At 34.4% G+C, this 60,926-nt stretch overlaps 4 protein-coding genes and 2 long non-coding RNA genes across 8 annotated transcripts; 3 read left to right on the top strand and 3 right to left on the bottom strand.

Moving 5' to 3' along the window:
• The first annotated feature begins 1,245 nt into the window (after positions 1–1,245).
• LOC118029322 (acetyl-CoA carboxylase 1) lies at positions 1,246–15,293 on the top strand. Of its 2 annotated transcripts, none has more exons than XM_035033192.2 (31): positions 1,246–1,632; positions 2,590–2,968; positions 3,388–3,594; positions 3,675–3,836; positions 4,035–4,127; positions 4,224–4,319; positions 4,490–4,663; positions 5,050–5,143; positions 5,243–5,430; positions 5,517–5,567; positions 5,667–5,706; positions 6,167–6,291; positions 6,406–6,522; positions 6,621–6,695; positions 6,795–6,851; positions 6,992–7,096; positions 7,250–7,528; positions 7,601–7,789; positions 7,985–8,095; positions 8,195–8,281; positions 8,375–8,551; positions 9,163–9,240; positions 9,335–9,457; positions 9,654–9,923; positions 10,012–10,352; positions 10,726–10,963; positions 11,056–11,408; positions 11,505–11,718; positions 12,286–12,462; positions 12,574–14,724; positions 14,811–15,293. In XM_035033192.2, the coding sequence occupies exons 2-31, from the start codon at positions 2,591–2,593 to the stop codon at positions 14,865–14,867; spliced, it is 6,807 nt and encodes a 2,268-aa protein (XP_034889083.1). In that variant the 5' UTR covers positions 1,246–1,632; position 2,590; the 3' UTR covers positions 14,868–15,293. The 2 variants fall into 2 exon arrangements, with proteins under 2 accessions (XP_034889083.1, XP_034889081.1); XM_035033190.2 differs by having other exon boundaries at positions 1,247–1,911.
• On the bottom strand, positions 10,501–13,351 carry LOC140955645 (uncharacterized). Its single transcript, XR_012169965.1, has 2 exons — positions 13,212–13,351; positions 10,501–12,884 (listed from the first exon to the last, which is right to left on the bottom strand). It is a non-coding gene; the product is annotated as an uncharacterized lncRNA (long non-coding RNA).
• A 3,388-nt stretch (positions 15,294–18,681) lies between the features above and the next one.
• Positions 18,682–23,157, bottom strand: LOC118029324 (sulfate transporter 1.3). The gene is made up of 13 exons (XM_035033195.2): positions 22,825–23,157; positions 22,679–22,727; positions 22,372–22,582; positions 22,062–22,236; positions 21,875–21,940; positions 21,667–21,780; positions 21,406–21,522; positions 21,145–21,271; positions 20,453–20,739; positions 20,180–20,370; positions 19,575–19,660; positions 19,393–19,469; positions 18,682–19,186 (listed from the first exon to the last, which is right to left on the bottom strand). Exons 1-13 carry the CDS (start codon positions 23,155–23,157, stop codon positions 19,043–19,045), a joined length of 1,977 nt encoding a protein of 658 aa, XP_034889086.1. The 3' UTR covers positions 18,682–19,042.
• Positions 19,072–23,306, top strand: LOC140955646 (uncharacterized). The gene is made up of 2 exons (XR_012169966.1): positions 19,072–19,210; positions 22,816–23,306. It is a non-coding gene; the product is annotated as an uncharacterized lncRNA (long non-coding RNA).
• An 8,125-nt stretch (positions 23,307–31,431) lies between these two features.
• Positions 31,432–33,085, top strand: LOC118029325 (uncharacterized). 2 transcript variants are annotated; one of them, XM_073409199.1, is made up of 3 exons: positions 31,432–31,593; positions 32,451–32,586; positions 32,779–33,085. In XM_073409199.1, the coding sequence occupies exons 1-2, from the start codon at positions 31,501–31,503 to the stop codon at positions 32,583–32,585; spliced, it is 228 nt and encodes a 75-aa protein (XP_073265300.1). In that variant the 5' UTR covers positions 31,432–31,500; the 3' UTR covers position 32,586; positions 32,779–33,085. The 2 variants fall into 2 exon arrangements, with proteins under 2 accessions (XP_073265300.1, XP_034889091.1); XM_035033200.2 differs by lacking the exon at positions 32,779–33,085 and having other exon boundaries at positions 31,433–31,593; positions 32,451–32,745.
• Positions 33,086–53,474: 20,389 nt separating this feature from the next.
• Positions 53,475–54,212, bottom strand: LOC140955638 (uncharacterized). The gene is made up of 3 exons (XM_073409411.1): positions 54,065–54,212; positions 53,732–53,931; positions 53,475–53,669 (listed from the first exon to the last, which is right to left on the bottom strand). The coding sequence occupies exons 1-3, from the start codon at positions 54,210–54,212 to the stop codon at positions 53,475–53,477; spliced, it is 543 nt and encodes a 180-aa protein (XP_073265512.1).
• Positions 54,213–60,926: the final 6,714 nt, after the last annotated feature.

The following is a 60,926-nucleotide window of genomic DNA, read 5'->3' on the forward strand; positions in this document are numbered from 1 at the left end:
TAACAAATATTTATTTTCAGATGATATTTCTAATATTTATAGTTTTTACATGTTATTTGTTTTTTTTTCTTTTTATTTTATTCAAGCATGTAATATGTTTGTCTATTTCTATTATAGTTTGATTAATTTACAAAAATGATAAAATAAATATTTTATCTTTGAGATTAAATACATCGATTTATATCTGTCTCTCGGTTTTTTTAAGTTTTGTTTTTAAGTGTTATTAATTGATTTTTATTTATTTATTAGCTAACATAATTCTTAGTTTATTTAATTACATATGTACATAAATTTTTGGAACTATAAAAATACATTAAAATAATCTACATATATAATTTTTTTATAAAAAAATAAAAATACTTAACCCACGGCAAAACATTACTATAACGCGTGAGGAGATGAACAACATAGAACTCTATTAGATTTCTTCTTCATAATTGACTTGGCAGGGTACTTTATATTAAAATAAAAGATAAATAATCCAAGAAAAACATTACCAAAATAAGTAGGTGGTGTGATAAGACAAAACTGACGATTGAAGGTGAAGCTGTCCGTCTATCAGCTCAACTCCTCTGAACTCAAAGCACATAACCATGTAGCTATTTTAGTAAACATGAAACAGGTGGGAATGCGCTTCTTGCAAAAAATTCCCATAAAAAAAAAATCTAAACTGGTAAAAAAAGAAAAAAAAAGAAGAAGAAGAAAGAAAGAAAGGTAAGGATAGCATGGAGAGACCTAACAGCCAACCATAACCGAACCGCCTCCCCAAGCAAAATTAATATTCAACATGACACCAATCAAACCCTTCACCTACACACCTTGCTATCTCCATCAACGACTCTCTCTTCATTCTACCAACAAAAATTATACTCTCAGATTAGTTATGGTCTTAAACATAAGAGAACATTTTTATTTTTTTTAAAAAAAAAGGCTTGGAAGGCTAGACCTCCACGCACGAGCATGGGTGCGTAGCGAAGGGGCTATTTGGGGTTGCAGTGTAATCCATGTTTAATGAGTTTTTGTTTTTGATAGTTTTGATGGTACGATTTTAAAAATAATTTTTTAAATATAAAAAAAATAATATTATTTTAATGTATTTTTAAATAAATTTTATTCTATGTATTACTGCCATCCACTTTGCGTAATAAAGATGGCAACCCATCAGAAAAGAAATTCTCATCCCATCCGAAGAGGACGTGTTTAGTTTTTTCTCTCTTTTCTTTTAGGTTAACCGATGCTAGAGATTGAAAGGGAGTGAGAGAAGTAAACAAAAAAAATACCCTACTTTCTTTCTCTTGTATTAAACGAGTGTTGTTAAAAACAGAAAAAAACAAAACCCTTTACTATGTATATAATAATCGGATTCAAGTAAAGATTGAGAGGCAAGATTGGTGAATATTTTAGATATTAATGACGTTGTAAGAATGGATCAGAAAGATATTAAGAAACTCAATGATCATTGAAAAGGAGGAGGAGGAGGAGGAGGAGGGGGTGGTAGATGTAACTAACATAAATAGAAGAGAAGGGATATGGTATAGTGAGGGGAAGGGCAGGTGCCGCGTGCCCAGTAGCATTAAAAAAAGCCGTTGGAACTTATGAAGGCCTACCTCTCCAACTCACACCTACCCTCCTGCAAGTTTCCCCTTCCCCTGTTAATCAATTAATAAACTCATGCTATTTATGTATATTTTTTCTTATCAAAACACAAACACAAACGTTGTATTTTCTTTTGATTTATTTCCAAGATTTGTCTGATGTCGCATAACTTAATATAAGATGACATTACATGTGCCGGGAATAGTAGCACAAAATCACATTCCTCTGTCGTGTCTCTCTCTCACTCCCCCCCATTCTCTCTCTGCTTTCGTTCTCTCATTTAAAGCTTGATTATTGAGTTTCATTTCATCCCAGGTTTGTTTCCGTTTTTGCTTACTTGGGTTACTTGTTTTTGGCTTGAAATGTCTACTTGGTGAGGTTTACTTGAAATACAATCATATCATGATCTCGTTCTATTTTGGTTTACAAGAAATGTCAACTTAGTGGGGTTTAATGGGTGGTTTTGTTTGATAAGTGAATTTAGGGGCTCTAATTATCTACTTTTTGTGGGTTTAATGAGGTTTTTTTTGTTAAGCATCTTTTGTTTGTCATCATTGCTTCTAAGATCTTGTATCCGTGAATGTGATGCTATGTACTATTAGGCTGTGTTTGGTTGCTTATAACTAGAATTCGAACATGATGAGAACTAGGCTCAGTTTTACTTGCTTAGACATGAACAGGTGTTCATGCCGACACAGAATGGATTCGAAGCATAGTCTTACTATAATTGGGCTGTTTAGTTCATGTGTTCATATTTATTTTCAAATTCACTATTTTTTTTTCTCTTCTGATTTGTCAACTGTTGCTCATTCAATTTGAAGAGAGCCTAGAGTGAATTAATGTTTGAAGAGATTATACTATCAAGAAAGTTTTAGCTCAATTAAAATTTAAAGCTTGTTCAAGAATTAAAATGAAGTGAATAAGAGCAACTTTCTGTGATCGGACTATCAATCAATTCCACGAGCTACCGGTAACGTCATTTCTTCTATGCAGCATGTCAGAATCACTAAGGAGACCGCCTATAACCTTGGGTGTGGGGCGTGGAAATGGGTACATAAATGGGGTAGCTTCAATAAGGAGCCCCGCTACAATGTCCCTAGTGGATCAATTCTGCCATGCCCTTGGAGGGAAGAAGCCAATCCATAGTATTTTAATTGCAAACAATGGAATGGCAGCTGTCAAGTTTATACGTAGCATTAGGACATGGGCTTATGAAACATTTGGTACTGATAAAGCTCTTCTGTTGGTGGCTATGGCTACTCCAGAAGACATGAGAATCAATGCAGAACATATTCGAATAGCTGATCAGTTTGTGGAAGTTCCTGGTGGGACAAACAATAATAACTATGCCAATGTACAGCTCATTGTAGAGGTGTGTACCCTGAACTCAATCCATTTTTGTGCATTCAAGTTATATTGTTGTTTTAGTTAAAAGTACAACAAAGCACATAAAGAAAACTGAATTGGCGCTTTTTAGCAGAAATAGTTTTGTTCACAAGAAGTCTGAAATTACCAAAGTCTGATTTTAATTGGATAAAAAAGGTGAGGTTGGTTAGTAAATGAATTGTACAGTAAGGGTGAGTAATGAGGCATGTGAAATAGAATCTCTTGAAGTCCCTCTTCTTGAAGTATCTCAGAACATCAAGAAGATTAATTGGCAACTATGGCGTGTGCTGTTATTCGCACTTAGCTATGGTTTGTTCTATCAAATTCTTGTTGGTTTTAATAAAGAAATATGAGTTCTCATTCCCTTGTGGTTCTTTTTCCCAAATTGTAATTTGTGCTTGCCAGATGGCAGAGATAACACATGTTGATGCGGTTTGGCCTGGTTGGGGTCATGCTTCTGAGAACCCTGAGCTTCCAGATGCTCTGGATGCAAAGGGGATTGTATTTCTTGGCCCCCCATCTACATCAATGGCAGCACTGGGAGATAAGATTGGCTCATCTTTGATTGCCCAAGCAGCAGATGTTCCTACCCTACCATGGAGTGGTTCTCATGTAATTATCTCTCGCAAGACATGCTGTGTTTTTTTTTCAGGGTCATTCCACATCTAAGATACTTCAATTCTGTCTTGCAGGTGAAAATTTCTTCAGAAAGTTGCTTGGTTATCATCCCAGATGAGATATATAGGGAGGCATGTGTATATACAACTGAGGAAGCAATTGCTAGCTGTCAAGTTGTCGGTTACCCTGCGATGATAAAGGCATCATGGGGTGGTGGTGGTAAAGGCATAAGAAAGGTATGCTTCACGCATGGCTGTATTGTGATTTCGGACAACCATTTACTTGTGGAATATTGCATTCTAACTTTCCGTGCGCCATTCATACTCCTCTATGGTTAGAAAGCAAGGCTGATCATATTACCTCTAGGTCTCTTGGAATGGACACTGACATGCATTATTTATATCGCCTACTGAACTAGCTCATATATTTTCTAGGTTCATAATGATGATGAAGTCAGAGCGTTATTCAAGCAAGTTCAGGGTGAAGTCCCAGGTTCCCCGATATTTATAATGAAGGTTGCTTCTCAGGTCAGATTATCTACTTCCTTCTAATTTGAACAAAGTCCTTTCATACTGTTATTAAAGGGATCTTATTCTGGTGAACAACTTTGAATTGTTTCTTAGAGTCGACATTTAGAAGTCCAGTTACTTTGTGATCAATATGGAAATGTAGCAGCTTTGCATAGCCGTGATTGCAGCATTCAGAGGCGGCACCAGAAAGTAAGTTCCTTTCTTAGAGCTAAGCTTAAATTTGGTTTAATAACAGTCTATTTGGTTTCTTATTTTTGTCTTCTTCATCATAATATACAATGTATCAGCCTTAGCATTGTGTCCAAGGAGCATGTCCTTGTAAGATCTGACATTCTTGCATGCTCATGTTTGTTAAATAGATAATTGAGGAGGGCCCAATTACTGTTGCACCACCGGATACAGTAAAAAAACTAGAACAGGCTGCGCGGAGGTTAGCGAAATGTGTGAATTATGTGGGAGCAGCCACTGTTGAGTATTTGTATAGCATGGACACTGGCGAATATTACTTCTTAGAGCTCAACCCTCGGTTACAGGTATGCTGACTTTTTAAGATGTAAGTTTAGCCTGGTGTTGTCCTCATTAACTGTCATTTTATGTAGTCATTTTACCTTTTTGTTGGTTCTTTCTGTTGCATTAAGATGTTTTAATCCAAGAATACATTTGAAGAGTATATGGAAGCATATTAGACTAGCAGGATTTTTTTCCTCTCTCTGGTTAAGTTATTTTAGGATTACAATGATCTTCTTGAAAGGACTTGCTTTCATGATGATAATAAACTTATAAGCATATTGGGTAGCAACTTCTTTCCTCATTTCCGTTAAGTTCTGATATAAGTCTCATCTTACGAGTGAAATGGCCTTCTAGTTTCACACTTCAAATGTTGGATTTTCTAAAGACCTTTAGACTAATTTCGATGTAGGTGGAGCACCCTGTCACTGAGTGGATTGCTGAAATAAATCTACCTGCAGCCCAGGTTGCAGTGGGGATGGGTATTCCTCTCTGGCAAATTTCGGGTATGACACTAATGGATCCACAATTTCACCGAGGCCTTTTTCCTTGGCCATTGAATATATGTTTTTTGGTATTGTTATTTATACTTCTCATTTAATTAGAGATAAGGCGATTTTATGGAATGGAATATGGTGGAGGTTATGATGCATGGAGGAAAACTTCATTGGTTGCCACCCCTTTTGATTTTGACAAGGCGGAGTCCATAAGGCCAAAAGGTCATTGTGTAGCTGTGCGTGTGACGAGTGAGGATCCGGATGATGGTTTTAAGCCAACAAGCGGAAAAGTACAGGTGAGCATCATGGGGTCCTGACCAGTCATACTTGAAGATCAACAATTTGTTATACACCCATATTGACTTACATGGCCTTGTAACAGGAACTAAGTTTTAAAAGCAAGCCAAATGTGTGGGCTTACTTCTCTGTTAAGGTAATTTTTATTGTCATTGTCTTTTGATTTTTCTCAAAATAATTCTGTTGACAGGACCTTGGTTTTCCTAACTTTAGTGATCTGAATTATCATCTGCAGTCTGGAGGAGGCATTCATGAATTCTCAGATTCTCAATTTGGTAAGCATCAGCTGTCAACTGAAAAAATTAAATAAAGTAGATGCAAGTTGATGAGTAGCTGCAATAAATTGTCTTATACAAGTTTAATTGTTTATTTTCTATACGATCAAATGAAATTAACTGGCTGTTGCAGGAGGTCTGATGTCTTATACTCCAACTTAGCCAAGATGATTTTTAGGTCTCTTTGAGCTTACATGTTGAAAACTGAAAGAAAGCAGTTTAAATTTCTTTTCAACTGCACAGAGTTGCTAATGGAAATTCTCTGGAAAACATTTTTGAGTTGAAATGTATGATTGTAAAATTTCTGGAGAAGTTGTAGATATTGGTAATCTTTACCTTGATTTGTATATCTTGTTATAACAGTGATTGATTATAATCCTCAACAGTGACTGTTTTCCGTCAATTTAGTCCACATTCTGTGTTGTGCAGTTCATTGAGTGTTTGCCAAACTTTTCCTCAGGACATGTTTTTGCATTTGGGGAATCTAGAGCTTTGGCTATAGCAAATATGGTCCTTGGACTTAAAGAAATTCAAATTCGTGGAGAAATCCGTACAAATGTTGATTACACAATTAATCTTTTACATGTAAACTCCTCACCTGCTCTTCATCCATTTCTGCTCACCGTCCCTTTCTTCACAGAATTTGATAAGAAAGTTGCTTCAGAAAAACAAACTGACATAGATTGAAATGCTATACAGGCTTCAGATTACAGAGACAATAAAATCCACACAGGTTGGTTGGACAGTAGAATTGCGATGCGTGTTAGAGCAGAGAGGCTCCCATGGTATCTCTCTGTTGTTGGAGGGTCTTTATATGTAAGTAGTAGCCCATTGATATGAAAACTGGAATCATAAAATCTTGCTTTCGCTATATTTGTATCTTGCATTTATGTTTCAAATTTTGTTTGCTTCAGAAAGCATGTGCTAGCAGCGCAGCTCTGGTTTCTGATTATATTGGTTATCTGGAAAAGGGGCAAATTCCCCCCAAGGTAAATTGATCAAGAATAACTATATTGGTACTCACTTTGTGTTTATTAATATTAACATATGCTGATCCTGTTTACAACATATGCCGATCATGTTTACAGCACATATCTCTTGTTAACTCTCAAGTTTCATTGAACATTGAAGGAAGCAAATACACGGTACATCTTATTGTTATATTGTTATACATTTTATACTACTCAAATGAAATAACTATTTTTTTTTTTCCTGTTAAGAATTTTTGAAGATTTTTGTCTCATGAGCTCTTATAACATGCATCATTCACATTTTGAAAAACTAGATTGACATGGTTAGAGAGGGGCCTGGTAGCTATAGATTGAGGATGAACGAATCACAGATTGAAGTAGAAATACATACTTTACGTGATGGAGGTCTATTGATGCAGGCAAGCATTCATTTTCACCCATAACATTTCGTTAATTATGGTCTTGTGGATATTGCACAGTTGCTTGTGTTATCAATACTCTCTATGGACAATTTTTTTTGTTAATATGTTTTTAACTTTTCAATGGCACCAATTGCTTGTATTTTGATACAGCTGGATGGGAACAGTCATGTGATATATGCAGAGGAAGAAGCAGCTGGAACTCGCCTCCTCATTGACGGAAGGACTTGCTTGTTACAGAATGATCATGATCCATCAAAGTTAGTGGCAGAGACACCATGCAAGTTGCTGAGGTATTTGGTTTCGGATGGTAGTCATGTTGATGCAGACATGCCATATGCTGAGGTTGAAGTTATGAAGATGTGCATGCCTCTTCTTTCACCTGCTTCTGGAGTTATTCAGTTCAAAATGTCTGAAGGTCAAGCAATGCAGGTAAATAATGTTCCCCTTTGGAAATATATTTGCCTAGTTTATTACAAGGTTAAGAAAAGCGTTTTCTTGTAGGCTGGTGAGCTTATAGCAAGGCTTGATCTTGATGATCCATCAGCTGTACGAAAAGCTGAGCCTTTTCATGGGAGCTTTCCAGTTCTGGGCCCTCCAACTGCAATTTCTGGAAAAGTTCATCAGAGATGTGCTGCAAGTCTTAATGCAGCCCGGATGATTCTTGCTGGTTATGATCATAATATTGATGATGTAAGTATTCTTTTTTACTATATAGCAATTTCAATTTGGAGTTTAAACCTAATTGTGAATCATCAGTCTCTCTCATCTTTATTTGTGTTGCATTTACGCTATCAATTCATAAACTTGTAATGCCATATGTTTGCAAACATGTTTACATTAAATCCTATTACTTACGAGTTCATGTTTCAACAACAACAATGATAGGTGGTGCAAAACTTGCTTGTTTGTCTTGATAGTCCGGAACTCCCTTTCCTCCAATGGCAAGAGTGCTTGGCTGTTCTCGCAACCCGCCTTCCCAAAGATCTTAGAACTGCGGTGAATATTTATCATGTGGCTTTGATCTCTGATATCATGCTCATCATTTTGTCTAGACTTGCACTAGTATCTGATTTTGTGTTGGTTTAATTTTTTCAGTTGGAAGCAAAATTCAGAGAGTTTGAGGGAATTTCAAGCTCCTTGAACATTGATTTCCCTGCTAAATCATTGAAGGGCGTGCTTGAGGTGATTTCCTTTTCTAGGCTCCTTGTTTTGAAACCCTTTTTGCTCCTCCTTTGATGTGCTCAATATACTTGGAACGCATACATATTTCTGCAGGTCCATTTATCCTCTTGTCCAGAAAAAGAAAAGGGAGCTCATGAAAGGCTCGTTGAACCTTTGATGAGTCTTGTGAAGTCTTATGAAGGTGGAAGAGAGAGTCATGCCCGTGTTATTGTTCAGTCACTTTTTGAAGAGTATTTATCTGTTGAAGAGTTATTCAGTGATAACATCCAGGTTAGTGAGGTCAAATGAAACACGAGTCTTTCTATGGAACTGGTTCTTATAAGTTGAGAATCTTGTTCTGATTACTTGGGATTGGTAATATCAATGTTATATATAGCATCGTGATTCCTGAATACGCATCATGGCTTCAATTAGAGTACAAGATTGATCTTTAATTTGTTTGGTTCCAAGCTCTAAGTCATGTCTTTCCTCTTTTCTTTAATCATTTGAGTCAGTCTTATTTTACTTTGTTTTTTCTGTATTGTTCTGTTCTTCCATTCTCTTTGTTTTTCTTCCCATTATCCTTTTAAAGTCATCAATGTCTATGTTCTTGTTAATAACTGTATGAACATATCTTGTTGTTCTTGCCTGCTAATTCTTTTGTTGTCTGCATAAACCTGGTTTAAATTCATAAGGCACAACAGTTGGATTTATGTCACTGAACTTTAAGTGGACTCAAGGCTTGGTCCCCACTCCCTTACCTTAGGTTACATTTTAGTAATTTTTTTGCACGCAAGCAAAAATTATCTGGAACATGGTGGGTGACTCCACAATAAATTTTCTTTAATTTATTATTATCTTTTAGGTCATTTATTGTTTTTTCTATTTGTATCTTTCTTCAGGCTGATGTGATTGAACGTCTTCGACTTCAATATAAGAAAGATTTACTGAAGGTTGTGGACATTGTACTTTCTCATCAGGTATCACATTTATGATGCACTCAGATGGATTGCCTCTCGTCTCTTTTTTTCTATGAAAATAACTTCAACTGAATCTTCCTAAATGGGCTTGCAGGGTGTCAGAAGTAAAAATAAGCTAATACTACGCCTCATGGAACAACTTGTTTATCCCAGTCCTGCTGCATATAGGGACAAACTAATCCGCTTCTCTCAACTCAACCATACAAATTATTCTGAGGTATATATATATAAAATCTCTCTTGTTTTTATTTGTTATCAGTTTAATTTTTGAAAATCAGTCCTAACTTTTCTGCAAGAAGAGGATTTTTTTTTTTGAGTTATTTCCTCCTTGTGTCATTTACTAATAGTCATTTGCTATTTTCAGTTCTCATAGTAAGAACATTATCAATATTTAATACATTTTGTATATGCAGCTTGCGCTAAAGGCTAGTCAACTGCTAGAACATACCAAACTGAGTGAACTTCGTTCTACCATTGCAAGAAGCCTTTCTGAATTGGAGATGTTTACAGAGGATGGTGAAAATATGGATACTCCCAAGAGGAAAAGTGCCATTAATGAACGAATGGAGGATCTTGTTAGTGCTCCTTTAGCCGTTGAGGATGCCCTTGTGGGTTTGTTTGATCATAGTGACCACACCCTTCAAAGGCGAGTGGTGGAAACTTATGTCCGTAGACTATACCAGGTGCCATATTACAAACTTCTACAACTTTCTGCTTGTTATACTTCTGAGTGACCATTTCTGAAATTAACATTCTTTTACCTGCCATCAGCCCTATCTTGTGAAGGGGAGTGTCAGGATGCAGTGGCACAGATCTGGTCTTATTGCTTCATGGGAGTTCTTGGAAGAACACATTGAGAGAAAGAATGGCTTTGAAGATCAAATGCCAGATAAACCACTAGTAGAAAAGCACCGTGAGCAAAAATGGGGAGCTATGGTTATTATTAAATCTCTTCAATTTTTGCCAGCTATCATTAGTGCCGCATTACTGGAGACAGCCCATGATCCTCATGAAGTAGTTTTAAATGGATCTGTAGAACCAACTGGCTTTGGTAATATGATGCACATTGCTTTGGTGGGCATCAACAATCCGATGAGTCTACTCCAGGATAGGTATACTGGTTGTTTTGATTTTTCCCTGCTACAGTTTTTCATAATGTGATGCATACTGCATTGGTAGCAGTTTGTTATACATCCTTTAATAGTACACATTCCATGTAGGATCTAAATGCTAGTTCCACTTCGAAAAACATTCAAAAACTTATTAAATCCTGGCAGGTTTGATTTAAATTCATGTATAGCATCAATGCTTGCAAGTCCTATTTTGTGAACAAAGCAGTTACTAAGTTACTACAATACATGAAAGGAAAACTAAAAGAACACACACACATGTGCGAGGAACAATTTTCTTCTAGTTATTATCCTAGGGAGTAGATACTTTGTTTATCCTAGCTCCTTATTGGCACTGCTCCCTGACTCTTTGCAGTGGTGATGAAGACCAGGCTCAGGAGAGAATAAAAAAATTAGCCAAAATACTTAAGGAGCAAGAGGTGAGCTCCAGTTTACACAGTGCAGGTGTTCGTGTTATTAGTTGCATCATACAGAGAGATGAAGGGCGAGCTCCTATGAGGCATTCCTTTCACTGGTCAGTGGAAAAGCTATATTATGCAGAAGAGCCTCTGCTGCGTCACCTAGAACCTCCGCTATCCATCTACCTTGAATTGGTTTGTTTGTAGACCCTTTGTTTTAATTAAAGAAAGAAGAGATCAATTCACATCCTTTGATCTGAATTTTATCATGATCTGTTTATATCCAGGACAAGCTTAAAGGCTATGAAGATATACATTATACTCTATCCCGTGACCGGCAATGGCATTTGTACACTGTTGTAGACAAGCCTGGGCCAATCCGGAGAATGTTCCTTAGAACACTTGTAAGACAGCCAACAATGAATGAAGGGTTTACTGCATATCAAGGGCTGGGAATAGAAACAACTGGTACCCAATGGACTGTTTCTTTTACTTCAAGGAGCATTTTAAGGTCTTTGGTGAATGCACTGGAGGAATTGGAGCTTAATGCGCATAATGCTACTGTCAAACCTGACCATGCTCATATGTACCTTTGTATCTTACGTGAGCAACAAATAGATGATCTTGTGCCATACCCAAAGTAATTATTGTCTGAACTCTTGTTAAGTTTATGTTCTATTTCAATAAGTTATTAAACTTTTTGCACGGGTTCTCATGTTTGAGATATTGTCACCAGGAAACTTGACATAGATGCTGAGCAAGAAGAAGTGGCAGTAGAGGCAATCTTGGAAGGATTGGCTAGGGAAATCCATGCAGCTGTTGGTGTGAGAATGCATAGATTGGGTGCTTGTGAGTGGGAAGTGAAGCTCTGGATGGCGTCATCTGGACAGGCAAATGGTGCATGGAGGATTGTCGTCACAAATGTGACTGGTCACACCTGTGCTGTGCATGTAAGTATATATACCATTTGGCAAGTGTTCTGAAGAGGGCCTTTCTTTTCAGGACATGCATTTCGAAGGAGAAAACCCTTGGTTAATTTCATATTAGGGGTGACCATTTGTTCATTTGGGTCAGTTATGACCCCCCCAAAAAAAAAACACAATGAAACTGAATTTGCAAAAGCTGGAATATTCAAATGGGACCTGACCGAGCCAGCTGAAAACTGACTAGTTTCAGGTTGGTTTGATTCGGTTATTGTTTATCTCAAACCTCAAATAGCCATTTTTAAAGGGTAATTATGGATAGGGCATTTTTCTAAAATACTCAATTGGCCCATACCAGGGACGATAACCAGGGTTTTGGTTGCTGACCCTAATCGACCCTGGCTTAAATTTAAATTTCATAGAACTTCAGGAAAAACTGAACTGAACCGTCATGTATTAGAAAATTTCATCCAAACCTACCCAAGATACTTGTGAGGATGGCTCATTCTCCAACTTGCTCCTGTAATTCTTTTCAGTCATTTATATAATTTTCTTTTATCTGAAAAAATAACTATCTGGTGATATGACTTTCAGTTATACCGGGAACTTGAACATACCAGCAAGCAGAAAGTGGTCTACCATTCAATCTCTGTGCATGGTCCTCTGCATCTTGTACCAGTAAATGCACACTATCAACCTTTGGGATCACTTGATCGAAAACGTCTGTTGGCAAGGAGAAGCAGCACCACTTACTGCTATGATTTTCCATTGGTGAGTCCTGCATTGTGTGCTTGAAAACAACTGAAGTTACTTATTTTCTTTAAGCTAAAAAGTAAAAAGACAAGTCAAATTATGTTGCTGACATATATCTTTTGCGCTCAGGCTTTTGAGACAGTCTTGGAACAAATATGGGCATCCCAATTTTCAGGTATGAAAAAACCCAAGGATAAAGTTATAAAGGTGACAGAGCTCGTATTTGCTAATGAAAAAGGTAGCTGGGGTACACCTCTTGTTTCCTTGGAGCGTCCAGCTGGGCTAAATGATTTTGGCATGGTAGCTTGGTGCATGGAAATACTAACTCCTGAGTTCCCTTTGGGAAGGACAATTTTGGTAGTAGCAAATGACGTGACCTTCAAAGCAGGGTCTTTTGGCCAAAGAGAGGATGCATTCTTTCTTGCAGTGACTGATCTTGCCTGCAATAAGAAAATTCCATTGATTTATTTGGCAGCGAACTCAGGTGCCCGTATTGGGGCTGCTGATGAAGTCAAATCCTGCTTTAAAGTTGGTTGGTCAGATGAATTTTTCCCCGATCGTGGCTTTCAGTATGTATATTTAAGTCCTGAGGATCATGCTCGGATTGGATCATCAGTGATAGCACATGAATTGAAGCTGGAGAATGGAGAAACAAGATGGGTGATAGAAGCCATTGTTGGGAAGGAGGATGGCCTGGGGGTAGAGAATTTATCTGGAAGTGGGGCCATTGCTAGTGCTTATTCTAGAGCATACAATGAAACCTTTACCTTGACTTATGTGACTGGCAGAACTGTAGGAATTGGTGCTTATCTCACTCGGCTTGGAATGCGGTGCATACAGAGGCTTGATCAGCCCATTATTTTAACCGGTTTTTCTGCTTTAAACAAACTTCTTGGTCGCGAGGTATACAGCTCACACATGCAACTTGGTGGACCAAAAATTATGGCAACCAACGGGGTAGTTCATCTAACTGTCTCAGATGATCTTGAAGGGGTATCAGCTATCTTGAAGTGGCTAAGCTGTATTCCTCCTTGTGTGGGTGGTGCGCTTCCCATTTCAAGTCCATCAGATTCTCCAGAAAGACCTGTGGAGTACTTCCCAGAAAACTCATGTGATCCACGGGCTGCTATTTGTGGTATTTTTGATGGCAATGGGAAGTGGCTGGGTGGTATTTTTGACAAGGATAGCTTTGTTGAGACATTGGAAGGCTGGGCAAGGACAGTTGTGACTGGACGAGCAAAGCTTGGAGGAATCCCTGTTGGAATAGTAGCTGTTGAGACACAGACAGTTATGAAAGTGATCCCTGCTGACCCAGGACAGCTTGATTCCCATGAGAGGGTTGTTCCTCAGGCTGGGCAAGTATGGTTTCCAGATTCTGCAACCAAAACAGCTCAAGCAATATTTGATTTCAATAGAGAAGGGCTACCGCTTTTCATTTTAGCCAACTGGAGAGGTTTTTCTGGTGGGCAGAGAGACCTCTTTGAAGGTATCCTCCAGGCAGGCGCAACCATAGTTGAGAACCTTAGAACATACAAACAACCTGTTTTTGTGTACATTCCTATGATGGGTGAGCTTCGTGGTGGGGCATGGGCTGTTCTGGATAGCAAGATCAATTCAGATCACATTGAAATGTATGCAGATCGAACAGCTAAAGGTAATGTCCTTGAGCCAGAAGGAATGATCGAGATCAAATTCAGGACAAAGGATCTGCTTGAGTGCATGGGTAGGCTTGATCAACAGCTGATCAATTTGAAGGCAAAACTTCAGGAAACCAGGAGCAGTGCACCATATGGAACGGTTGATTCTCTCCAGCAGCAGATAAAAACTCGTGAAAAGCAGCTTTTGCCGGTCTACACTCAGGTAGCCACCAAATTCGCCGAGCTTCATGATTCTTCTCTAAGAATGGAGGCAAAGGGTGTTATAAGAGAAGTTGTGGACTGGGCTAGATCACGCCTGTTTTTCTGCAGAAGGTTATGTAGGAGAATCGCTGAGTGTTCGCTGATCAAGGATGTGATAGATGCAGCAGGTGAGCAACTGTTACATAAATCTGCAATGGACATGATCAAAACATGGTTCTTGAATTCGGATATTGCAAGAGGGAGAGAAGATGCTTGGATGGATGATGAAGCATTCTTTGCATGGAAGGATGATTCAGGAAATTATGAAGCAAAGCTACAGGAGTTGCGGGCCCACAAGGTATTGCTCCAGTTAACAAGCATTGGTGAGTCTCAGTCAGATTTGAAAGCTCTACCACAAGGTCTTGCTGCCCTTCTAAGCAAGGTAAAATCATCATACATTCTTTGCTTTGCATCAGTATTATTTTTGCGGTCCAGTCCAGAGGTGATGCTTTGTTATATATAATGCAGGTGGAGCCATCAAGCAGAGAACGATTGGTTGATGAACTTCGTAAGGTGCTTAGTTGAGTGGCAAAGATGGTCCCTTGCCCACAATTTGGTAATTCTTACGCTGTACCATCTACAACTGCGACAAGGAACGCATAAGTGGATGCGTTTTGAACACCTCTCTTGCCTTTCCCAGCCCCTGGGATCTACAAGCTACTTGTGCTGATGTAATTTTACCAGCTAAGATGATCATGGCTGTAATGGAGGCAATCAATCAGTCTCGGGAGTAGATCTATAGCTTTCATATAGTTGTAAATTTTGCCAGTCTTCAGTCCACTAGGGAAATAAATTCCTCCATTGAAAGGGAGGTTGGCCAGGAGTACTTGAAGCCATTACCCAATGCGTTGATTCGTCCTTTGAATATTATTGATTGTTTTTGTAATAATAATGTTTTAGATGCATTTGATTGTTCCATTCTCATTTAATGAATCAAAATCATTAATTCCATCGTGTTCGTGTTCCGTAACCCCTCTGTTTCTGTCATTTCTGTTAACAGCTGCAGCGGTTTGCCGGCCAAAGACGGCGACCAGTATGCCACCTGCCACGCCTTTACCCCTTTTTTCCTCCGGGATCTCCAGCCATTAACATTGACGTTAAGAAAACAAAAAAAAAAAAAACTAAACACGACCATCTTTTACCGTGGCGTTTCTATTCATCCTTTCACAGTTTTTTTTTTTTTTAGTTTAACGTGGGTGTCCGGGCCAGCTTGCGTGCACCTCGACTAATCCCACGAGTCCTGAAGTTAACGACCATGTAAGCTTCCAGTGGCCATCATATAAGCAACCTAGAACTTAAACCTGAGACCATAAAAAAAGCAAACCTCATACTTTCACAGTTTTTTATTCACAAGCGTTGTGCACTTATACTTGCGCTTGATTTCCTTCTTGGATCTCTCAATTTCGTTTTATCTTCAAGCAATTTGGTCTTTAAAGTTCTTTTGTTTCTTTCTAGGTTTTTTCATTCTCTTCAGATTTCTTTTTCTTACATGTGCCCGAAGTATTTTCCATGCTTACTATTTATAAGGCATATAAATCTACATTTTAATACATAAATTTTATTTTTTTGTCTTAATTTGGTCCCTTTCATTTTAAATTTTCTATTCGGTCATAAACTTCATTTGGTTTACATTTCAATCCCTTTGTCTTAAGAGAGAGGAGAGAAAGTCTTTAAAATATCTTGGGCAAATATGAAGCTCTCGGTTGGCTAGTTTCCGGCCACCAATAACTTTAATTTTAAAGCCGATAAATTTATCTTCAAAAAAAAAAACTTAATGGATATGATTTCCACTTTAAATAATAGCAGAAAAAGCAAATAATAGCTCAAAGAATTTTTTTTTTATTTGATTTTGGATATTTAAGCCTATTGCAATGTGGCTCATTGTTACAGATGTGGTTATAGAGATTTATGAAATATTTACGCATCTTTTTAGGTGAAAAAAGCATGAAATCTAGGTTTTTTCAGTCAAAAACATGGATCGAAATTTTTCGATCACTGAAGACACCTCTAATGATTGGAAAACATGACAAGTCATGTGATTAACACATTGTCTACTAAATTAAAAAAAAAAAAAAAATCAAACAGGTATACAACTTGTCGTTGCATCATTATGGAAAAAAAATAGATACGAGGTGAGTGGGTTGGGTTTGAAATGTAAAATAGGTTTTGAGTGGGTCTTTACTATTGACAAGTAAAATAGGTTTTGAAATGAGAGATGCATGGTGTTTTGAGAGAAATCAAATATTTTTAGTGGTGGTGCGTCTTTGGAAGAGTGGTCAAAGGGAAGGTTTTAGGGTTTGAAGAAATATATGATGAATATAGCCGGGCATGGGTTAATTTCAATTGGGATAAGCCCGATTCAATTAAATGTTGAGAAATCTTTAATATGAACGAAGAATGCTAATTTTAACCAAAATTCTTCCTTGAACTCACTTTTCTTTTTTAAAAATCTTATTTCTCCTTCAATTTAAATCATGGGCTCATTGTCCTCATGCATACTCTTATTATTATTAAGTATATAATTCAAAATCTAATAAAACTTGAAAAGATATAGCTATAACATTTTCGATCTTGTTTAAGGTTTGGATTACCGATCGGAAGGCTGAGCCAAATTTAATTGCAGTAAATTCAAAATAATATTATTTAAATTAAAAAAAAAATTAAAATGATATTATTTTTATTTTTTAAAAAAAAATTAATTCTTACTCAAATTTTGACTAAATTAACACACAAATTTATTTAGTCAATTTTCACAAAAATGCTCTATCCAAACTAAATATTGGATTAGCAAATTACTAAATAGACCAAGTGGTGCACTAAAAAAAAGTTGGATCCAGAGAATTGTTATCCACTAACTCCACTTGCTACCTCTACTCGGGTGAGAATCTCAATCTCAAAAATAAAAATTATGTATAATAATAATAATAATAATAATAATTTTAAAATTATTATTATTATTGTTGTTATTATAAAAAAGATAAACCATGCTATCATGGTTGTGGTTATAATATTGGAATCCTTTCCCACATCATATGAAAAAAAAAAAAAAAAAAAGTCTGAATGAATGTGGCCCTGGCTCCCGTCCATTTTCATGCAAACCAAAAGAATAATAATAATGAAAAAAAAAAAAAAACCCGTAGTGATTGCTTACCTAATTCAAAAGCCTGCTCTTTGGAAGGTTAGTGGTTTCATGTCAATTCATCTCTTACCCCACCCCTACAAAATTTTATGCGGTTATAATATGCAACCTAAAATAATATGATGAAAATTATTTTTTAAAATATTTTTATTTTAAAATATATTTTTGATATTAGTACATGAAAATAATTTTAAAATATAAAAAATAATTAATTTAAAACTTAAAAATTCAAAGATTCTAAAAAATGCGAATTGTTCGGAAATTTTTTGAACAAGAAGAAATTTTTTTTATTCCGAGTAAAAAATGTTACGCATTGGTTTAATAAAACAAGTGGAGGATTAAAGGTGTTACTATACATTAAAATAAATTGTTCGGAATAATTGAAGATTAAGTCCAAAGTTAAGAAACATTCTAATTCGGGCCTTTACCTCAAAGCAAAAATATGGACTAATTAAGATCTAATTTGATATTACAAAAATAGATTTTTTAGCTTGGGTCTTCCAAATCTTCTTGTTCTATTTTTTTTTTTTATAAAATAGGATGATGATATTTTTTATTAACTTGAGTTAATTCATAAAACATGAAATGATAATGATCATGTACGAAGTTTAATAACTTGTTTTTTTAAATATTTTTATTAAATTATATAACAATAAAAGATATATGTATAGGAAAACCACCAAATAAGATTTTAAAAAATAACTAAAATAACAAAGTTTTGACCAAAAGTAAATTTTAAAAAAAACTAAAGGACTATAATTATATCAAATGAAAAGTAGGAGGATTAAAGCTAACTTTTCTACATTAAATTGGAAATGGCCACTTAATTTCCCTATGTTTTTCACTTTGATTCTCCAAATTTTAATCTTGTTATTTTTCAACAAATTAAAAACAACTAGCTATCAATTTGGCCATATAAAATTTCAATCTCAAAAAAAGACGAAAAAAATCACTATTAAAATCTTTCTCTTGTAGTATTTTCTATAATAATCCACCAATTCTATACGTGCTTATTTTCTTCTGTTGTTGGTAACAATTATATACCTCCCTCGGCTTCACTAACTTAATCGCAACAATTAGCATGCCGATTTTTTTTTTTTTTCCCTCTTTGTTTTACGTACACTTTTGTTGGCTTGAGCATCACAACCCAGAAGCTTTTTTTCCAACATGTAACAGAGATAAATAGAGGGGCGCAAGGAATTGAAGAGCAAAATTAAAGAGATTTATAGGATATAGATACATGAAAACAGGGGGGGAAATGGAAAGAAAAGAAAAGAAAAGAAAAGAGAGAACAGATCCTTGTCATGCTCTCACCCCATTTTCTTCTCCTTTTTGCCTCCCTCCTTGAATCTTATCCCTTATTTGGAGAGCATATCATAATGCGCCTTTCCTGCTTTATGGTGATTGGGGGAGAAGGTAGCGCGCAGTCACTGACGACACCCCACTAGACAAACCACCCTTATAATGGCCCACAACATTAGCTCCCTCCCTCCCTCCCATTCTAATGCCACACCGTAGGCTGTGAAATCAATCCCATTTTCTCAGGCAGCAAAACCTCATCTCAAACTTCTTCCACCAATTTTGGAGAACATGCTGCCACAGCATTAGCAACCGTAAGGAAGATCTTGTCCTCTCCAATCAGCTGCGCAAAATCAGAGGCGTGGAGCTTATCAATCACGACTGGGCCAGGATTTGCTAGGATAAGCTGCAAGAACACAAGGAGCTTCTGGTAAGGCAATTTTCGTAATATCAGAGCGAGCACACACATATATATGCATTATCGTAAATGGCATGTGTTTGTGTGGTGTTGCTTGAGATTTATATGATGCTGTAATGTAGCAGCTGTAAGTAAGTTAGGGTTAGATTTCATAGCATACTAGCTAGGTGGCAGTATTGATGAACGGGAGTTACCTGAATCTCTCTTTTCTGGAGACTTCTGTATAACTCTTCCAAGGCATGGATGCCACTGGTGTCGATGTCGGTGACGGCTGCACCAAAAGCAAAATAAGGATCATAAACGAGTTTTGAAACACCATTGTAGTAAGTAAGCTTGTAGAGAATAATGAAGATCCAGTTGAGAGTAGCCTGATTACGTGACATCTCCACTATCAAAAACTGGATTTTTGGTTGGCTGGATTTGTTTACCAACTCTTCCTCATCTATCAACCATCTCAATATCCTGCAAGAAAATTTTGTTTTTTAGCCTCACCAAAAGCTACTGGAAACATCAACATTTTGCGAAACTCTAAATTATAAAATCACATGCAGTTATTTCTTAAGCTTCTTTTACGTATCGATCGGTCCTTGTGAACACTGCTACCATAGGGCTTCAAACACAAATTTCACAAGTTTAAAGCTTCAAAACCTCCCGCAAGCCAGGAAAAAAGTTGGACTATACTGTAACGTTACTGACTTTATTCATCATAATTACTCAACGAGAAAATAAATATTGCCCTATAGTTCCAACTTTATTCATATATATAGCCTTTCCAAATCAAAACAAGTCTTACGCATGCTACAGCAGTGTTCTTTCATTAGTTAAAGCCAAAACCTCAAAGCGAAAGATCCTTTATTAGAAGCATGAGATAAGAAAAAAGAACCGCCTATAGTTGAAGCTGTAGATTGTCTTTCTCCACCAAAACAATATAGAATATCACATGAATTGCATAGCTGAAAGGCCAAAAAACAATGGTTTTACCTTTCTTTAATGTAATTGGAGTTAGAAAAGTAGATTGCAGAATCAACTCTCACAATCAAAACACCAGGAACCTTAGTTGCTTCAGGATATTGAAGAATGTTTCTGTATACAGCTGTCCTGGGTAATTTTCCCAGAATTGCAGTTCGGGGCCTGGTAACTTGTAAGAGAAGTTTGAAAAAGGATATCGACACCTTCCATGACACAATTAAAACACAATTTAATCAATCCTGACAGTCACATGGGGATCTAACCAGTGGGTGTCGTGATTCTTACCGCAATCAAGAGGCCAATCTCAACAGAGGCAAAAACAACACCAAAGAATGCTCCCATGCAAGCAACAAAATCAAATTTATCAATCTTCCATATCAAATATGCTGCATCAAAATCAACTAGGCCGATCACAGCTGATATAATGATGGCCGAGAGTACAGCATTTGGGGTGTACTTGAAAAGAGGTGTGATAAATTGCAAGGTCAAAAATACAACAATCGACATAACAATGTTGGAGACAGCAGTTTGGCAGCCAGACATGAAGTTCACAGCTGATCGAGAAAATGAACCTTCAAGCAAGAAAAAAAAAATAAAATCAAATCAAATGACTATTAAGAATTTCAATAATCACATGAACCCCCCTCCCTGTGTTTGCCCTAAATCCCAAGGAGTTTCCAAGACAAAACTCAGCCCAAAGGAAAGATAAAAACCATCCAGTAGTGAAGCATTTGCTTGGGATCATTCTATGCATCTATTCTAACTCGGGCTTCAAAGACTGTAAGTAGCTGTATGATTGGAAAGTTTAGTTTACTTTTTCATTAAGTGATTGGATTTATGGCTTCTCGATCGAAAGATGAAATTCCTACAGTTGATTTTTGCCTCACATGATTAAGCATCCACAGCAGGTGACTCACTTTGTTATAATTATTAAAATGTAAGATACTACAAAATATTCATAGGAGCGTCCGTCTCACCTGTTGCCACATAGCAAGAAGTCATTGAACCAACAATATTCATAGTTCCTAGTGCCACCATTTCCTTGTTTCCATCCAGCTGATAGTCCTTCATGGCGGCAAATGTTCTTCCAATTGCTATGGCTTCCTGAAAATCCCGTTCAAAGATAAAATTAAGGAATAAGAACTCTGTTAGTTGATTGGTGACCAAACAAAACGTCCCTCAAATATTCATAGGTGTTTAAGAGGACAAATAGGCGATGGTTTGCAAAGCTGTCTCACCGTCAAAGCAATCATCGCAGCCACAATACCAATCCTAACACCTTTTAGCAAATGGTCACCACTGAAATATATTTGATTCACCGAGGGCGGATTTATTCCTTTCTCTATGTGTTTCACCTTCAGAAATCAGAACCATTAACATTAATTCCATAGCTATTGCAGCTATCACTACTTCTGATGTTCCAACCATAATTAGATTCATTTCTTTTAATAATAGAAGTAATCACAATATATATAAAGAAAAGAATAAGAAATGCTTACAATTTGAACTCCGTCCTTATCTGCCCGGGTTATAAACACAAAAAAAGTTGACAGAATAACAGATATCAACGGGCCAACTGCTGGCACCCAGAATAATTTCTTGTTCTTCTTTCCCTGTTGCTCAAATAACGGTGAGATTCAGAGAAACTTTGCAAGAAGGTAATACATCACATAAGCATTAGTATAATTAGATTTTGATGAGACTTACAATGTACTTGGCAAAAAGGAGGAAAGATAAGAGGCTCACACCGATAACAATAGTTTGCCAGTTCCACTGCAAAATATTTGTTGTACACAAATTAGTGACCGCAGATATGACAGCTTGTTTATTACATTTTAATGGTAAGAATAAGCCAAAACTACAAGTCAAGGAGAGCGAGGCAGAGAGAACTTACTCCATGATTAGCTGAGGCAAATACTGAGTGCATTACAGAAACAACATCAGTTTTCTTAGTAAATTTTTTTATTCCAAGAAAACCCTTAAGCTGTTGGAGGGCAATTGTGATGGCAGCTCCACCCATGAAACCAACAATAGCAGCATGGGATAGAAAGTCGATTAGGAACCCCAACCTGATAAATTGGCCCAAACCGGCATGATGTTACCGGAAAGAAGTGATATATAGAGAAAAACTGAAATATGAACATGATGAATATGGATACCTACAAAAAGAAACACTGCATGTTTAATTTCCTTTTCACATTTACCTCAAAAACCCAAGGGTTACTTGGGTGATTCCGGCAAAAAATGTAGCTGTAAATGCCAGCCGCCGGTATTCTGCTGCATTGGCTACAGGATCAGCAATTTCACTCTGAAGCAGAGTCCCCAACAAGAGAGACACCACTGCCACTGGTCCTATTGCAATGTCTCTTGAACTACCCATGAAGGCGTATATCAAGGGTGGAACAAAGCTGGTGTCTGAAAAATATTTCAAACAGAAACAACAGAAATCACTCCATCAAATTCAAGAACGAGCCAAAGGCAGCAAGATGTGCATGAATAAGGGAAACTTACACAATCCATACTGAGGATCCAAATTTGCAAGCTTTGCATACCCAATATCCTATTTTTATTCCAAAATGTAAACTATTAGAAACAGTGCAAAGTGGTGAATACGTAATATTTCTGTTTCTCATGCATCTTCTAAGCAGATAATCTACCTGGGGAATGCAAAGACTAGCGATTGTCAGCCCAGCAATGAGGTCACCTCTAAATTTTGCAAAACTGTAACTTCTTCCCCATTCAAGAATAGGGAAGATAGCTTGGAGGCCTAGGATGAACTTTTTAGATCTTGGTTGGTCCTTGAAGGAACGTAGAGGATCATCTGCAAAGAATGTCTCTTTCACAGTGGCTTTGAACTCCTTGAAGAGGTTTTGCTTAGGGGGGAGTCCAACCTTGTGAACATAAGGCGCGTCTTGAGGATGACGGTGAGAGGATGACAGGCTCCTTATATCCATATCGTACTCTTCAGTTGAATGAACAGCGGAAGACATAGACAGTTAACTTACCTGTAATGCAGGAAAGTTTATAAGATAATCATCATCATAAAGAGGGCGATGCTGATCTTAACTTTGCATAAAGAATATGAAGCAAATGCTTGAACTACTGAATCAAGCCAAGGTAAATGTTGCTTTCCAGTCTTTCCATTGATGTGTTCTATATATATATTAACATGTAAAATAAGCCCGTGCAAGTACAAGCTCTGAAATTTACGAACAGAACATCATGCATTTTCAGTATAGTCTTCCAAAGAAAAGCTTAGCATAAACCAACAAAGTGAAACTGTAGTCAGTGGACAATAGTCAAGAAGTTGAAGCTAACCACGACAAGGGAAGCCAGTAGGGAGAGAGAAGGCTAGGACATCCAGCGCAGGGGAATGCTAAGCCTTATTGAACATGAATGGAAGCGTAAAAGCACCTGCTTATATAAGTTTTAAAAAGGATACTCGCCAAACCTTCCTAATTAAGAGAGAGAGACAGGGAATTATGATTAATTAGCAATAAGGTATGAATCTGGATCTCATGCATGTCACATACATGATACTCAGCAAATTAAGTGGACAGTAATTTTTTATTTATGACCGACCTAGACATGGATTATTCAACACTTGGTGATAGATGTAAGAAGCTCTTCAACGCCTCCATAATTGTGGTGCTTTCGAAGTAAAACTACGCAATTTGAAAAGGTGTTGACTTACTGTGTATTTGGTAATGCTTCGTTTGGATTAAAAAACCATTAATTCGATGTTTTTTCATTATTATTTTTTATGTTCTGATGCAGACACATTAAAATTATTCAAAAACAACTAAAAAGCATCGAATTAATCATTTTACAAACCAAATACACTTTAAAAAACAAGAGTCTAAACGCATCACCAAAAACTGTCTTAGGAGCATGGCTGGCAGCAGCTAAGAAACTCATAGCATATAGATAGAGCTTTAATGTCTTGTTTTTTTTTTTTTTTTTTTTGAGTTCCTCTTAAGCCATCAAAAAGGTTCATAAACTAAAATAAAGGGAAAAGAGCTTTAATGTCTTGTTGCTGAAGAATATGGTATCAGAAAAGTGGAAGGGCTAAAAACGCAACTTGATCCTCTCCAACCACAACCAGTCATTAACTAATAAAAATAGAACATTTTCTTTTAAAGCTTTTAACTTTCTTTCCTGACCAAGTTATTGATTCCCATTGCTCTTATAGACCAGAAAAACAACAGATAAAATTATCTGCGGCATTGGTCTGATCAACGTCGACATTCATGATTATTTTATAGAAGAAAGGGCATTTAATGAAAGCAACCAGCATTCAAGGTTAAAAGCTAAGGCCCCTCCCCGGCCAAGAAAATAAAATAAAAATAAAACAGAGCTATATTTAATTAAGAAGTACTATATACGTGATCATAAAGCTCAATATTTATCAATTTTTGGGCTTTCTGAAAACCCTAAAAGCCAACTTGACTGTATCTACTAAAGCACGTCAAAAGCGTTGATTTAACTAGTTAATTAATCTTGATCCAAAACCCAAATGATAGTACATCACTACACTCATCCTACATTGTTAAACAGAATTGTCACAGCAAGCAAACAGGATAAGAATCTAAAACTTTCAGACTTTCACTGTTTTCTTTCAATGTTTAGGCACAAAAACAGTACTATACATGAGGATGAGAAGCAAAACCCAGAATTCAGAAGTTCCTTTTATCTTTTCTCTGATTTGAAACAGGAGAGCATCTTCCAAATTGCATGTCTTTTTAGAATAGAATAAAGGAGGGGCTCAAGAAAAAAGTCATCGTATCTCACCTCCTCGTTCACTTACCTTGTAATGAAAACCGTTGATAGTGGAGCAATAAGATTAACCTCTCACACTCGAAAAGATCTTCTATCCCTCGTCAAAAAAAGAAGACGCACCACCCTAGCTAGTCCTCACCATTTTCTGCAAATAAAAATAAAAAAGAAGAAAAGGCCAATGTAATGCTATACAAGAAGAAAAATTTACAAGTTTATAAAGTGATGAATACCTAAAAACAGAAAGCACCTTCCCATAACGTGCGCCAAACTTTGTGGTCTTTATATTTCCAGGTAGCCGTAAGCGTTCGTTATAATTAAATAAGGAGTTAAAACCTACTGTGTCTGTAACCTAAAAAGCAAGACAGACCCAAAACCCGTCCAGGTTCAATGAATTTTCTTATGTCCAACTCAGTATTTACTTATTCTTCTGCTGAAGCGAAGGTGAACCAAAAGTAATGTTAGGCGAAGAAGTTTAAAAGAAAAGTCCTTTAATTTTTTTTTGTTCACTCTCTGTTGGGCTGCCGATAAAATCTAATACTAAGATTTTGGCTTCTCAGGCCATCAAAACTGATATAATCTACAAAATAAATAAAAAAAAACTTTGTATTAAGATTTTGATATTTTGTTAAAACCAAAACAGATAAACTCTGGAATTTCTAGTCAAAAGACAGATGTTCGTAATTGCACTCTGAACGATACATATTCATTCACGAAGTTTGTTTTGCTTTTGGCTCATGTTTCATGGTTGAGATGTGGACTACATTCATTTACAGAACTGCCACTCCGTCGACAGAAACACGATACGATGCTCCTACACTATAGTCTACGGCTCTGATTTCTCGTCAACGCTCACTGGAGTAAGTTTTTTTCTCCATCTTGAGAGGGCAGGCTCCACGTGAGAGTGACATCCTTGCAAAACGTCAGTGTCGTATCGGATTAGGATGCGTTTGGGACCAGGTTCTCTCTTTTTGTAGTTTCAAACTTGGCTTGCTGTGAAACAGGTTCTCTCTCAGGCCGCTCCTTTCAACTCTTCACTCACAAATCCATCTTGTCTGCCCCTTCTTGAAGGATACCATAATTAATATCACGATGGAATGAATATCGTAAGGTAGCAGGTCGTTTTTTAACCCTATATATAAAATACAAAATAACTCATTATTTTAAATATATAAATCACTAAAAAGTTATGTGTGTTTTAATTTTCAAAAAATAAAGTTAATTTAATAACCACACTCAAACCAACATAAATTATCAAAATTTTGCAATTATTAGAAATTTATCCAAAAATTATTTGAGTTTATAAATTGAATTTTCAAGACATTTTATGTGTCCAAGAATAACTAGAATTAAGTCTAGAGACTGTTGAAGGTGTAGGAACAAGGACAACGTGTGATTAACTAGAAACAGGGTTGATCAGGTGACTCTCATCGTCACCCACAATAGTTCAAAATTACACAAACAGTTGGTTTATTTATTATTCTTATAAATGAATATGTTTCTCTTTTCTTCTTTGTGAGTCACTGGTGCTACTGCTATAGTGAGAGGGTGGAGAAGATGATAAGCAAGGGTTATTTAGCTAAGGAGTTTGTTGCTTTTACTTTGTGGAGGAGCTAGTAGGTTTGTTAAGGTGGAGAGACGTTGGCATTGTGGTCGCTAATGTGGGGACTCCTGGTGGTTAATCGAAAAGGTTGGACTATGATGAGATATGCTATTATTTTGCAAGAGAAAAGAACAATAGTTCAGTTTTTAGGTATGCTTATGGGGAGGAGAGATTGGACTCTCCGCTGAGGTGGTCGTTCTTTGGTTTTGGTAGGGGTGTTGTGATTGTGTGGTGGAGAAAAGGGAATCGACATTAGGTTGATGATGGTTGCTTAATGGAGGTTGAAGGAGAGAAGGTGGGAACGTTGATGATGGATGCCTAGATGGTCAATGTTGCTCTATGGGTGATGGTCACAATAAAGAGAGAGGAGGATTTCTTTGGTGTTGGTTGTTAGAAAATTGCTATTATTGTGGCAATTACCTCGCATCCACTTTGTACAAGTGGAACAACTCATCACCCATTTGGTACAAAGGGGAAGCACAAATTGTGGCATAATTGATGCAATGTTTCATGGTTTTCTTGTCCCTTCCATGTTGACAAATGTGCTGGAGAAGCTTACCATCGATGCCTACAAATAGAGGCATCACTTGAGAGCAAAGTGATAGAGTGTGAAATGAAGAGAAGAGAAGAAGTGAGAAAGAGGAGTGGTTGTCAAGTGTAGCAATGAGAGCTGTGAGTTGAGTTTGAGTTGATGTAACCCTTCTCCTTCATGTATTTGTATTGTACCATTTCTCTAACTCTAATAATATGGACCTCTCTTGTGGATGTAGGTAATTTGCCGAACCACGTTAAATATTGTATCAGTGTGCTTAGCCTCCAATGGGTAATGATTAGAACATCACCGGTCGGATTCCCCAACAATTGGTATCAAAGCATATGGTTTAAAGTGGTGTTTGATTTTGCTCAAAAATGAAAGTTGTCAAAATTATGTTTTGATCATACCACTGTGAAGAGGAGGAAGAGACGAGCGTAGAAGTGAAAATGGCGTAAAATTTTGTCGTGGGACATGGTTGCACAAGCCAACACGCGCCGACGGGCGCCACGCGTCTTCTTCACCTAGATGGGTTGATCTGACCCGAATACTAGACAACCCGACCCATGTGCTTGACCCGAGTAAGGATGACATCATCATGATGTAAGCATGGCGTTAGCATGAATAGTTGGCATGCCATATCAGCACTCAGTCAACAGACACATCAGCATAGTGGGACCCACATGACCCGTCATCAGCCGTGAGCTGAGGGATAGGATCTAGTGCATAGGATCCTACGTACAACCAGATTTGAGATTGAATATGAGCAACTTATCAGGGTAGAATTGTTTTGATCAAATCTTAGCCGTCTGAAATGCGATTTAGATGATTTCAGACTTGTTTTCAACTAATTTGATTGTTTCGAATGCAATGGTACGGTCTGATCGTTGAGATTGAGATCGAAAGTGGTGGTGGTGAATTATTAAAAGAGATTGCTCGATCAGGAGGCATCTGAAGTTCCTTATGGTGGTCGATAAAGATGAAGAAGAAGAATTCACACATGTTTACCTAATTACAAGTGTTGAACTACTAAGTGGGAAATTTTTAATTGCCTTGAAGGAAGGCAAAATTGGGATACTCTGGACACCTAATCATATGGACGATTTGAGGTGGAGAGTGAAATTGAAGAAGATCAATCTTGATAAATCAAGCACTGGTAGTCTCGCCATATGTTGGGAAATCAGGTATAAAACTAGGATACCTAGATCACTTGTAAAGGAAAGCTACAACAAAGCTAACAAATGGTTGTATATACGAAAAAACAGTATGATGGATAGATATGGCCTAAGAAGTTCTAGCTAGGAGATTGGGTTTTAAATGGGACCGTTGTGACCCCTCCAATCTTTCCTGGGAACTTGCTTAGTTGAAAGATTATCCATACGGTACTATTTTCGTATATGTAACAATTTGTAATGAAACTATTGAAGACTAGCAAGATGACGGCACAAAGGAACAGTTGGGTTCCGTATAATCAAGGATCTGATGGAGTGGTGATTTTCTCCAAAGAAGTTAGATTTGGTGACTGTAATTTCTCGATGGGAGAATTGATGAAGACCCTAATAATAGAAGAGAAATACAGCAAAAGGATAAAGATTGGCACCCTATTTTGACTTAGATATGTGTTATGATAGGATGAGTTGCTGTCAAACATATGGATATGGAGAAATCAGGAGAACAAAAATTACACGAGGGCACACAGAGATTGTGCAAGAATACCTGTAGGATCCAACGAGGTACTATAATGCGACAACAGGTGTAAGGAGAAGAAAAGTTCTCAGATGAAGTTTAGAGTAGACCGTGTGAAGGATGTACAACAAGAAGTCTTTTATGCTCTTAATAAATACAACACGCGAGGACCTTTCCAATGCATACAATGATGGAAAGATGAGCTGTTGCAGAAACAACTAATTAAGAGGGTGTAAACGCTTGTCGCCTATGAAAGGCGAAGACACCAAAGAGAGTTGGTGTAAATGGAGCTATCAAGCAGAAAGGCGTATAAGCTTTAAACATAGAAATCAAGATGGAGGATTGCGAGGAGTGTACCGCAACTCTCTCTTTCTATGTAGTCAGTGGCAGTAATCTCTCTCAAATCCATATAGTGGTAGAGAATCTTGGAGCCATTGAAGACATCTCAACTAAAGGAGAATACAACCTCTTATAAAAGGCAAAGACACCTTAAAGAGAAGATGTGAGGGCCATGAAATGAGCCCAAGTTCAGACCGTTGCATGACAATGAGCAGAGACACCTTAGGAGAAAATGTGAGGGCTATGATAGGAGCCCAATTATAAAATGCCTCAGAGTCAATGTAATGGTTATATATGAGTGGACAAGTGTATAACCAATGAAGTGGTTATGATGAGTATGAAGACAAATGCCAAATTGACTTTGATGGATATTGCCCCCATACTAAAGATCAATGAGTTAGAAGACATTTGCCTTAGATAATAATTGGATAACTTGTGGAGCATTAAGACGCGATTGCTAGGAATGAGTAAAGGGCATGCACAGGTTCTTGGAACAAGTTGACTCTTATCAAGGTGGTGAGCTCTAATGACATTATAATACTCAGAGTATGAAGACATATATGGATCAACCTTAATAGGTTGCCCCCATTGTTAAAGGTGGAGAGCTACCTAAACTCTTAGGACTAAGAGTGAGAGACTCACGGAGAAGTAAGGCGTGGTTTCTAGTGTAGAACAGAGGGCATACGTAACTTTTAGATGAGTAGACTCTTGGAAGAGTGGTGAGCTTGTGATCAATGAAGTGGCTATGACTGTCACACTTGAAAAGAGAAATTTTCGTTTGAGGGGGTGTTGTAAGCCTTAGTGTGAGGCTTGAAAAATCATTCTAGACTGAGCATGGTTGATATGCTCGAAGGGGAATGTTATATCCTAGAGACAAGCGTTAACACTCTTTAGATGTGATGTAAGAGACCATCTAATTGAAATAATCTTTTGGTGTGAGCAAGGGTGTGTTTTGGTGACTCTAGTGATTGAAAGGTTTGGTAAGTACCTGTAAACTTGGTCGAAGATGCTCTCAGAATAAAAGTTTGTAAAAGTTACAGGATACAAGTTTGTGCTAAAGAAGCAAGAGGACAATTGCCCACATAAATAGCAAAGGGGGTGATTGTTAGGAATTTATCATTATTGTGGCAATTACCCCACATCCACTTTATACGAGTGGAACAACTCATCACCGGTCAGATTCCCTAACATTGGTAGCTAGGTTTTGGTCTAAAAGAAATGGTAGAGGCGAGGAGATGGTGCTGCTACTTATTACAAGGACTTGTGCTGTTGCTGCTAATGGGTGATCTATTATGGCAGGGAAAATTGGTGGAGACAGGCTAGTGCACCTTGGTTGGTTGCTAGAGGTGGTGTTTGGTATGGCTAATGATTGGTCTTTTTTTATTAACAGGTATAGGATCTTTTTTTTATATATTATTGTATAGGTGTATTTGAGCTGATAAGTGAGATAGTGTTTTGGTATATGAGTGATTTTTGTTCTAACTAATACTCTTTTAAAATTCCTCATTTATCTTGAAAATTTCCCTTTGTTTTTTGGAACAACCACATATTTATAGACAAAACAAACTTATCTTTTTTCTCAAAATTACTTAGTCCCAAGCAACTACGAAAAAACTTTGATTATTCATTTTTTTTTCATTTTTAGTCCCCATTTCCAAGTATTTTTTTTATATATATTTTAATATTTTTGAAAACAATAATGTCAACGTCGACTTAATAAAATTAATTAGTGATTTTGAAATGAGCGCGTTAAAAACTGAACACGTTAAAAGTAAATTTTTAATTTTTTTTTTAAAGTCATTGCAAATTTCAAAAATGACACAATACATCCAAATGTATTTTTGGATTTTTTTTCAAAAAAAATAAATAGAAGAAAAATAAGGTAAAAAAAATAGGTTATGGAAAAAGTTTTATACCAATATATTAATTGCTAAAATATTAGGGGGTCAAATGATAAAGAAACCTTAACTTCAAGGATTAAATTGAAGTTTTTTTGTGATAAATAGTAATAAGGTTTTTTTTTTCTTCTTGTTAAAGTTGATTTTTCTTTTTTTAATTGTTATTTTTAATCACAACTATATATAGTTTGATTTTGCTAAATTGATGTTCAATAAATATTGGAATGATGTTTAAAATGATGTACATGTTAAAATGAAAAAAATATCTTAAAAATACATGGTAATGCAAAATAGAAAGATGAAATTAAAAATTTTAAATCTTGAAAAAAAAAAAAAAAAAACTGGTGTCTGTGTGTGTGACAAAAGGGAAGAAAAGAGTAGCGAAACGACATATCGCTTGACAGGAAAAAAAAAAAAATTGATTGTCGTCTCCGTCGAAAGAAGAGGGAACAAGGTTTAAGATTGGAAGCAAGGAAGGAGAAGAAAAAAATAAAAGAAAATGGGCGGCGCAGAAGAAGAGAAGCAAGCAAACGAGATGCCAAGGTCTAATCCAATAACACAGGCCCAGTTCCTCCTCTGGAAACGCCAAAAGGTACTTTCTTCTTCGCCCTTTACTTTCCTAGGGTTTCTTTCTATTCAAACCAATTGTCCTGGAATTCATAACTGATAATTGAGCTATATTGAAATTTTAAATATGTTAATATATACCGAAACTTTCATCTTGAATCGTTGAGTTTGTTGTGTGTATCATGTCAAAGCAGTGCAACACTAGAAATATTGAACAGTTTGGCCTTTGTCCTAGGAATTAGAATAGGGAAATCTCTGTTAGCTTTTTGTGTATGAATTCACTTTAAAGGCTATTTGCGAAATAAATACAGTATTACTGAGTGGTTATGCACTTCTTTATTTGGTTCCCAATTTCATTTATCATCCAGGTATCTGTAACTTGTTGAGGGTTTAATATAATTGGCCATACATGGTAGTTCCTGATCCTTTCTATCCTATCGGCCATATATTGATTTGGTGGGTCAAAGTTATCATCAAGAAGGAATAAAGAACTGGGAAAGGGATTTTGTGGTAATGCATTTAACTGTTAGTAGCAAGAGTTGGTACCCATGTTGTGAGTTTTCTTTTTTATAGTATTTGCCGCAATGAATCTGTTACAAATCAGACACCATCGTGAAATTAAAAATTTTAGTCTGCAGTTTGTTACTAGTGAAGGTAACTGAGAGCCTTCTCAAGGCATTATAATAACTTGCTGTTAAGTAGAGGGTATTTGCATAATCCCATCTCCTTGAACTGTTACCAAGTTGATAACAAGTTCAGAGACATGATGAGGGCTCAACTAATGTTAGACTACTTTATTTACTTTTTTCTTTTATAATTATGACAATGGATATCTGTCTTTTTTCTTTTGTTCTGTTTTTTTGTTTTTTTTTTTTTTATCAGGAAGCAGATTCCTCAGCTAGAAAAGCTGAAGCTGCTAGGAAACGTGAAGAAGATATAGCTGCAGGAACAGTACAAATGAATGGCCGGGAACTCTTCTTGCATGAACCTTGGGTGTTTGATAACACTCAGTATTGAGGTTTGGTTTTTGTTCAAGAACATATAAACATATACAGACTCATTCGTGTAATGCCTGAGAGAATATCTTAACATATAATGCTCTATTTCCTGTTGACTTTGCTTTTAAAAAAACTTATGGTGCCTTGAGAATGCCCAATGATGTTGATTTTTTTAAAAATGTCTGCTAATAGCTGGTATTATGATTTCGTAGTTGTGGTGTAAAGGAAGAACAATGGGATCAATATATGACTATAGTTATGTTTTGCTCTGCTCCTAGAACGCTATGAATGATATGAGGAAGTGATCACCTATTTTGCAAAGTCAGCAACATATTTTGCGGGCATTCAGTTTATATATTAATAGAGTAATAGTGTAGAAGAAGTGTAAACATTGTATTTTACATGTACTTTACACCGGCACTCTACTATACCTTTATTGTCGATAGGGTTTGTCAACACTCTTTGGCGCTACATAACATGGCGCGTGATTAAGGAGTCAACTTACATTTATTTTTGTTCCCTGAGTGTTTTTTTCTTTTCTTTTCTTTTGGTAGTTGTTCCATGCAAGGTGGCTAATGTTTCTCATTCATCTAGCTGAGGCGAGCCTAACAGTTGCATCATTTGTTATACAAGTAACTTTGGGGACAGTTTGCAAATATTGCAAAGTACTCCTTTTAGGGCACCTATTCTCCCACCACTAATTACTATGCCTACTTTCTGCTCATCCTCTCGGACCCTTCACAAAATTTGAGCCTGGTTTCTCTCCCTCATCAATAATGCAGATCCTTTACCATGCTGCCTCAATACTAATTCATTCACCCATCTGTGTTCTTAATGCCCGTGTACTGCTGGAAGATAAAATCATGGACCTTGCATTTGCATTTGGGTTCCAGTGCTCGTTAAACTTCTTGTGAAGGAGGCAGCCAGCGCTGGCCTGGAAGGGTGCTTTCCTGCTTGAGTTATTCACACTTTTCCTGGCCTAGCTACTAATACACTCAGATGATTAGGTGTTGGTAGAATAGGAGTAGAAGCAGGAAAGTTGTTTGTAGCGGTTTATACACACAGATGATACGTGGTATAGTATACATATTATTATACCAAGGTTCATGTAAATGGAAAATTGTTACAGAGTCATTTGTTTCATGGAATGGCTATGGCATTTTAGAGCAAGGCATCATTGAAAGCTTGCTGCACTTTTGTCGAACCACATCCAATAGTTCATACATGGTACAGAACTGGATCTGGCACACGCCAGAGTAAGAGCACCGAAAAGAGAGAGTTCCACTGACAATTGCACTTAAACTTTATTTAAGAAGCCAGATTTCACCAGAAACATTGAATGCATTGTCCGAAGACGAAGCACTGACTCAAACTGCAACGACATAAAAGAAACTTAAAAGACGCTAAAAAGACGACATAAAACTAAAATAGATTCGCAAGCTTAATTTTCAGCTAAAACACTAGACAATATGACTCGGATTTGACAGGATCTCTCCGCGTCCTCCTCCTCCATGTCATATCGCCTCCCACTTCCCCTTACTCAGATCGTTTTCGCCTGCAATGAAAAACCCTTCAGTGAGAACTGGTTAGGAAGATCATAACCGGCATTTAGCCCCCTCTTTCTTTCTTTTTGTCCTTTTTTCATGTCTCATTTAAAGTTTTTGTGGAAATTGATGAAAAAATAACTCTCATTCAAAAAATACGTGAACATGAGCCCACTGAGAGGGAGAAACTAAACATGCAATGCGAGTTAATGAAGGTTCATAGAGCAGGAAGGATATCTACCAGAGTTCCTCTTTGACAGAGTCCAGATCACGCCTTATTTCCTCTATATCCCTATGGATGTGCTGCAAACATAAAAGAGTTGCATGTTTCATCATACAGTGAAGAAGAGGAGAGGATCCACTAAACACATTGTATTTGGATCTTCACTAATATTAATAGAATTTTGTAAATTAATATCAGGCATACCTCAAACCTATGGTTGTAATATTTAATCCCAATTTAATAAAGAATCCAGTACATGCAGAAGAAGAAAAATGTACAATTAGAAATGGTCATTATACTTAGTAATGAAATATGGAATCGTGTATATATATATATATATATATAGACACAAACACAGAGAGAACTAAATAGAGAATAACCAGTCAATGAGGAATTGTAGATCCCCGCCAGAATATCGTTGAAGGAGTTGGTTCCTTTCCTGTTTATAAGCATGGAGATGTTAGAAATAATTAGGGGAGAAGGTAGAAAGGAACTCTAACTCGTATTAACTTATTCTCACAGGAGAAAAAAGTCCCATGAACTTGTGGACTTGGAATACTAGAGTATTTTTAACATATATATTTGTCATTTAGAGATTAATTAAGAGATTTAAAGGATAACTACAACATTAATATATTGCCTCCATATATACATGCAGAACACATTGAATGAATTCTTTGAATGTAGGCTTAATTAATCCAAAAGAAACCATTAAGAAAATGAAGAACATCCATGCAATAGAGACGAAGAGAGCTGTACATCACCTCTAGCAATTCTTCTCTATTATCTTCGCTGCATGGCATTAGATTCAAAGGGTTAGTGAATAAATAAAGGCTGATTAGTGATCAAAATGCACGTTTGTGTGAATATGGCAACAATTTCCTTCACAATTGAAAGGAGGTTTTTTACTTGGTCGCATATAGTGAACCAAACCATTTCCAGACCTGAGATTTACACATACAAATAATTAAGAAAAAGCACCTTAGCTAGCATTTCATTTACACACATGGAGCTAGTACCTGTTGCTGTCTTCAAATGCAGGTAAGGCAAGAACAGGAGGAAGCATAGGGCGTCTCAAACACGTATTGTTGTCAGATCCGCTGTGTGCTTGCTGCTGCTGCTCTTGCTCCTGTTGTTGAGTTCCTGAAGCTCCCGTGCTTCTCTTCTCATTAACGGTGAACCTAAATCTAGCCATTTTTGGACAAAAGAAGGGAGTAAAGGGAAAGGGAGTAACTTATTTGATGAGGACCAAGTGCTTTGTGGGGTGCATTTATAGGAATAAAGACAGGCTAGGTACTCGACAGGTGTTTTAACAGCTTCAAATCTCGTACTTATCCACCTCTTCTTCTTCTTCTTCTTCTTCTTCCCGTTTAATGGTGTAGTTTCGGAAACCATGAGAGATTTAAAGCTGTAAACCTCTTGGCGAACTAGCTAGGGTAACTGGTATGCTCTGGGGTTCTAAAAAATGTAAATTAATAAAAAACGGTGCCCAACTTTTGATATAATATATTTTCTAGAGAAATTCAACTTTTAAATCATTTTAATTCCACATATAATTTCATATTCATACGATTAGAGAGACTATATATACTCAATAAAAGAAATGAAAGCATGTATATATTTGCGTCTGTGATTTTGGAAAATACGAAATTTGAATTAATAATAAGTAAATAAGTAATTCTCCTAAAAAATAAAAAAGGTAGATAAGTAAGTTTGAACTTTACGGATTAGGTTTTCAGTGGAACTCTCGTCCTTCTCCTTCTGTTTTTTTTTTTGGGGAAAATACGAAAACAACTGTCTTATTTTCCCCCTGTTTTAAAAAACGCTCGTTGAAGGTTATTGGAATATTAATTATTTATGAATGTAGTTGTGGTTATTTTTTAAATTATTTTTTATATTAAAATGTATTAAAATAATTTTTTTTTAATTTTTAAAAATTAATATATCAAAATAATTCAAAATATATAAAAAATTTTTAATTAAAAAATTTAAACTTTTACACGTTTCTAAACTAGCTCTGAAAATGCAAATATTCCTTTTGTAAAGGTCTACTACGCTCTCTCACAATCTTTAGCATCAATTCCATTTCTGGATGTCACAATTGTTATTCCTCAAGACTACTCTAAAAATCTATGCTTAATTGATTGCTGTGTGGTAAAAAAATAAATGTTTTTGTTTAATTTGACTACTTGATCGTGATCGTATTTTAACATATTTATTTTTATTTTACCTTCATGAAATTCATTTTTCAAGGGATTCTAAATCAAACATGCTGAAGGATTTTCAAACAACACAAATGATAATACTATAATATTTATCGTTGTAGTTATAAAATTAAATGATTGTACAACACGTTTGATAACATAATACATTTTAAGGTCATTTAATTTGTAGATATAATTCTTAATAAACAACAATTATTTTGTCATTATAAAATAATCATACAACACGTTGAGATGGTATAATTTTTCTTTAAAAATTATTTTATTGTTATAGCTTTTAACGAATAACGATTATCTTATCGTTATAATATGATCATACAACACGACACGTAAGATGATACTATGATTTTTAATAAAAGTTGTTTTTTGTTATAGTTTTTAACAAACAATGATCATTTTATCGTTGTAAAATGATCATACAACACGAGTGATAATACTATGATTTTGAATTAAATATCATTTTGTTATTATAGTTTTTAACAAACAAGGATTATTTTGTCATTATAATAACATGTGCAATAATGCTATGATTTTTAATGAAAGGTCATTTTGTCATTACAAAATAGTCATATAACACGTGCAATAATACTATGATTTTTAATGAAAGATTATTTTGTGGTATAGTTTTTAATGAACAACATCATTTTATCGTTATAAAATAGTCATGCTAACGTGCAATAATACTTATGATTTTTAATGAAAGGTCATTTTGTCATTATAGTTTTTAATGAACAATAATTATTTTGTCGTTACAAAATAGTCATACCACACATAAAATAATACTATATATAATTTTTAATGAAAGGTCATTTGGTCATTATAATTTATAACGAATAACGATCATTTTATCGTTATAAAATGATAACACAACACGTACAATAATACTATGATTTTTAATGAAAAGTCATTTTGTCGTTATAGTTTTTAACAAACAACAATCATTTTGCCATTATAAAATGATCATACAACACATGAGATAATACTATGATTTTTAATAAAAGGTTATTTTGTCGTTATGGTTTTTAACAAACAACAATTATTTTGTCATTATAAAATCGTCATATAACATGTTCAATAATACTATGATTTTTAATGAAAGGTCATTTTGTTGTTATAGTTTTTAATGAACAATGATCATTTTGTCGTTATAAAATAGTTGTAGCACACATGTGCAATAATATTATGATTTTTAATGAAATATCATTTTGTCATTATAGTTTTTAAATGAACAACGATTATTTTTATCATTACAAAATAATCATACTACACGTGTAATAATATTATGATTTTTAATAAAAGATCATTTTATTGTTATAATTTATAACGAATAATGATCATTTTATCATTATAAGATGATCATACAACATGTGTGATAATATTATAATTTTAATGAAAAATCATTCAGTCATTATAATTTTTAACAAACAATGATTAATTTATCATTATAAAATAATCATTAAAACACGGGAGATAATATTATCATTTTTAACAAATTAACAATGGTCATTTTGTTGTTATAAAATGAACATACAATACATGGGATAATATTATAGTTTTTAATGAACAATTATCTTTTTATGCGTTATAAATGATCTAACAAAACACGAGCAAAAAAAGTATAATTGGATATTTCTTATCAACTTATCCTATAAATATAATTAGATATATATTTTTTTTATTTAGAAGAGTTTGTAATTCTCGAAAATATAATCTCAAATAATTAAAAAGGAAAAGAAAACAGCTTCTACTAGTAAATGACTTAACTGCCCTGAGGATTGTCACGTTCCAGTAGGGATCCCCTCCCTCGTAAAAAGCGTGACGGTTTTTTGCATGCAAAGGCACAGTGCCAAATACTCTTTTAAAAAGGTTAGTTTTTGCTCTTTTGGCTTCTTCCTAACAAACCCAGCCACGTGCTCACCGTTCCCACGTTCCTCCCCCCTTCCCTTTTTTTTTTTTTTTTTTTTTGTTCTTTCAAAATAAATGATAGAAACCGAAGATACCCCCATTTATGGAAAAAACAAAAGAAAAAAACTAAATGTGGGGTCTACTTGGTGGCCCTGGAATTATCCTACGTGGGGCCTAGTTAGACAGACTGCCATGGATGGTTCGTATTGCCAAATGGAGCTCTTGTGGGGCCCACTTAGATACAAAAAACGCTCGTGTTGATTTATCCTATTTTATCTTACACCATTTTTATATAATGCATTGCCTTTGCTGCAAATACCAGATGTTTGGATATGCCGTCCTTTTGCGGTAGACTTACCTTCCCTTGCAATTTTTTCCACCATTTCTAAAATCTTGGAATTGTTTCAACGATTTCTTGAAAATGTCTATCTTGCAACCATGAAAAAGGAGTTAGATATTTTAGTAAATAAACTCAAGTGATTAACTTGGTAGTTAAAGTGTAGTTAAAGAGGTAATTCGCTAGCTCTAGTTTTTTTTTTTTTAATTCAAATATTGAGACCAATATTTAAAAGCAATTTATTAAATTTCTTTAAAATACACTATGGTGATGTGAAAAGTGCACTCTTACGTTGCATTTGGGTAATGTATTAGGATAGAAAATACATATATACAAAAAGGGAAAATATATGTTTAGTTAGGATGAAGATAAATATAAAATAAATTTCTATCTATAATAAATTTTTATCATTTCAAAACATAAAAGATAACAAGATATGCTCTCTTTTTTTCACTGTTTTTGCCTCTTCCATCTTGAGACAGTAACTAAATACCTTAAAATCATTCATGAAAAAATTTAATCTTAATTGATGTGCTAGATAGAGAGTATCTTGAATATAAAACAAAATAAATTTTACTTATAGAAATACTAATTATCGTGTTGATTTTATGGTACAAGCAATACACTGAGAAAAAAACACTATGTATTTTAATAATATTTATCGTTGGGGGTTTTGGAAAAAAATTTTTAAAAAATTCTCCTCCTAATTTTATGGTAATTAAAAAACTATATTTAATTTTTTAGAGATTTTAAATAAAAAGTTGATTATATAATAAAAAAAATAATTCTAGATTCATAGATGAAATTGTTTTGTTATCCAATTATACCTAATTTTTTTTTATTTTTGGATCTTAATACAAGATTTCACAGACATGGTTAGCCCAAAATCAACATTTACCAATGATATGAAACTGCTAATAAAAACAATCTTTAAGTCACTTATCCTTTAAAGAAAATTACTAACAAATTCGAAGCATAGTTAAGAAAAACAATAAAATAAAAATGTTCAAATTGCTGGAGAAAGGAAAAATTTCAATCTGCATGCAGTGAATAAGAGTGTTCTTTTGTTTCTTAATCTTCCATCAACAGCAAGCTCCAAGAAGATCAAAGCTCTTATTCGCAGAGCATGCACGCAGCACTTCCTGCAAAATTATGAAGTAAACAAATATTAACACATTGATTTACTGCAGTGATTTTGTAAGCATTGTGTAAGAAATAGACAGGTTGTGGGCAGAGCTGATATTGAAAACATCAAAGGATGTTAAGACAAGGGGGAAAAAGAAAAGGAGAAGAAAGAACAAGTACATTCGAAGGAATTACCTTATGCAATTACATCAAAGCAAGCATCCGCAGATGAGGATCAATCTGCAGACCTATCCCCTCAAACCGTGGATCATATATGGCGTTTTTATCTACCCTGCAATTCATAAATCCTTTCAGTCATATATATAAGCAGGAAACATGGTGTTATGAAACATTGATTTTGAACTCCATAAACCAACCTCGGACCAAGACTAGAAGCATTCATGCTCTCTTGAACTTTATGACTCGGTGTCCATTCCGTCTGCATTAGAATCGAAGAAGAAAGCATCATTAAACTTTCCCAAGAACGTATAACGTAAAAAAAATTAACTTTTCTAAGTACCCTTTGTCGTTTAGAAGATGATGATTCTCCAATTATGAAATGGCTATTTCCACGGCCATGGCTTCTTAAAATCATGTTCTAAAACGAAATTTGAAGAAATAATCAAATTAAGCAGGGAACCAAGAATGGCTAAACTTTTGATATATGCAGGGAACACCCACGTACGTACCTCACTGTGGTTGTTCAGCATTGACACCATATCCGGATGATGAGAAAATACTTCTGTGCTCTTACCCTTGTTTTGCAATTGACATTGATAGTTAGTTTATTGCAAAATACGTGGGGAAAAATTAAGAGATGATAATTCAGTTAGAATTTTTACTTGTCGATTATGATCTAAGCCCATAATTTGACTGTTCAGGGAGGTGTCAAGGCCAAGATTCGAGGCATTTGATCTAGCAGCTTGATTTAGCAATCCTTGGACATGGAGGCTATCCATCTGCGACCTGTGTAAAAATGAAGTGACATCAAATTATAAAAAGCCTGTGAATAATTGGTAGTTTCTCTTAAGCAGTAAATAAACAATGGTGTATCTAATTATCAAAAAGATTTAACACTGTAGTACACAACAATAGCTAGAAGCCAATCATTACCTGGTAGAGTTGCCAAAGTTCCAAGGCACGAAGTTCTCTTGTTGCATGTTTTCTATGTTAGGCATTACAGCAGCTTGATTGACTTGTACTTGACTAGAAAAAAATTGAACCCTGAATCCAAAATCATTACAGTACACTTGTGTTTAGCTTGCTGGATATATGTTCATGCTATGATGTTCCTTTTCTAATGGGAATAAAAACTATTTTTTTGTTCAGAAAATGAAGAATTGCATACCAGGGAGCAAGACTAGAAGGTCCAGATTGATTAAAGCCACCATGTTGAGTGGTGGCTGCGTTCGGATTCATATAGACATGTCCCGGATGAGGTTGATGAATAAAGGAATTCGGATGCCTAAAAATATTCAAATAATTAAACTTGTAATATGATACCCCAATGTGTTTGATTACTGAAACCTAACTTTCAAGACTGGAGGAAAAGAAAGAATTTATTTTAGTGAGCAATATGGTGTTCGAATTTGTTTTGCTCTCGATTATATCAAGAAAATAAACACAAGGAGAGTGCAGAGATACACAAGGTACCTTGAAGATTCAGTAGGACCGAATAACATAGAGTTATAACATTGCGAATTCAATACATCATGTTCTCCAGAAACTTGAAGATTGCGAGAAGGAAACTGTGGGGACCTAAACTCAGAAGAAAAAACAAAGCTTCGTTACCTGTGGAAACACAAAAAAAATAAACAAGTACAAGCTATACTGATATATAATCAATTGCAGGTCATAATTAAGATGTTTTAGCGAAAAACCACGTACCTCAAAGTTAGACAAGAATCTGGCAACATGGTAGAACCTTGTGGATCATACACATTAGGTGTGATCTGAACTTGATTAAATAGATATGGACGTTGGTGGGGCCTATAACAGAAAAATCCTCATCAATCTGTTGTTTTCACGATTAAAAAGTGTATATCTGAGGTTAATAATACCTTTGATTCATTGGAGGTTGAGGCCCAGACAGCATCCCAGGTACTTGATCGCTCAAACGCAACTGATCATAAGTCAAATGTTGGCGCCTAAAGTAGCATATTTTGTTAGTTACTTGTCTATACATGCATACGCATAATTGTAAGCTAGCATTTGGTATCATTTTAGCTTACCTCGAAGGCATTGATGGTCCGGGTAGCATGGGATTGGTACGTTGGGAATCAAAGAAATTTGCTGCTATCAATTGATTAGGCTGATACCTAAAATTAAATATATTCAATTCATTTTGTGTAATTCAGTTGTCATCACTGATAATTACAGCAACAGCTAGGGCTAGAAAATGATGAATATTATGTACCTTGATGGAGTTAGAGGCCCTGGAGGAGTGTTGTGGTTGGGAAAAAGTTCATAATATTGGTTGATCCAGGATGGTGTTCCCTCTAAATTCCCCATTGTTGTCTGTTGACAATACACAATCTGAACATGCTCAAGATAGATAGATACACTAACACATAAACTTTATGATTCAATGGGTGATACGGTAATACGAATACTTGCTAATGGACGTTGTAGCAAATTGGAGTGAGCATGAGTAGTCACCATATTTTGAGGATATGAAGCTGGAAACTGAGCTGTTTGCTGAATGCTATTGTAGATCACATTGTTCTGTCCAACTTGATCATTGAATGATATGGAGCCTTGGTTGAATGGAAGCACCAGTGGCGGCCTGCTTCCGTAGTCAGCAACGTTATTGATTTTCGGGAATAATAAGGAAAACTGAAGAACAAGTAATTACAAGTAATCTTCTGATAAAATATGCTTAAGAATGACGTACAAGAAAAGCTCAGGCTGGAATGTATCTTCTTGTGATTGAGAATTGAACTGATTTGGTGTCCCATTTCCCATTAAAAATAGCGGGACCATCTCATTTGTAGGGATAATTTCCATCTGATCAAAAGCATAATGATGATTAGTAATTCCTAATCTTTTCCTATCTTAACGTACATGGCTTCGTGCATGTCATGTTATAAGGGGTGATAAATTAAATTTTATACACTTTGCATCTAAAACTCTCATGTTTTAGTGTGTTTAATCAATGAATCTACCTTCAGACGAAAGCATACCTGTGTTGGAATTGGTAACGGAGGAGTAACCGAGGATGATCTAGTCTGTTCTGCATTTTTAGAATTCCCATGTTGAGGGTCGAAAGTTGAGGATGCAGATTGCACAATGCTCTGTCCAGAGTTTGCACGATTTAGATAGGGCTCGTCTGATGATTCTGGCTCCAAATGCCCCTGATGCTAAAACATAGAAACGAAAGTAAATATTTCACTTTTTTACACTGATCCTATCTTGCCAATCGAGCATGGTTAAGTTGGTACTAACCACCTTGTTGATGATGTAATAATTTTTAGTTGATGTATAAGCTTTTCTAGATGTCATGTTATTGAAGATTAGTCTTAAAATAGGGACGCAAACTGATAGCTTCTATGGTTAGGAGACAGATGAAGCAAAACCATTGTTGGAAAAGCAGATTTTGATACCTCCATTAATGGAGTTCCGAAAGAAGATGGTTCGAAATCCAAAAGCTGCGAGTTGGGTGCTTCAGCAACTGAAGAGTCTGAGATCTCGCCAGTAACATTTCCTTCTTCATTTTCTAAGAAGCTCAGATCAATGTTTCCATCAAATATTTGAGGTTGATGATCTCCTCCTTTTGGTGATTGGTCGTCTTGCTGATAACCATAAACAAAATAAAGAAGTCATGAGGCTTAGATTTTATGCAGCTAAATGTACAAGTTGTAATGAAGACGTAAACCTCGCACAAATTTCAAAACAATTGAATAGAATTAAGGTAAACCTTACCATTGATATAGAATTGAATGATGGCGACCCTTGTCGAGTGGAATCTGGCACATCTTCTTGTGAAGCATCCGAAGGTGCTCCATCTACAAGTGTAGAAGGAGCAAGGTCTTGATGAGAGATTACTTGATTCAATTCTGGCATATTGCTTGATCCAGCTAACGATCCTAGCTCCCCAGGCTCCTGCTACCATTAGTGAAATTTTAATATGGATCTGACGTTTTTAATGAAAAAGTATTCCATGATAAAATCAAAATATTATAACTCTGAAAGTATATCATAGAAAATGATGCAATAAAATTGATTTCATATATACATAAAAAAAAAAAAAAAAAAAACACTAAATTAGACTAGAATTATCATGGTAAAATGTTTTCACATACATCTGATATATTTTAATTCATTTTATCTTGAGAGGCTCGAACAGTATAATTTTTAATCAAGTTATGATCGTCGACATGATCAAAGCAAAGCGTACCTGCAACAAACGTCTTTGCTCATCACTCAATGCAGCTTCCATCGAGATTTCTAATAATATAAAACAATATGATCATGTTGCACCAGAAAAGAAGTTCAGAGAGTATTGCCAATACTGAGAAAAAGAAAGATGACATTTGTGTTTGATTTTATTTAGGAAAAAAGGTTTGAGGGATGAGAGATTGGCAATTTCCAAGTTCCATAAATGGAAATCAAAATCAAGATTTAATCCCAATTATGTCAACCAAATCTTAAGTTACTTGTAATTAGTTGGAAATCATGTTTGGGATTATAGATTATAGATTTTTGAAAAACAAAATTGGGATTTCATGAAAGATTAATTAAAAAAAAAAACCCAAGAATTCCATGTGTTTCATGAATAATGAGGTGACATGTTTCCTTTTGAAACCCTTACAAATCAAGAAATTTAATCCCCATACTTTAGAGTTGGTCTTCGATCTACGTTCCATGTGATTTCTTTTAAGCAATGAAATGTGTAACGACGAATATTTTGTTGCCCTTAAGTTCATCGTTTACAAAACTTTATCTTCTTTTCTTTATATTTTCTCTAAAGAACACCAGAACATCTCATACGAGATAGTTTCTACATACATACATGACTATAATGCAACAAGCATAGTATATAGATGCAATATTTTGTGTCTGACTCCTTATATAACTAAATTTCTACGAACTCTTCTCTTTAATTGTTCTTTTCCTGGAATAAATCTGTTGCTTGTAGCGTGAATTTAACACCAACTTATATCATCACAGTGCATAATCTTCAAAAATATAAAGGTGGTGAGCTTAAAAGGAATCGAGATTACCATTTTATGTTTGCTTATAATTGCATGGATGATTTTTACACTTCACTTATATAGATTTATCTTCATATGGGACCTACAACATACAATTGGCAGCATTCAAGAGAGGGAATCATTTGACTTCAGCACTCCGGTATGAACTGCAGTAATGCTCAGGTCCAGCTAATTAAGATTTCCTTTCACAAAAAATCACCATTTGCCTGCTTGTTTTACGTAAGCTTGAAATTCATTTGCATTTTAGGTAAAAACGAGGTCTACCTGTCCAAGAACTTCAAAATTATAATCATGTTTTACGTAACCTTGCCATTCACTCGCAGACATGTGTAAGGGCAGAACTCACAAGGCTAGAAAAAGTAAAACCGGAAAATTATTTTTTGTTGAGTGTGGGTGGGGTCTATCTGCCAAGACATAATCTCTATCTGTAACATGTAACTTTGCGTGCAGAACCATGGATGATGGATTCGAGTGCTTCTGTGATATTGCATGCATGTAAAATCGAAGGAGTGAAGCATGGCTAAGGAAACGAAAGTAATTTATGCTGGTACCACAAAGATCAGGACCAAAAGGGTGTGCAATTCGATAAGTTGAAAAAAAAAAAAACTATATTGATAATACCCAAGATGAGATTCATGTTGCTCACCTGCAAAATCTTCGGCCAGTGCAAGATTAAACCCGCTGGAGGCTAGAAAATACAAACATTAGATTAAAAAAAAGCAAGAGAAAAGGGAAATCAGAGAACTAGGAATCAATCAACTGCCATTGGATCAGAATTAAAAGCAGAAATGAACAATTAAACTAGAAGAAATAAAGTACAAACTTTTTTCAAGGCCTTTCTTCCTTTGATGTTTTTAGAGGCAAGGGAATGGTAAGCTAGATGATGATGGAGTGAGCTAGAAAGAAGAAAATAGTAAAGAATATGGAAGTGATGTTATCTATGGCAGGAGAAGAAAACATATATGAATAAGGAAAAACAAGTTTTTCTTTGTTAGAAATGAGACCTTAGAACTTTATTTATAGGAAAACTTAACATTTCTTTTTCTTTTTCTTTTTCTTTTTTTTTTTTATTTATAATAAGAACTTTTTTTTTATTAATAAGACAAACAAGCATCATGTTGGTTTCACAAAAGGGATTGGTACATATATGTATACATGTGTGTCACAAATAGATAATATTTGAAGAGTTTTGTGTATTTTCTCTTTTATTTGCTCTTTGGTTTTTATTGTTGTTTGAATTCAAATAAAGATACGCGCGCCCGCGCATAATACTAAAAAAAATACTTTCTCGTAAATTTTTTATTTATTTATGGTTTTTTGTATTAAAAGAGTGAATTGATGCTTCATGATTAGTTTTTAATTATCTATATAAAATCAATTTCCTTTAAATGGATTAGATAAGCCACAATAGTATGAGCTTATATTGCCAATCTTAGCACAAACTTGATTTTAATTGTGAATCAATGATAAATTAGTGCATTGTATAGAGTAAAAAAAAGAAGAAAAAAACAATGATAAATTAATGCCACCATAACAATGTAATGATAAAAGCAAGAGTATTTTTGGTATATATGAGATAAAGGCTGAAAGTCCATGTAACGCAAACTTTAGTCCAATTATTTTTATAATATGATCAAAAAATATATATTTTTGGGGTTGAAAGTCCAGCAAACGACTTTCAAAAATTAAGAAATGACAGGAATTCGTATTAATAATTCATTAATCAGTTAGTAAATGGATTAGCAAAAGTATTTATCATCACATGGCAGCAAAGTGTTGTCCCAACTGGCCCAAGGGAGGAAGGCGATGTTAACTAGGCAAGTTTTATACAGGATGAAGGCAAGGGTTGTAAAAAGCGTGAATACATTTGATTTCCTGACGCAGCTATGGATGCTGTGATTGGCTGATTATAAAATCCAACCTACGCTTGTCTGTCCTTCCCCGGAGAGAAAATTAGCAGAGGAAACGTCTTTCTGTTTCGCATTTTCTTCACCGGAAAATGTCGGTGTGAATAGCGACACAATCCCGGTCTTGCTCCCTTTTACACCTTTTAGTAACAAATTCAAAAAGCACCCGTCGCCACTTGCGCTGCGCTTGTCACCGTGGTTTTTTCTTTTTTTTAGGATAACGTCATGTTATTTCAAATATGAGGAGGGAGGATAGGGTCATATTTCTAAAGCGAGTTACCATATATACACAGATTAGAGAGGATAAGGATTCATGTATATCTATGTATAAAAAGTACATGAATTTAAGTAACTTTTTATGGTAAATAATCTAAAAAATCTATTCCAATCCACGCAGATTTGAAGCCGTAGTCAAATTTTGTTCATTTCACTTTTTTTTTTTTTTTTTGAAGTTACAAAATAAAAGATTTATACTAATGTTCATGCACTAAAATCATCTCTCCCATCAAATTAAGAATAAATTATCAATATCAAATTGAAATATAAATAACTTCATTTTTATAATATGAGAGATCAAAAGGTTACTACAAGTACACACTGATAGGTCCCCTTTTACAAAATAAATAAATAAATAAATAAAAATTAAAAATTCATATTAGATCGTTCTTCCTATAAATGCCCCCTCATGTACTTAAAGAGTTGTTGTAATACACGTGGTTTTCTTTTTATATTTCATCACATAATAGTTTCTAACATTTCAACTTTTTTCTGATTTTTGTAATAGTTTGAGATTATAATATTATTTTCTTTTGCAATATTTTTATTATAAAGTTCTAAGTAAATTCAGATGGAATTATGATCAAAATTTAAAAATATTATTTTTTTGATATTCATAAATCATGTTGTTATACTTTTTAATCATAATTTTTTTACAAGTGACTACTGCTGAAACAAGGTTATCTATCTTATAGATGACCTTTATATTATGAGTATCAGCTTAGTCTTATGGTCTTTTGACATTTAATTATATAGACAATCTTTGAAAGCCCACTTGCCACTACAATGCTCGAGTCCATAACCCATTGGGTATGAGATAGATCCAATACAAAATCCATACTAACATTCAACAAAGAAGCATCTAGAATAGGTAGTGGTTATACAAACCAACATAAGTTAAGGAACCTTTGGACCGTTGATAAATGACACATCTTTTTAAAAATAAAGAGTTAAATTGGAGTTTTATCCAAATGACTCTTCACTTGATAAATAGAAGTTTAAACTAGTAGAAATTTAATAAACTAGGGCCAGGGTCTTGTGATGCCCAAAGTTATCCTTGTAGTTCAACTCATGGATGATATTTTCTAAAAAAGAATAATCTATGACATATAACTACACAATAAAAAACAAGTAACCATTCAAAAACACAAAATTACTTCACTTACCTCCTTACACCTGTTCAATATAAATATGTTTAAATGAAGACTCACTTAAGTAATGCTCTTGAAAAGTCTCATCACCTATACACATATAATGTTGAATAAGGCAACTCACCTACTAAATGCATCAGCCACCTTGTTAAGACTACCTGACTTCTACCTTAAATAAATATTGAACTCCTGTATAAAAGATACCCATTTAGCATGTTGACGACTTAATTTATACTACCCATTGATATACTTCAAAGATTTATAATAAGTGATGAGTATGAACTCCTTTTGACCAAGATAATTTTTTTAATGCTTGAACAATGGCATAGAACTCTCATATATGAAGTAATTATTTCTAAAATTGGACAACTTCTCATAAAAAATAAAAAAAACCAATTGGGCTCCCATCTTAGTTAAGAACACCCTCAATGCCTAATCATGATGCATCTCAATTACCTCAAACCACTTATCACAATTAGAGAGTGCTAACACACGAGTCTTAATTATTTTCTAGTTCACTAACTAAAAATTGGCTTTTGCTTCTTCAATCCACTAGAAAGTATGCCTTTTTAGGCATTTAGTAATATACATAATCAAGGAATTGAAAATTCTAATGAACTATTTATAGAAGGATGTAAGTTTATTCTAGACATTGTTGTGATTGTCCTCTCGAAGCGGGATCTGAATGGTGATGGAGGAAAGAATAAAAAATTCTTGTTTCTTATTAGTAGAAATAGGATGGAGTCACCGTCTAATATTTTAATCACTATAAACCTTAACTGGTCTTAGAGTCTTGATAAATGTACTAGTTATGTATAAGGAGGACGTTTCACCCAAGTACATTTCATCTAAGGTAAACTGCGTTGTTTGTTTGTCTAATATAAACTAAGGTATTTGTTTTGTTTTCTAATCATGTTTAGTCTCCATTCAAATTACTAAATCTCTATGCAACATCTCCTTACACAATGTTTTTATGATCATAAAGCATTTTTTATTTTCTATAAAATAATGTGCTCTACTTAAACTTGTTAAAATCTCATCTTCCTTTCAAACAAAACTCTCATGTAAACAAAAGTCAAAGGTAACATTTTTTTATACAAATAAAGGTGATGTTTATATAGTAAGTATTTTCTTTTTCATGTTGGCCAATTAAAATCTAAGCATGACTGTTTAAAAAACTTAAGGGAAATTAATAATACCAAAAAATATTTCCCAGCCATTTAGGCCATCTTAAATGGATGGAAATTTTTTTCTTGATACCAGTACCAACCTTAGTCTTGTTCTAGCACAACTTTCAATGCACTTTTTGAGTTCCTATGATCCATGCATATAATTTTTTTATGTGCTCATTTTTTCTACATACATAATATTTGTTTTGTATAGTAAACACCATTTTCTTCATCCATAATATTGTATTTCAATAACATTTTCACTAATAACACGCTTAGCATGACATGATAACTAATAGAGTCATAATATCTATCAATAATATCTTAATAATTTCTCCACCAATAATACATCTTATTCAGGAACAAAGTCCAAGATCTCTGTGTATAAATATACTTAGATCACCGGTAATTCAGAGAATATTGTGCCACATAAAAATAGCTATAGAACACCAGGTCATAAGCGAGCAATTAATGGAAGGGGTGCATGCCACACAATTCCAACCACATATCTAGAGCATTACGCCATAGCCAAGCTATACATTCTCTAGCCATTACATCCAAATATATATAAGTTCATTTTAGTTTTTTCTTCTTATACATTATTTTATATATTTTTTTTATATTTATTAACCTCAGCACAAGAGTGTTTTTTGTTTTTACTCAGAGCTGGTTTTATAGGAACAACTCAGGCTAAACAAAAGCCTACATTCAAGCCCTCAGTACACTAGCTAGTCCAAGACACAACCATGGAAACCTAATATTCTGTCTAAAGTGTTTTAATGATTTCATCATCCATTGAAATTATTGTTTTAACAGCAAATTAAGAAGATGGAGTTGTAACTTGAACCCAAGTAAACTGCATTTCGCCCTTACACATTCCAGCATCTAATGGTTGATGCATTATATTCTAATGGTTGGTTACAGATATTTGAGTGATGGAATGAAGGCTTTTTATAATTTTTATTTTGGTCCCTAAATTTCACAAAAAAAATTGTTTTAGTCCCTAAATTATATATTTATTTACAAAGTGATCCTTGTTTGAAAACTCTTCTAATCATGTAATCACACAACTCTCACATAATTGGATTGATTTTGATACACATTCTTTCTTTGATGCATCATGCACCTCTTTTTCCCAGAAAATAGACTAAGACGACCAGAGGGAGAGAACATGGCAAGAGCAATGTCAATGTCACGAAGGGCGGAAAGCTCATATGCCTTCTTAATGATTCCATTCCTTCGTTTTGAAAATGTAACCTGTAGATCTGTATTGCTTTCTATTCTCTCTTTATCTCCAGTTTAACCCGACCCATTTCTTGATCTGTGACCTAGAATTGCAAAGATTTACTAGTGGATTTGGTTCAGTTCTCTTTGGCATAGGCGTCTTGCTGTTTTTGTTGTTAGAATCAAGAATTGCTTTTGTTGCCATTAGATATATTCAACCTCTAAATGTTCTACTCTACACTGATCACCTGCAATTTTGAAAGACTGAGAACGATGTATAAGAGATAGCCTTAAGAACATGAGGTAGAGCAGTACATGTCCTCCATGTACGTTCCATTTCGGGTCTGTGTTTCCAAGTTACAACACCAAATTAGGCTAGGTTATGGCTTAATGATCTGTTTCTTGTTTGATTTGTTTTCCCTTCCCCATGCATGAGAGCAGAAAAAGGTTAATCATCTGATATATACTTCATGTTTGCACAAGTGCGACATATGAACATACCAGAACAAATCATTCAAGATTCAGTAAACTATCCACTGAATTGAACAATACATATATATATACATATATACATATATATATATATATATATATATATGTGTGTGTGTGTGTGTGTGTGTGTGTGTGAACTACTTGGGGATTGGGATCTTTGGACATTTTCAAACAAAGATCTTGTTGTATACGTTCTGATAGCTAGTTACAGCTAAGCTTCAATCACGGCGCTGGCACACATCTACAGTTTTCTGCTCCATGTTATTGACCTTGTGTTGTTGGCTTTTGTTTTGTTTGAATTGACACGCCAGCTTTCCGGATGCCAAAATCTGCAACTCACATCGTTCGGGCTATCTTTTGCTGGTGCATCAATCTGAGTAGCGCCAGAGGTTTTAGGCCTTCTCTATATCATCAATCAATCAGAGAGTCTTGGTCTATGGTCATATAGTTCTGTCACTACGCAAGCTTAAACGGTTTAACATCGCCGTTTGTTTTATTAAAATTAGTTTTTTTTAATTCTAGAAAAATGAATTATTTTTTTATGTTTAATAGTGTAATGAAAAGTAAATTAGCAAACATTTCCAGTGTTTAGTTATGTCATGAAAAATAAGCCGAAAATAACTTATTAATGTTTTTATTTTTTTAAAATTTATTAAAATATTGAGGAACAAATCTTACAAATTAAAAAAGTTGAATGGGAATGAAATTGAAAAAAAAAAATATGATTTCATAAATTATCTCAAATAAAATAAATAATAATCAAAATAATAGAGATCAAATCTAAAAAAAAAAAAAAAAGATGAATAAATTAAAATAATAATAATAATTAGCATTTCATAAATTATTTTCAAATAAAATAAGTAACGATCAAAAAGAATAAGGACAAATTTGATAGATAAAAAAATTTCAATTAAAAAATGATAAGGGAAAAAGTAAATAATAATTATAAAAATGAGGACCAAAATTAATATAAAAAAATATTCAAAACAATATATATATATATTATATATATTAGCAATCAAAAGTTTGAGGAGTAAATTTGATATAATCAGCAAATAATATGATATTTATAAATTTTTTATAACCTCTGGAAAGTGTTTTCTGCTCAAAATAAAAGGAAAACACTTTTTCTATAAACCAAACAAATTTTTTTTTTTGCTGGAAAGTGTTTTCTATTGATCGAAAAGTGTTTTTCGTTGACTAACTTTTCTAATATCAAACAAATACAGTAAAGTTTGGAAAGTAATTTTTCAAAAATCATTTTCAGGAAACAAACACAACCTAAAACATGTATAAATATCTCGTATGTTTTTTGTTTTTATATTTTAAAAATATTTAAAAAAAAATAAAAAAGAAATTAACTCTTTTTATTTCAAAAATACCTTTTTAATATATTTCCAAACAATTTTTCTCAGCCCACCAGGTAAACGGACGATGTACCTGCAAGTTTGGATTGAACAACATTTATGAAGAAGGAAGTCCCATATGAAGGCACACATACAAAGATCATTTCATGCCACATGCAATCATTCTTTCTCTTTAATTTTTTTTAATTTTTATCGGAGAGCATGCTACATGTCCCTGATGATGAAACGTGTGGATACAAGGCGAGCCAGAATTTCTTATCCTAGCTATGATATAAATACACAAATTATTTTTTTTTAAGATCAATCATTCACTTGGATATATAAATTTGTCAAGTTAACAATAAAGTTTTAATTCAAATACATAAATAAAATATATAAAAATAAAATTTAAAGTACATAAAATTCAAAATAAAAATAAATTACACTATCAAAGCTGCACCCTTCGATGTTTTGTAGAATAGAATTCATTTATGATCGAATCCGAATCAATATCTTCAACAAGCTCTCGTTTCAATGTAAATCATCATAGAATCTGCTAAGAACTCCTCTTCCATTTTATTGCGGAAGCACAGTTTTAACATGTTTCATAGCTGAAAATGCCCGCTCTGTAGTGGGCAGTGGAAACAGGCAAAGTCAAAACAAGACGAATCACCTGTCAATCAAATGATAGTGCTGCACTTATTTGTTTCAGCTAATCCTCGACATAATTCAGAAATGGTAGACATTTCTGAAAAGCTCTCATGATGAATCACATCAATCTGATAATGCTCTAGCTGAGATCTCAATAATACATCTCTTGTTCATTGAAATCTCAGGATAAAATTTCTCAGCAAGCTTGTAAATAGCATCAACTTTAAATGATTTAAAGTTGTCTTTAGGTTCTAAAGCAGAGCTAAGTACAAGGAGTTCGACTGTCCCATCACTGAATCTAGAATTTAATTCTTCCAACTGAAAATCTATTGTTGAGTTAAATATATCATAATGATAATGCTGGTACACTGTCACTGAACCTTGTTGTTGACATAACGACCTGTAGCCTTTTTATACAAAGCATTCATATGTGGTATGTCAATCTCATATTTTGTGCAAAAAAATTGCACATTTGCAAGGAGAAGATCAAATCCGGCATCTCTCAAAGCTTGAAGCAATACTTTAGTAGTTGATACAAGATCCATTGCATTTAAGATATCAAGAGATTTTTGCTGCAAAGCTCGACAAAGTAAATTAATCCCCATTATTTTATGCATCAAATATAAGATGAATATAAATTCAAAAGATTTCATCACAATCAAACAACCACCACTTCTCCACGTATAGAATTAGAAGTCCTTCTTGAACCATACTTTCAAGCACAGTAATAGTTGCACCATACATGTCTATTAAGCTGCAAATAGAATCAAAATGAGAGCTCCAGCGAGTAGTTCCACTTCGATGTAAATTACCAATTTGATTAGCCCCTCTACCAGTCTCACGTTCTCCAGTAGCTACCATATGTGCAATTTCTATAGCCTGAGCATATTGTAAACTCGGTATGACGTTTGGGAGAAGCACAAATAAGATTGATAATGGTTGTCAATTTTGAGAAAAATAACCAAATAGAAATCTCATTCCAGCTGCTGCAACTAATGCCAGTTGTAGTCGGTGAGCAAAGCAATGTACATAATATGCATAAGGACAATCTTCTGAGAAATAAAGCTTGTAGTCCATTCCATGCGCCACGCATATTGCTAGCACCATCATACCCTTGACCATCGCATATTGAAAATATGCAAGTTATATCGAGCGAGCACATCACAAATTTCTTTTTTAAGTGTTGAAGAAGTAGTATATGAAACATGCACAATACTAAAAAAACGCTCTCGTACAAATCCCTGAACGTCAACAAATCTCAAACAATAGATTTGTTCTTTATTTGATGCATCTTTGGCTTCGTCAACCCAAAACAAAAACTTTGCATCTCTAACTTCTTCACAAATCTTTTTCCTCACTTGTTCGCAAGAATATGCAAAATCTCTTTTGAATAGTCGGCGAGGTATACTTTGCATTTTTTGGAGCTTTTTCTAAGACAACATCATAATGCCAATTTAGTCTCCCATAAGTCTTATCATCTCCAAAAAATTACCTCGATTATTAGAAGCTGAAGATTCATCATGACCTCTAAATGCACATGCTTGTAAGCTAAGCCATGAACACTTTCAATTGTTGTCATAAGTCTCACCGATTTTTCTGAACTTCTTCAACAGTTTGTGCATTCAACACTTTATCAATATGTCTACTACTTTCATTAAATCTTCAGCAGATTTCACAGCATTATGATGTGGTGAAGTCGGACTTCCCACATGCATCAAAAATGCACATCTGACCCCATCATTAACCCTCTTTCCAACTTCTAAAGCCTTCGGTGGTGAATGTGAGATGACGAGGCACTTTGTTTCAAAGATAAAGCATGGAAAACAAAATACTGCATCCTTTGATGGAGAGTACTCTAGCCAAGGAAATTGATCAAACCAAGTGTATTGAAATCGACGATACTGTCTCCCTGATTCAGTCCTTGGATACTCTGCTAACTTAGGTTGATATGGACTCATTTTGATATAAGCTCTTCTAATTTCATCTTGTTGATTAATAGGATGTTTCCACACTGGAATTCGTAACCCAGGATCTCGTTCAAGAGTATTAACATCAATTTCAACTCTTTGAGATTTGAAAGGGGGTTGTTCACTATGATTTGACACATCAACATTGAAAGGAGAATGTCCTTTACTGGTTGATGTTTGTTCGTTTGGTTTAAAGAATGAAAACATAGTTTTTCCTCTCTTGTTTCCTTGATTTTCCATTATAATTTATAACCTATTCAAGTAAAAGGGATTAGGGAAATCAGGTGCAAGATTAAAAAATACTAATGCCACAATAAAATATTCATAAAATGCAGAATATACAAGGATAAAATAGTGATGCAAACTACTGGGAGATTTGAAGAACTTAACTTTGAAATAACCAGTAAATTATTAGTACTAGACTACTAGTGTGTTAACATGCATCAATTTCTAGGGTACAATCTATTGTTTACTCCATTAACAATCTACTATAATGAATGTGAAACATGAATTCAAAATGAAAAGTCATGGTTTGTAAATTCTTACCTGATGATTTTACACTCTTGCGGCTCTTTGTATAGATTCTTCTTCAAAAACCAAGCTAAAATTATAAATTGTTAAGAAGAAAAATAGCTAAAACCCCAAGTTATTTAGAAGACATTTAAACTAATTAATTATTTATATTTAGATAAATTTACTGTAAAATATAATAAGTAATTAGTATGGCAACTTGCGGAAAGGTGGGTGGCTAATTAATTAATATTGTTAGGAAAGCAAAGTGGCGGCTGGCTAGTGATTAATTTATTTGGAAGGAAAAGTGAGACATTAGTTGCAATATAAGAAAAGTGAAGTATACCACGGCTGCTGAAAAACTTAAAAGAAAAGTGGACCATTCATTTTTTTTTAACCTGAGCTACAGCCCTTCTTAGCCTTGTACAAGGCTCCGCCCATGGTGTGGATAACTACGAGCAGTCAAATCATTCGGTGAAACCACTCCAAAAACATTGACATTTGACAAAAGTAAGTGGTCAAAGATGTGTTTGACCTGCTTTGGTAGAAATGCCAAGTGGTCGGTTCCAGAATTCATTTATTTCTTGTATGGAAGTTGCCTTGTAACGTAGAAAAGGTCGCTTACCACGTTGATAATGATTATAATATTCGTAAACTCCCGAAAATCATCTTCACTCCCATTATAATAATCTTGCATTCTTGCTGCCGGAGCCAGCCGCTAGACCAATCAATTTCCGCATCAAGAACTAGTTATCATCTAAAGAATTTTTGATGGAGTAAATTCAATCTTTCTTTGCATTTATTTTGATAAATTAATAATAAAATTTTCAAAGTTTGTTCTCATGACGAATATTCTTAAAATATTTAGGATAACCAATGAAGTGGACCATGATCACTAAGACTCCCACCACACGCCACCAACTTGCAAATTTAATATGTATCAAATATTAATTAATATTGTCGGTGAAGTTTAGTAATTTAAGATAAGATATAGAGAGTGATAGACCATGTCAAAGTGGTCGGACGTGAAATCCGTTTTTGTCGTGGAGGAGCAAATAGTTAATTTTTTAAATATGAAAACTAAGAAACAAATGCAGAAACATCTGATCTTAGTATAGCAGAAGCTATTTAAATATTTTTATGAAATTATATATCAATAATTATATATATATATATATATAAAACAAGTAATAGTTTAAATTCTATTGAAACAAAATAATTTGCTATTGTAATCTTTTTTTTTTCTTATTAATCTATTTTTTCTCAATAAAAAAAATATAGTTTTTATTTCAATAATGTATTTCATTGAATAAAAATTAAAGGTGATTATAATAAAAAATTTATCAAATACAAAAAGAAACATTTACGAAATTTTTACATCCATATATTGCAATGAATTTTACCAATAAATTTTCAGTAAACCCTGATAGAAACATCCTGTTGATATATATCAAGGGAATTTAAGTGGAAAAAAAAAAGAATAAAAAAGCCAGAAAAATGCGATGACGTGTAACTTTTTACCAATAGCTTTACTCATGGAATCAACCTGACAATAAAATTCATTAGTAAATAAACCAACAAAAATAATTCCTTGGTGTATACTGATAGAATTATGGAAGGTATTACAGTAAGATTCAAAAAGACAAATCATGCAGTGATATGACACTTTTTACAGACAGAATAACCGATGGAATGCTCAATGAAATAATTTTATTGACAAATCTATCAGTAATATTTAATTTATGATCTGGACATCGACCATCTTCTCCCCCTCTCCCATTTCTCCTAATACTTTATGCATTTATTTTACAACAAACAACCACCCCCGCCCCCCTCCATCTCATCACAATTCAACCTCCTACAACAAATCTAGCCACCACAACATTCGGTTTATCAGCATCCATATTCTGATTCAAATTTTATTAAGGATTCTCCATATTAAATAAGCAAATGTTAATTTTTAAATGTTAATTTTTTTTGCATATTTTTGTAGTATATGTATTTTATTTTGGGTGTTTATTTGTTGTATTGTTTTTTCCTCGTACAATTTTATTATATGAATTTATGATTTGTACGTATTATGGTTTGTTTTATATTTTGTAAAATTGTATTTGTTTGTCAATTGATAAAACTTATGTCGAATATTTGACTTTGGTGTTTTGTGATAAAATAAATAATAACTTATTTAATGGGTTCATTTTATGATTTTTTTCAATTTTATTGCTGAGTTGTAATTTTTAGTAAATGTGTAGAAATTTGAATTTATGTAGATATATAACTGATAATGAATTAAGAGAACGATTAAATATAGATTGAATAAGATTGAGATAAACCAATATTTGTGCAAATGTATTTAGTTAATGTAGTTAATTAATACATGTTGTCATCATTATTTAAATATGTTTGATATAGGTAATGGATGATCATTCATGGATGTATCGAGGTTCACCTCCAAGGGTTACAGATGATGAATTATTGTAATGAGGTTCAGGGTTTTATTAATTATGCACAATCTAATATGAGAAATATTAATGGAGGTGGTATTAATGTAATAAAAAACTTAGATACTTCTTAATCACACCTAGACTATAGAGGTTATTCATGTAATAAAAAACTGTTGAGTATATGATATGACACTAATCACATGATACAATGGATGGAGTGATGGTAAACCATTTCAATGGTGAAGCATGGAAACACTTTAACAATATACATACTCAATTTTCAATGATATTAAGGAACATGCATCTTGGGTTATGTATAGACGGATTCAATCCATTCGGGTTATTTGTTGCTCTTTATTTTTATTGGCCGATGATACTCACGATTTACAACTTGCAACCGAAGATGTGTATAAGGTTAAAGTTCATGTTTTTATCTATGGTCATACTCAATCTTAATAGTTCAGGTCACAATATAGATGTTTGTCTTCATCTGTTGATTAATGAGTTCAAGCAGATATGATCATTTGAGGCTTTGACATATGATGTATCGAGGAAATAAAATTTTCAGATGAAGGTAGCTTTGATGTGGACTATCAATGATTTTTCTGCGTATGAAATGTTTTTTTGGTTAGAGCACGCATGAAAAACTAACATGTCTATAAATAATAATATAAAATTTATGGATGAAATTCACTTCAATGTAATGACAATGATGTTAATATATTATTGAATGACAAGGAAATATTTATTTTATTATTGTGATGTGAACTAGTGTTATTAAGTTGTGCGTACAACTATGAATTTAAGTATTTACAAGATAGATAGATAAATAATACAGATACAATCTGACAACAAACACTATCTAACACTAATAGAAATACCGATGGAGTGTGTCCATCAATATATTCCAGTGGCAGTGAGAATTGTTCCCCTTCTCCCTCATATTGTTCATGGTGTTAATTACATATGGATATACCCATAGTTATCAAACTCGTCCCGGGGGTTGACTCGGCTAAGAAACCGGGTCCCGGGTTTTATGGATTAACCCAGAAAATTAAAAAAATTAAAATTTTATATTTCATATGAAAAAATTATATATATATATATATATATATAAAAAAAAATCAATGTGAATATATGTTATACATGTTGTAAATAATGAAGTTTAAAAAAATATTAAAAATGTTTTTTCTCGCACATTGAAAAGATACTATGTTATTCTTTTAAGTTGAAGTATTTAAACTAAAAATGTGTTTTATCCCATATTGAAAAAACATAACTTTTTTTTTTTGTGAACATAAAGTATATTTATACAAGGATTTCAGTTCACACATTGAAAAAATACTATGTTATATTTTAAGTTGAAGTATTTAAACAAAAAAAATTATTTCTTATTTAAAAAACATAATTTTTTTACATTGAAAGTGTGAAAAAACTCTTCTGTTTTAGTTTATTTCTTATTATTAGAAACTATAAAATAAACTTTATGCATTTATAATTTTTTTTGAATAAAAAAAACTAAAATAATTATTTAATGGATTGAAATAAAAACCCTCCACGTCACCCCCCAGCTTAGACAATTATTGCTCTTCAATCTTCACCCCCAGCTCTCTCTATCTAAAATGAAAAAAAAAAACCGCTATCTCCATCAGATCCCACCTTAATTGGCGATCGCCATGTACTCACGCCTTAGTAACCATTGCTCGATCACTTCCTTTTCTTGCCTTCATTTCCCTCTTTCTCCTCTCTCCTGCTCTTCCCTTGAGTCAGTAGTAACTTGCGAGCTCGTTATTTAAGTTTTATGTGTTTCATTCCTGAGTTTAACTCAGATCTGATAGTTTTTGCAGGATTTAAATGTTACGTTGATTGTGTTCATGGATCGTGTTTTGATTTTGCAAATGGCAGTTTATGCATTACAAACGCTGGGTCTCGTCCAAGTGTACCTGGGTCGCTCGGTTCCTGGGTCGACCTGCCTAGTCGCTTGAGTCTTACCAGTTTTTTACCTTTACCGATCTTTCTCCTAACCCGAACCGGTCCAGCCACCGGGTCGACCGGTTCCTGGGTTAACCCGTCACTACTAGATCTTACTAGATTCTTTCCCATTAATTTGTGTAAATGCCTAGAGAAAAGTTCATTACAATTTATGAGGACAAGATCACTACTAGATCTTCTAGGAGTGATGTGGAGTGATGAGCGCGAAAAAGAGTGCAATAGTTCATGGATAGCAAAGCTTGACACTTTGTGGTATGTTGGTCTTCAAACATCTTGAATGTAAACCACAGGTCGATGTATGATTTTTAAGGTTTAAGATTAGTGTTAACTTAAATATATTTTTTATTATGTCAATTTAGTTAGTTTATTGAAATTATTGAAATTTTTCTTTTATAAATTTTTACTATAATGGAAAAGTTGAATAAGAGAGAGTTAATGATAATGTTGCGAAGAAGGTTCGAGAGAATCACGCTGCAACTGGATAAGATCAAAATCAGGATAATTGTTATTCCAAATATCAAAATTTATTTTTCATTTACTAACAGATAATTTATTGGTAACATATAGGTTAAGTAGTTTTTTGTACAAGATGAAAAAGAAAGCAAAAAAATATGCGAAAGAAAGTGAGATTCCAACCTAGAATGATGTGGCAGTTTGAAACG

The sequence above is a fragment of the Populus alba genome, chromosome 5 (genome assembly GCF_005239225.2).
Source record: "Populus alba chromosome 5, ASM523922v2, whole genome shotgun sequence".
Classification (NCBI taxonomy): domain Eukaryota; kingdom Viridiplantae; phylum Streptophyta; class Magnoliopsida; order Malpighiales; family Salicaceae; genus Populus; species Populus alba.

Bases quoted from the DNA above. Each gene is read 5' to 3' on its own strand.
- LOC118029322 (XM_035033192.2), top strand. From the start codon at position 2,591: ATGTCAGAATCACTAAGGAGACCGCCTATAACCTTGGGTGTGGGGCGT. The intron at 3,837-4,034 runs GTATGCTTCACG...TATATTTTCTAG, and splicing joins GTGGTAAAGGCATAAGAAAG to GTTCATAATGATGATGAAGT. The intron at 4,320-4,489 runs GTAAGTTCCTTT...TTTGTTAAATAG, and splicing joins TTCAGAGGCGGCACCAGAAA to ATAATTGAGGAGGGCCCAAT.
- LOC118029324 (XM_035033195.2), bottom strand. From the start codon at position 23,157: ATGTCTTCCGCTGTTCATTCAACTGAAGAGTACGATATGGATATAAGG. The intron at 21,941-22,061 runs GTAAGTTCTCTC...AATATTTTGCAG, and splicing joins TTGCCTCAGCTAATCATGGA to TGGAACTGGCAAACTATTGT. The intron at 19,470-19,574 runs GTAATCAGGCTA...CTTTTGGTGCAG, and splicing joins TTTGATAGTGGAGATGTCAC to CCGTCACCGACATCGACACC.
- LOC118029325 (XM_073409199.1), top strand. From the start codon at position 31,501: ATGGGCGGCGCAGAAGAAGAGAAGCAAGCAAACGAGATGCCAAGGTCT. The intron at 31,594-32,450 runs GTACTTTCTTCT...TTTTTTTATCAG, and splicing joins TCCTCTGGAAACGCCAAAAG to GAAGCAGATTCCTCAGCTAG.
- LOC140955638 (XM_073409411.1), bottom strand. From the start codon at position 54,212: ATGGTAGCTACTGGAGAACGTGAGACTGGTAGAGGGGCTAATCAAATT. The intron at 53,932-54,064 runs GTATGGTTCAAG...TACTTTGTCGAG, and splicing joins AACTATTACTGTGCTTGAAA to CTTTGCAGCAAAAATCTCTT. The intron at 53,670-53,731 runs GTTCAGTGACAG...ATAGATTTTCAG, and splicing joins GTCGTTATGTCAACAACAAG to TTGGAAGAATTAAATTCTAG.